This window comes from Vitis vinifera, chromosome 10 (genome assembly GCF_030704535.1).
Source record: "Vitis vinifera cultivar Pinot Noir 40024 chromosome 10, ASM3070453v1".
In the NCBI taxonomy this organism is placed as follows: domain Eukaryota; kingdom Viridiplantae; phylum Streptophyta; class Magnoliopsida; order Vitales; family Vitaceae; genus Vitis; species Vitis vinifera.
The window spans coordinates 2,935,882-3,006,866 of NC_081814.1; the positions used below are offsets into that span (position 1 = coordinate 2,935,882).

At 33.4% G+C, this 70,985-nt stretch overlaps 7 protein-coding genes and 1 long non-coding RNA gene across 14 annotated transcripts; 1 reads left to right on the top strand and 7 right to left on the bottom strand.

Annotated features, from left to right (window-relative positions):
* Positions 1-1,310: 1,310 nt before the first annotated feature.
* On the bottom strand, positions 1,311-6,935 carry LOC100267779 (protein NAR1). 6 transcript variants are annotated; one of them, XM_059740127.1, is made up of 12 exons: positions 6,793-6,935; positions 6,543-6,672; positions 6,031-6,101; positions 5,085-5,238; positions 4,788-4,974; positions 4,339-4,465; positions 3,809-3,986; positions 3,628-3,677; positions 3,368-3,539; positions 2,326-2,452; positions 2,105-2,196; positions 1,311-1,893 (listed from the first exon to the last, which is right to left on the bottom strand). In XM_059740127.1, the coding sequence occupies exons 1-12, from the start codon at positions 6,918-6,920 to the stop codon at positions 1,741-1,743; spliced, it is 1,569 nt and encodes a 522-aa protein (XP_059596110.1). In that variant the 5' UTR covers positions 6,921-6,935; the 3' UTR covers positions 1,311-1,740. The 6 variants fall into 6 exon arrangements, with proteins under 6 accessions (XP_059596110.1, XP_059596112.1, XP_059596113.1 ...); XM_059740129.1 differs by having other exon boundaries at positions 6,543-6,701; positions 6,793-6,883; XM_059740130.1 differs by having other exon boundaries at positions 6,543-6,668; positions 6,782-6,880.
* Positions 6,936-9,876: 2,941 nt separating this feature from the next.
* LOC100854015 (CASP-like protein 2B1) lies at positions 9,877-11,587 on the bottom strand. Of its 2 annotated transcripts, none has more exons than XM_059740261.1 (3): positions 11,202-11,587; positions 10,976-11,108; positions 9,877-10,273 (listed from the first exon to the last, which is right to left on the bottom strand). In XM_059740261.1, the coding sequence occupies exons 1-3, from the start codon at positions 11,423-11,425 to the stop codon at positions 10,022-10,024; spliced, it is 609 nt and encodes a 202-aa protein (XP_059596244.1). In that variant the 5' UTR covers positions 11,426-11,587; the 3' UTR covers positions 9,877-10,021. The 2 variants fall into 2 exon arrangements, with proteins under 2 accessions (XP_059596244.1, XP_059596245.1); XM_059740262.1 differs by having other exon boundaries at positions 9,877-10,286; positions 11,202-11,535.
* A 6,571-nt stretch (positions 11,588-18,158) lies between these two features.
* On the bottom strand, positions 18,159-19,644 carry LOC109122166 (glucan endo-1,3-beta-glucosidase 12-like). Its single transcript, XM_059740386.1, has 3 exons — positions 19,456-19,644; positions 19,035-19,289; positions 18,159-18,381 (listed from the first exon to the last, which is right to left on the bottom strand). The coding sequence occupies exons 1-3, from the start codon at positions 19,520-19,522 to the stop codon at positions 18,341-18,343; spliced, it is 363 nt and encodes a 120-aa protein (XP_059596369.1). The 5' UTR covers positions 19,523-19,644; the 3' UTR covers positions 18,159-18,340.
* Positions 19,645-20,502: 858 nt separating this feature from the next.
* On the bottom strand, positions 20,503-21,546 carry LOC100853974 (PLASMODESMATA CALLOSE-BINDING PROTEIN 1). Its single transcript, XR_785313.3, has 3 exons — positions 21,455-21,546; positions 21,098-21,340; positions 20,503-20,691 (listed from the first exon to the last, which is right to left on the bottom strand). It is a non-coding gene; the product is annotated as a PLASMODESMATA CALLOSE-BINDING PROTEIN 1 (long non-coding RNA).
* A 2,227-nt stretch (positions 21,547-23,773) lies between these two features.
* LOC104878554 (PLASMODESMATA CALLOSE-BINDING PROTEIN 3-like) lies at positions 23,774-24,216 on the bottom strand. The gene is made up of 2 exons (XM_010649123.3): positions 24,150-24,216; positions 23,774-24,042 (listed from the first exon to the last, which is right to left on the bottom strand). Exons 1-2 carry the CDS (start codon positions 24,214-24,216, stop codon positions 23,774-23,776), a joined length of 336 nt encoding a protein of 111 aa, XP_010647425.3.
* Positions 24,217-26,540: 2,324 nt separating this feature from the next.
* LOC100255772 (OBERON-like protein) lies at positions 26,541-30,319 on the bottom strand. Its single transcript, XM_002270982.4, has 3 exons — positions 30,282-30,319; positions 27,216-28,282; positions 26,541-27,121 (listed from the first exon to the last, which is right to left on the bottom strand). The coding sequence occupies exons 2-3, from the start codon at positions 28,258-28,260 to the stop codon at positions 26,691-26,693; spliced, it is 1,476 nt and encodes a 491-aa protein (XP_002271018.3). The 5' UTR covers positions 28,261-28,282; positions 30,282-30,319; the 3' UTR covers positions 26,541-26,690.
* A 3,004-nt stretch (positions 30,320-33,323) lies between these two features.
* Positions 33,324-35,844, top strand: LOC100266049 (pentatricopeptide repeat-containing protein At5g66520). Its single transcript, XM_002270904.5, has one exon. The coding sequence runs from the start codon at positions 33,582-33,584 to the stop codon at positions 35,502-35,504; it is 1,923 nt and encodes a 640-aa protein (XP_002270940.2). The 5' UTR covers positions 33,324-33,581; the 3' UTR covers positions 35,505-35,844.
* Positions 35,845-36,312: 468 nt separating this feature from the next.
* On the bottom strand, positions 36,313-39,313 carry LOC100243737 (putative calcium-transporting ATPase 13, plasma membrane-type). The gene is made up of 2 exons (XM_059740075.1): positions 36,658-39,313; positions 36,313-36,425 (listed from the first exon to the last, which is right to left on the bottom strand). The coding sequence occupies exon 1, from the start codon at positions 39,311-39,313 to the stop codon at positions 36,686-36,688; it is 2,628 nt and encodes an 875-aa protein (XP_059596058.1). The 3' UTR covers positions 36,313-36,425; positions 36,658-36,685.
* Positions 39,314-70,985: the final 31,672 nt, after the last annotated feature.

Below are 70,985 nucleotides of genomic sequence, written 5' to 3' on the forward strand. Positions count from 1 at the left end.
CTATTCACAAAGGCGTTACCTTCGACCACATTGAAAAAGTTAAGGTATGAGTTTGGAATACAAAGATTGAGAGATTTACCATTTGAAATGTTGAAGAAATCATAATCATGTTTACATGAGGGGGAGAATGATAATATGGATATACTGCACTCTTTTTTTCCTTCGTCCAAGTTTTGTCCCATTGGGTTTTATCGGCAAGGTTTTTAACTAGGTAATTATAGTAATCCAAAAGAATATTGTACTCTTTTTCATTCACTAGGGTTTTTCTCATAGGGTTTTTCCTAGTAAGGTTTTAATGAGGTATATTTTTATGATCACCCAAGGGGGAGTGTTATAAAATATGAGAATTTATCGGATTATGGGAATTTGTGGATGATCATCCATATCAATGTATATCTCTTTGTGACTCCCTATAAAAGGGAGATACCTCTAATGAAAATTATATTCTTTTCTTACATTCCGATTTCTCTTTCTTGTTTTCTTCTCCTTTCACTTTATAATTTTACAACATTTTTCATTTTTTTCTCCTATTTTTAGTTTTTTGGGGTGGGGTGGGGAATGGGAGGATTGTGGAATAAAGACATTTTGATCCGTTCATATTCTTATTTCCAATTATGCGAAAATATAGGACTTTTAAGGTTATTATTAAGTTTCTCTCCACTTCATCATAATTGTCCCAAAAAATTAATTAAAAAAAATTATATTTTAAAAATTATAACTTTGATTTCTAACTTAAATTAGAAGAAAAATAAAAAAATATTATCTTAAGATTTGCTTGGCTTAATAATTTTATTAAATGGGTGTATTGTCTTAAATATATATATATATATATATATATATATATATATATAATTCAAAGATGGCTACTTTGTACTCCAAGTCAAATGGGAGGGAGAAATCTTGGCATATGAGTATATATATATATATATAATTTTCTTAACTTTTGGTGTATAGTCTTATATATATATATATATATATATAATTCAAAGATGTCTACTTTGTACTCCAAGTCAAATGGGAGGGAGAAATCTTGGCATATGAGTATATATGTATAAAATTTTCTTAACTTTTGGTGAAAGCTGCTTTAAACACATTTTGATGCTGAAAGGGCGGGCAAAAGTCTAATAAGCTGCAACAAATTCATATAAAAAACAAAAGCAGTTCGCACTTTGAGCTTCCAACCACCTACCCCCCTGGAAGCATTCTGTGAAACAAGAAATTTTCTTAGGCACATGGTGTCGATGCCATGTAATCAATCATAGGAAAGAAATAAACAATTAACTACCACGTTCACTAGTCAAGGAAAGATCTAATCCAGTCAAAATCTCAGCCATTTATCCAAAAATATTTGGGCTGTAATTTTTGTTTGAATAACAGACTATATATCTGCCAACGAGCCTATTCAAGAATCAATAGAATTTAAATAAAAAAAAACAAAAAAACAAAAAAGACCACAAAGCTTACATGAATATATTCGTTTTCATGCGGTCAAATAATGGAGAGCTCAGACACAATATATACATGACTAGAAATGTGAAAGCATGGGCGCACCCTTTTTCTCTACCTATATTCAAAATTGGACGACTCCACGCGTGCACCCATGTCGATGATTGGCATTTCGACGGATGAGGCATTGTGCTAGCGACCAGTAATACCATTTCAGCAACATGGGTCAGGGAAGAGACGAATCGGGGAAGAGGAAAGTTCCACCGTTGGGCAGTATCGTAGCCAAAGAATTTCTCACCAGTTGTGTAATTGAGAAGTGATGCTTTTTACCACCGGGTGATATTCTGTGTGGATCAATCTCTTAGCTTTCTCTGAGCCTGGTTGCTCAAGCCATTCATCATACAAACCTTTTACAATGGGATTCTTGAAAGGATCAGCAACCACAACCTGTAGAGATTGTAGATTATCAGTTAGAACCAGTTCCATGGATGGGGTTTAAGCTCCTGTTTAATCTGGGATAACTGACAACTCTAATCATAAGACATGCTTAACTATGTGCCTGGAAAGTTTTAGATAAAACTAAAAGCAAAGGGATGAGGACCCTGAAACTGTTAACAAGCCTGAAAAGAAGTTCAAATCCTCTAGACAAAGAACTTACATTTTCCATATAGATGGCTTCTAATGATTGGATCAGATCCTTGGCTGATTGCCCTGCCTTTGGCTTTATTTGACCACCACCATTCAAGCACCCTATTGATCAAAATATATCCAGTTTTACCCATTTCAAAGTTCAAGTTGATTTAAACAGAAGCCTGAATGTTTGGGAATTCAAATCCCAACTCAACAAAATAGAAAGTTGGGAAAGAAAAATGAAAATACCTGAAGGGCATGCCATGACCTCCAGAAAGTGGTAATCACATTTTCCAATCTTGATTTTTCTCACAATATTCTGCAGGTTGCGGAAGCCATAGCATAATGCAAATTTCAACATGGTTTGCCCCTCTATCTGCATTGAAAGGAGAGGGTGTGAGACTATCATTCACATATTATTTAACAGACATGGACAACAGTTTTGCTACAACAAGTGGGGCACACAAAGATGCAACATGGATAAAATGAGCTGGGGGAAAAGGAGGAGAAATCACTCAGTATTTCCCCAAAAGGGGATCTCCTAAAGAAAATTATCTGAATGAATGACCATGCATTGAAAATTTGTCATATTCTCTGATGATTGCTAAGGAGGCAGCAGATTAGAAAATTAGGAACAGATATTTGATTTATCTTGGTCTTTAAGAACATATCTAATTAGTTTTTTTTTTTTTTTTGATAGATAAAAAGGAAATATATTAAAAAGGGCTGCCAAAAAAGCAGCCCAAGGTATACAAAAAATATACAGCTACCACCAGCCTCCACGACAAAAACACCAAGATACAAAAAAAGAAATACAACCAGTCTACCCTCACCATAGGCCCAAGCAATCTAGAAAGCAAAAAAGAGTTAGATGAACATCATCCAAGTACCCCTTCGCTTCCGACCAAAGATAAGAAACAAACGAACTTTTTAGCCTTTGGATAGAGAGCTCTTCCCCCTCAAAGGCAATTCTATTTCTCGCCATCCACACTATCCAAAACAAACATAAAGGTCCGGCTTTCCACACCTTCCTATGCTTCTTGTCCTCAAATGGCCCATGCCACCCTAGAAGAGTTTCTCTAACTAACGCAGGTAACACCCAGGACACCCTAAAAAGGTCAAACAACAGCTCCCACAAGACTCTTGTCTCTATACAACAGCTCCCAAAAGAACATATCTAATTAGTTTCAAACACTGCAGTTCTACGGCTGACAGTTTTTATGCTGTGTCGAGAACATTCTTTGTATGGCTAGAAACAGAAATAAACAGAATCAGCAAGGATCAAACTCACTTCCAGAGTCACTTCCCGGAAATCTGAATTCCGTACAGTTTTGAAATCCAGAGGGCCTTTAAGTTCTCTCCCAAACAGTGTTTTGGCAGCATATCGGAAAATTGTGTCTGCATAACCTCCAGAGCTTCCCTGGACCCCATAGAGATGACCTTCTTCATTGACATTTGTTAGCCTGCAAAAAAAACAGAGTTCATTCTGTTTGTGAAAAGAGATTCTCCTGCACATGGATAAAGATTGTAGAAGATGGTTATGGTTCTTACAATCTATCTAGAGGAGACTCTTCCAAGTTTTTGAAATCCACTGATTTTAACTGCAAAAATCAAATATAGAAACATTACTAATGGTGCTGCCATTTATCATTTCTAAAAAGAGAAGGATAAGAATTATTATTACAATGAGAGCATCAATAAAATTTATTAAAATACAGAACCTGACTGTTACCTGTATTAATTCTAAAACTTCTCCAGATGTCAGCACTGAATCTACCTCAGTAATCCTTAGCCCTGTATTTTCATGGACTCCACCTGGAGAATCCACTTCAAACACAAAGTCATCCCTTGCAGCCTCAAGCTTCTTATCATAACAGGGCATCACAGATACATGGTAAACCTCGTCTGGCCTATTGAATGAACATTCACCAAATAAATCATTCAATATGAAATGAATAATGCATATCCATCCTTCCTAACATTGCATGCATGCATGTGCATAACTATGAGCCAACATATACCATCAACTGAAGTCTAGGCCTATAAATGAATCAGCTTGAGACCCAAATCCCACATTTAGCAGAAATGGTAGCTATCTTGATCCAGAAGCATGCTAATGATCTGAATCTGTTATATCTGATAATCAACAGATCATGATTTTGATGCATATACTACTCATGATATAAGTAGGCTTCAATCACAATTCAGATAATAATATGGAGCGAGTGGGATGCATGGGGTGTAAGATTGAACAAATATTACCTGAAACCCATTTTTTGACAAAGATAGTTCTTAATTGTAACTCCAATAGTTTGCTGGGGGCTCTTCACTGATGAAATATAAGGCAGAATATAGGATCCAAGTGTCTTTTCAGCATAGCATATCCAACCTGCATTTATAGAAGATGTTCCAATAAGATATAACACATAATGACAACAATCCACTGGGACCTAAACTATTGTCTTTCTAAGAAATAAAACTACAACATCAACCCCCCTCAAATCATCCTCCTCTCTCACCACACACACAACCATACATCCATTAAACATAAAACATTCTCCAAAACTGCACTAATATTATTTCACTATAACCCCACTCCTTCCTTCTGTATGTGGTTTGTATTTTTTTTTTTCTCTTTTTTTAACAGGCCTCCTTCTGTTCATTGAGATATGACACAATTGCCAAAACTATTATTATGTTAGCATGTATACCTGGACAAGCAGATGATAGCATGGGTAAGGATGTTTTGCATTTTTCATCCTCAGTAGAATGGTGTTGTTTATATCGTGAGATGAACGCATTACAAGATTCAATAAGCGACAAGTCTCTACTGCAGCTTGTATCAAATACAGCTTTGACCCCCAAGGACTTAAAAAATGTTGTGAGCTTCCTCAAAACCTGAAATTGGAAGAATACTTGCATTGTAATCACATGTACAATGATGCTAGAAATGTTTTTGTCACTAAAAATCCAAAATTTACAAGAAATATAAATTGCAATAGTTGCACCTGGAGTGGAGAGAGGCCAAAATGAATAGCAAAGGAAGCCCTTGACTGGGGAGAAAGGGAGACAATGACTGCCTTCCCTTTGTTAATATTAAAGAGAAACTCATCCATACTTTGCTTCTCAAGCATCACAGTCTCAGCTGATGTTATGCATCCACTGCATGGTTAAAAAGGTTAAATTCTATGATGTCCATATTGCTATAACTTACCCAAAAAAAGCCACCTTTAACAAATCTTTTCATAACCAAAATTTTAGACAAGCAAAGCTTTGAAGGTCACTAAAAATATAGGAGTTGGCCATGGCAAGGAGAAAATTTGGAATGGAAAAAATGATGTCCTAAATATCCAATTCAACATCTCTTACATAAATGCTCAAGAACACTTTCACTTTGACAGTTGACCCATGACAGCTTGTAGAATTAGAACTCAGAACTTCCTAAACCAATCATTTTGTGGCCATCATGGCTATTATACTGTAATGATAATGGCTAGGGCTATAGCCATCCTCCCCCATACCATGTACCAACATAAGTTTTAGGGGAAAGAAAATTAACTGCTAAAAATTTTCAAAAGCAGCTAGGCAAAAACCTAGGTGACAAATCAGTACAAGAGATCAGCGTGAATGGTTCATTGAGATTTAATCTCAACCTATCAAATTTCACCTAGCTTGGTTGCTTTTTGATTTAAGAGTATTTAGAACAACGATCAATCCTAGAATAATAAGTATAGACAAGCTAACATAGAATTGGGATTTTTCCCTTTTGTTTTTGTGAGAAACATATAGTATTTAACTATGTAAAGTGCATACCTTTACAAAACCAATTTTCAACCTCCAAAACCTTTATCACCAATTTTATTAAGTCCTTAAATCCATGCATGTTATCATGTACTCTCATTGCGTTCATCAGACTCTGCATTTCTTAAAAGCATGGGGGAGAAAGAGTTGTACCTGCATGCTAAGCAATCCTTAAGCGAAATCTTAACAGGTTCAGTGTTTGCTGATTTGGTACCCGTCACAACCTTCTCCACGGAAACAAAGTAAATAAATAAATAATAAGCAAAATGAATAAGAACAACCTCAAAAGACCATAACTTCACGCTACCAACATCTATTACCTAATTGATAATACTGAAACAAGAGAATTAACATTTGCAGAAACCTCAAGAGGACTGTTTCCACCAAAATATCTCCCCAGATAATTATTATCAAATTGATTCCTCCCACAAGTTCAACTACAAATTAAAACTCCAATCCTAAAAACAACCAAAAAAAATTTTTAAAAAAAAAATCACACTAAAGAACGCGTTCTTTCAAAACCCTAAAATCATGTGAAGATAGAAATTATTTTAAAAATTAAAATCTTGAACTACTCCACTCCAATTCATATTGAAGAAACAAAATAGTGAAATTGACATATCATCAGATATTGAGAGGCGTGAAATTTGGGGAAAAGCAGATACCTCAGCTTTCTCAGGCTTGGCAGGGGCGGCCTTGAGCCCCTTGAGAGAAACAACGCAACCTTGTGACGGCGCTATGAAATCATTCAGATCTCCAATCCGGAGTGTTGCCGAGAACTTCTCCGACATCTCTCTCCAAAAAAATTGGATTACCACAGAATGCTATCAGGAATTATGTAACATAAATATCTAGAAACCTGCTGGTAAAGTTGAATCAGAAATTGACGCGGATGAAAAATTACAGAGAGCGTACGGAGGCTTGATCCGAGGCGGTGGCAGTGGCGGTTTCACCGGGACGTGAGGCAGGACTGGGTGGGGTGTGAAATTGTATATGGACAAGACAGCATCGATGCTAAAAAGGGGTAAGGTCAAGTTCACCATATCAGCCAATGATATGTCAGGGTTTGTGAGAAAAATAGAATTCAAACCAACCAGATTCTAGATTGTTTTCGGGCATGTGTTGGCCACGAGACATTGGACCAACTCTTAATTAGCCTTTTTCTTTAATATATACATAGATAAAAATTATAAAACATGCTGAAAGGATGGGCGTCGGTAAAAGATAAAGTAGAAAATGGGATAAGGTCTTACTCTATTCCTTTATAAAACAGGGGCATTTGAGAGAGGTGTTGAAATCCTTACTCTAATCCTGTAGAATAGGAGATTTTGGAGACTGAACTTGTAACAACCCTACCTCAAATTTTGTTCACTTTGGGGCACTCACAACTTTAAAAAATGTTTACAAGTTAAAAGGAGTTTATACTTATATAGTGAACTTTTCCTATGGTATGTCGTTGTGTCCTACGAGATTACGGGGTCAAACAAATAAACACCTCACACAAAGCCAAACAAACTTCCACACCGAGGTCAGGGAGATTACGGAGCAAAACAGACAAACACCTCATACAAAACCAAACAAACCTCTACATCGAGGTTGAGGATCGACTCTGATAAAGTTAAACAAACCTCCACCCCGAGGTTGGGGAGATTATAGAGTCAAATAAACAAACATCTCATACAAAGCCAAATAAACCTCCACATCGAGGTCGGGGATTGACTCTGATACCATTTGTAACAACTCGCACCGAATCATGTAGAAGATATTATTTATTTTAGACCCAAGGGTGCTAGGAACTTTCCCCCTATCTGATGTGGGATGTCATAAATACCATTCCATGAAGTTCTTATGGGATTGTGGGGTCAAACAAACCCCACATCGAAATCGATGATTGACTTTGATACTATTCGTAATGATCCGCACCTAACCGTGTAGATATTATCCACTTTGGGACCAAGAGGGTTCTTACGACTTTAAAATGCGTTTATAAGATTAAACGGAGTTTATACTTATATAGTGTCATAAACTTTTTCTCCTATACGATGTGAGATGTGATAATACTAACAACGAGGAAAAGGTCTAACTATATTCCTTGTCGAGTACTTTTGAGTAACCGAATTAAATGGATGGAGCTAAGTAGATGTTACTATTTGTGAGGAATGGAGAGTTTTCATCCACGTAGTCAAAATACTTTTGAGTACTCTTAAAAAGGAATCTCAATACTTTATTTGGGCAACTTGCTACATGTGTTCCAACTCTTGGGACTTCTTTCCCATTTCTCCGGATGTCCACGGACATACCAATTAATATAAATGGTTCCATTACTGATAAAAAATTGGTAAACTCTTGGCCCACAGCCGTAGGGTTATCACCCTTTAATCCGCGGTGCATAGCCCTTTGTGTTATGTACTGAGGATAGACACTGACACATTTCCTAGGCATGCCTTCTTTACCAACAAACATGCCCTTTTAATGAGCTTTGAAACATTATTCACATTTTTATTTTTATTTTGGGGCAAAACATGATACCAATGATAGACTCCTGTTTAGAGGTGAATCATCCTATGAAGGACTTTGAATAGTAATTTTAAGATCTACGAGCAACATTTTGTAATTAAAACTTTGATTGGGTTACATTAAAACTTTATATAACTTTGTATTGATTATTTGTTCGTGTTCTTAAATTAACATTATTTGTATTAAGTTTTTGTTAACGTAACAAGTCTTTATAACAACATTTCACCATGTTTGGACTTCTTCACATGTGTAAATAGTACATTTGCTGATCCGTGGATTGATAGATGTATTATTCGTTTACAATTCATTGGAAATATTTAACAAAATTTAAAATTTATTAAAGCCTCATTTGGGATAATATCTTGCTTTTGACTTTAGTTGAAAATTGAACCCAAAGTCACAATTTTTAAAAAGCAATATAAATATTATAAAAGTTTTATTAAATATGAAAAAACTTGTTATAGGAGTTTCTAGGAAATTTAAGCTCTTTAAATAAAATTTTAAAACTCTTATTGAGTTTAAAAAATAATTCCTTTTTTTTTTTTCCAAATTTTTATTTGTGTTAATTTACCCCATATAATTTTCAATTTATTTTTACCTATTCAAACATTTCTCCATCATCTTCTCTATTTTTCTTCTTAAAGATTTTCTTCATAATTTTTTTTTTCTTTTTCATTTTTAATTTTTTAAGATTCATTGCTTTTTGAGAATGGTAGATAGAAAAATGGTGGCCAGTTAAAAAATTACATCATGTGATTTTTTTTTTTTTTTTTTAAATGTTGGAAGTAGTTTCTAAAAATAGGGTTACATGCCTTCAAATAATAGTGTGGTACACTGATGCATCTCAAACTCACAGAGAGATATGGGCTACAATCCTAAAACCAATTAATCACTTCCTAGGCATGATCTTTCCATGGGCAATTGCAAACCCACCCAAAAATTATCATCAATCTCAAAGAGGGACACTACTTTCCTAATCTTTGGGTATGGTGGAAGACTGGAAGGTGAAACTATCTAATTTGTGTGATTTCATGAGATTTTCTAGGCTGATAGAAGAACAAAAACTCAAGACTAATGCTTAAGATCGGCAAGAAATGATTGAGAGCAACAGGCCTGCAGGCCTAGGTTGGTTTGGGTGCCACTTTACTTTCAATTTCAAATCTGCCTCGTCTAGTTTTGGATATTGCTTTGAGACATTCAAATAATTTGATTTGGTTATTAAAAGGGTGTTCCTGGCTCTGGCAACCTTTGATAATGGGTCACTTGTTATGATTTTCATCAAAACCAGAAGACCCTGCAGGAATTAGATCAGCATCAGCATAGTTACTGGGCAGCATTTGCAGCTAAGTTTGAGCCCCTGGAATGGAGAATTACTGGCTCTGCTAATGCACTTAAGTGGCTTAAAATTTTGGGTAGTTTCTTGGGAAACAAACAGCTTTGATTCACAGCATTAAAGGACAATTGTTGAGACAAATTTATGAATTAACTCAACTCAACAAGCTCTTGCTTTGATTTATTGTTGAACTGGAAAACAGCCACAAAGCCCAGTTTTCATCACCATATGGCTCCCAAAGTTACAGAACCTCAGGGGTACGAACCAGCGAAGAGTTTGGAGTAATAACCAAACCTACCATCTCCCACCGCTCGTCCCCTTGTTGCCTCCATACAAACGGAAGAGACTAAAAGCAGAAATACCAGAGAGGATCACCATGCTGAGGCTGACCCCCACTGCACTCACTATTCCCTCCCCCACTTGGTTGCAGAACTTCCCATACATGTTGCATATCTTCATCCATTGTAGCTCCGGCTGCCCAAACTCTCCAAATACTGACGACTGTGCTGCTGCGGCCACAGCTGCCAATGTCAAATATGCTATTACCTGCAAAAGCCAACTTCAAACAATGCTCAATTTTGACTATATCTGATTAATGGAAGAGCCCCATGGGCAATCGGGATATTGATAAATTATCCATTTTATAGATTTTTCTAAAATCTTAAACTTGCAGGATTTAGCTTCAGAATATATATCATTAGCTTCATAATGTATATCATGCTTTTTAATACCCTCCCTCTTCCCCATACATGTGAAAAGATAGACAGCCTAGGCCCAACAACTGCAAAGATAGACAAACCCTTAGACAAACAACTGCAAATTGGGAAAGAAACAGGATAAAACGAAACTCTAATAATATGTTAAACCATCAATTTTCGCTTATAAGATTTGAGCTTCCGATGTATACATTCTGCATAAGGTACCGTGGATTGTAAATGTGCTCTTTTATGTTGCTTGTCCAAGCTCATTTAAGGTGAGGGACCCAAAAAATATTAGACTCACCCACCGAGAGAGAGAGAGAGAGAAGGCCACCCACGGGACTGCTGATCAGCATCACAGAACCAAATCGTTGTTGTGCAGTACGCCCCATGTGTGACACATGCAATGCTCTCAGAAATGGAGCCTTTTTCCCTTTAACTTAAAGGAAAAGGGCTCTCTTTGCATTAAAGAGAGGCTATTCATATTGTGAGATGCTAAATTCCTTTCCCTTTAACCATAACCAGGACAACTCAAAGGGGGTATCTGTACCTGATCGCCAGAGAAGATGGCCCAAGCCAAAGGTTTGCTGAAGAGTACACTTCCTCTGACCATACTCACAACACAGCGCAGCCCTTGGATCAATGAGTAGGCAGCAGCTATCCCATTAGCAATCACCAGAAAGCTGCATCATGGCCAAAATTGATTGTCAGAATGAGAAGAATATGGATGAGTTGATCCTTGAGGGGGAGATCTAGAGAGGGATTGAAGATCTTACACAAGAGCTTTCATGTCAGTGAATTTAGCTTTCTTCTGAATTGTGAAGATGACCTTGACCTGGGTATCAGTCCCCACAAGAACAGCGGCAAGAATACCCAAACCACATATCACACACCTCAAGACCAACTCTGCAAGCCTCACTCTCCGATCAACCACCTTTAAATTGGTGCCATGATATACTGGGACATTTCCAGGGCTAACACCAACACCCAGGTAACTCATCTTAAAGAAGAGACTTTTAACTCAGAGAATTGCACCAGAGGAGAAGCGACAAAACCCGAAACCCCCACAACCCCACTAGTGCAAAACACAAACACCCAAAGAAAGATTCCACTACTTATATAGGCACCCACAAGGCAATTTTCCCTTATTCCCCTTTTTCTTTTTCCTCTCCTTTCTGGTCTATCATATATTTTCAACTCCCAAAGACCCATTATCTGGCATGGAGCTTGCCAGCTAGGCTGCAAGGGCTGCCAAGTGGTCAAAGGTAGTCTCTTAGACCAGATAAGCCCCACAAATGATACCTTGGAAGGGCACGTCATCCTACATATTTGGACACAATAAATGGAACCTAATCTCACAACTGGGTCCGCATTTAAGAACTAGGTAGTAAAAGAAAGCGAAAGATTTTAGAGCCTCATTTGCTCTTCTAGGAAGAGGCAAAAGTTTCTTGTCCCAAGGAGAGGGTGAGATAAGGTGTTAAATCCTCATTGATGGAAGGGGGTGGTGGTATTTATGATGACCCATTTCTCACAGAAGGAAGGAAAGAAGGTGGAAGATTAGAGATGAGGATGGGTGGATCTTTGAATGTTGAAACGTATCACCAAAAAGCAAAGTTGCAAGAATGATTACAGTGGCCTTTTTGATGTTGATCTTGTGTTAGTGGTGGGGCATAAGGGTTAGGTTTTTGGGTTGGTGTTCATGGGTTATTATGATGGCTCCATGACCACTAGTTCAATTTCTTTTGCAAGCAGGGTGTCATTGTTAAAAAATCTGGAGAAAGGAACTAAAACTTTCAGAAAATATTAGAGTACTGAGTTGGAGAAAGACACACACATTATTTCACCAAAGAGAATGCCTATTTATAGGCTTACAACCAAACTGAAAATGCTAAAAACTCTCAGCTGCTATGACTACTTCTACTAACAGAAAAACTGAAAATCAGAGATAGCAAAACAGAGACTAAGTCTAACTAAGACATTTTCAAAGGCAAACTCTCATGAAATTCTAACACTCCTCCTTGAGATTTGCCTTGGACATACCAAGCTTCAACCTTAGGAACTCCAGCCTTGATTTAGGAAGTCCTTTAGTCATTATGTCAGCAAGTTGCTCATCAGTTGAGCAATAATGCAGCTTAACAAGTGAATTCTTTTCAGCTTCCCTTATGGAGTGGAATTTTACATTTATGTGCTTGGTTCTGCCATGATGGACAGGATTTTGAGCAATGGAAATGGCTGACTTATTGTCACAGTAAAGCTCAGTTGGTGAGCTTTGTTCCTGGCCTAAATCAGCAAGCAATTTTCTCAACCATATTGCTTGATTTGCAGCAGCTGCTAAGGAGATATACTCAGCTTCTGTAGTTGATTGTGCCACTACTTCTTGCTTTCTTGAATTCCAGCATATGACACCTGAACCGATTGTAAATGCATAACCTGAAGTGCTCTTCATATCATCAACACTTCCTGCCCAATCACTATCAGCATAACCATCTAGCTTAACTCCTCCTGTCTTTAAATACCAAATGCCAAGATTTGTTGTACCTTTAACATACTTTAGCACCCTCTTTGCAACTCCCATGTGAACATTGCTAGGTGAACTCATGAACCTTGAAAGCAAACTAGCTGGAAACATCAAGTCAGGTCTGGTTACTGTCAAGTATAGTAGGCTGCCCACCAAGCTTCTATATGCAGAGGGTTCCTCAAGTTTCTCACCATCATTCTTTGAAATTTTCTCATTTTGTGCCAGCGGAGTTGCTACTTCTTTGCATGATTCTAGCTTGAATTTCTTGAGAATATCCATAGCATATTTTCTTTGTGAAATGAAGATACCCCAGCTGCATTGGTATATTTCCATTCCAAGGAAGTAGTTCATGATGCCAAGGTCAGACATCTCAAATACATCCTGCATTTCCATTTTGAAATCAGCTAGCAATTTTACATTGCTTCCGGTCACTAGCATGTCATCAACATAAAGTGATACTACCAGTTGCAAACCATCATCATTTTGTTTCAAATACAAAGTAGCTTCATTTTCACTCCTCCTAAATCCAAGTTGGATCAGATGAGAATCAATTCTGCTATACCAGGCCCTTGGTGCTTGCTTCAAACCATAGAGAGCCTTATGTAGCTTGTACACTTTGTGTTCATGGCCAATAACCTCAAAGCCTTCTGGTTGTTGAACATAAATTTCTTCAAGAAGTATACCATTTAGAAAAGCTGACTTGACATCTAAATGGTACACTTTCCATCCCATTTGACCAGCAAGTGCAAGTAGTAGCCTTATAGTGTCATGTCTGGCTACTGGTGCAAATGTATCACCATAGTCCACTCCAGCAACTTGAGCAAAACCCTTCACAACCAATCTAGCCTTGTGCCTGAAGATTGAACCATCTGAATTAAATTTAGTTCTGAAAACCCACTTTACACCAATTGCATTCTTAGTTTCAGGTAGTTCTGTCAACTTCCAGGTTCCATTTCTTTCAATAGCATCAATTTCAGCTTTCATGGCCTCAATCCATTCTAGAAATCTTGCAGCTTCCGTGTAACATGTAGGCTCAGCATGTACAAGATTGCACCTCTCGTACACATCAGATAATGGCCTCATCTTAAGCACTGGTGTGTCTGAAGTTGCTTCAACATCAAGTGGACCTTCAATGATTGTACTTTCTATTGCTGGTTCAAGAATAGATGGAGTGGTTTGATCACATTTATGAACTTTCTTCAAGTCCCAATTCCAATAGGAGTTTTCATCAAAGTGCACATCTCTACTTATCACGATTTTCATTCTACTCAAGCTATAAATTCTGTAACCTTTTGATTCTGCTGCATAACCAACAAAGACACCTTTCTCAGCTCTTTCATCAAGCTTCCCTCTCTTGACAGATGGCACATGAAGATAACAAAATGAGCCAAAAACTTTCAGGTGCTTGACAGAAGGTTTTACACCAGACCATGCCTCTATTGGTGTTTTGCTCTGAACAGACTTAGTTGGTAGTCTGTTAAGCAAATACACTGAGGTGTTGACTGCTTCAGCCCATAGAAGCTTTGGTAGCTTCTTCTCGAATAGCATGCACCTTGCCATCTCCATCACGGTTCTGTTCTTCCTCTCAGAGACTCCATTCTGCTGTGGTGAGTATGGAGCTGTTAGCTGGTGTACAATTCCAGCTTCTTGACAAAAGACACTAAACTCTTTTGAGGTATACTCACCTCCATTATCAGTTCTGAGCACCTTAACGTTCTGGCCACTTTGAGTTTCAACCATTTTCTTGAAGCTTTTGAACATAGAGAGCACTTGTGACTTGGTTTTTAGAAAATAAACCCAAGTCATTCTGCTGAAATCATCAATAAATAGTGCAAAATACACATTGTTGCTCAATGAGGTTGTGCTCATTGGTCCACAAATATCTGAATGGATTAATTCCAGCTTGTGAGTAGCTCTCTTGGACATATTTTGAGGGAATGGTTGTCGTTGTTGCTTCCCTAGCTCGCAACTTTCACAAGTTTGAGCATTAACTAAGATTTCAGGCATGTCTTCAACCATACCAACTTCTTGCATGAACCTCAGTGACTTCAAGTTGAAATGACCATATCTTTTGTGCCAAACAACACTCTCATCAATCTTGGCACTAAAGACATGACCTTCAACTAAATCAAGCTTCAAATAAAAACTATTTCCATTCATTTTAATTTTTGCTATCTCTGTTCCGTGTACATCAGAGATAAAACAAAAATTTTCTTTGAAAGAGACTGCATATCCATTTCTTAGCATTTGTGCAACACTAAGAAGATTCTGATCTAAATCTGGAATATAAAGAACATTAGTGACAATTTTTGTACCTCTCTTGGTGCTGATAGCAATTGTCCATTTTCCTTTGGCTTGCACAACTTCACCATTTCCCAACTTGACCTTTGGTTGAACTGATCTATCAATGGAGGTAAATATTGACAGATGTTTGGTCATGTGACTTGTGCAGCCACTGTCAATGAGCCAAGTATTCAGTTCATGAGAACTGAGTGCTTGTGATGCCATAAATAAATGCTCATCATCATTTTTGTCTTCTTCAGTCACACTTGCATGTTGTTCTGGTTGCTGTTGAGATTGTTTTTTCTTGGCTCTGCAATACTTCTCACTGTGGCCAAGTTTATTGCAAAAGTTACAATTAAAGAGAGGTTTACCTTTGTGCCAACAATCTTTCTCAGCATGGTTGGTTCTTTTGCAATGAGAGCAAGGCGAAAATTTTCCTTTTCTTGAAGACCCTTCAGCTTTCCCTCTGCTGTTCTTGAAGAACTTCTTTCCTTGCAAGTTTCCAGAATTCTTTCCCTTGTGATTTGCTTGAAAAGCACCTTCAGTAGCTTCATCACCTCTCATTAAGACCCTTTGCTCCTGTGCATGAAGCTTGCTGGTTAACTCTACAATTGTGAGAGTTTGCAGGTCACAAGACTCTTCAATTGCAGAAATCTTGGCTTCAAACTTTTGAGGCACTGAAACCATGATCTTTTCTACCACCTTTTGATCTGTAAATGCCTCACCAAGAAGCCGCATTTGGTTAACAACATCCATTAACCTGCCAGAATAATCTTTGACAGATTCGTCGTCTTTCATCTTCATCAACTCAAACTCTCTCTTCAATGTGAGGAGTCTAACATTTTTTACTCTTTCACTGCCCTCAAATTCACCTTGGAGCTTGTCCCATACCTGTTTAGGTGTTTCCAAGTTCATGATTTTGGTGAAGATGTGGTCTGCAAGTCCTGAATGTAGGCAAGTGATGGCTTTGTCTTTCTTGAGTTTTTCTTCCTCATATGCTTTCATCTGAGCAACTGTAGGATTTGCTCCCAATGGTGGTGTATCAGCTTCTGACATCACAACATTCCACAAACCTTGAGACCTTAAGTAAAACCTCATCTTGACAGCCCAAATGTGATAGTGCTCACCATTAAACACTGGAATTACAGAGGAAATATTGCTAGAAGGAGTCATGTTTGCACCACAGTTGCCTGAAAAAAAAATAGATCACTCAACCTCACTAGTGTTTGCACTCAACCTCACTGTGTTTAGTACTCAAAACACTCAAAAACTTTGCCTCACAGCCCGTAGGAATTTTGCTCTGATACCACTGTTAAAAAATCTGGAGAAAGGAACTAAAACTTTCAGAAAATATTAGAGTACTGAGTTGGAGAAAGACACACACATTATTTCACCAAAGAGAATGCCTATTTATAGGCTTACAACCAAACTGAAAATGCTAAAAACTCTCAGCTGCTATGACTACTTCTACTAACAGAAAAACTGAAAATCAGAGATAGCAAAACAGAGACTAAGTCTAACTAAGACATTTTCAAAGGCAAACTCTCATGAAATTCTAACAGTCATATGGTCGTGGGCAATACGATTTTATCAATCAATCTTGGAAGTATATGCATATTATTAACTACTATTTGATGCCAATGGCATGTGCTATGTATTTAAATCCGCAGTCCCATATGGTACATGAAACACTTAATTGGCATTGGGTAGCCTTCTCAGAGGTACATATGCCTGCACTTTTCTGTAGTCTAATCCATTCGCTATTGCTAACATTGAAGCGTAGTGTAAAAGGGTTTGATGCTGGGCCACAATGTCATCAGAACTGACTTCCCAATTCTCTTCCTCACAATTTTAAAAGACAGCAGAATCTTTGCCCTCTCACAGTGCCTACTCCAAACTCTCCTATGAGTAGAAATATGGTTGCACCTAACATGAACGCCATTATTCACCATTGTCAGCCCCTGTTTTACCCAGCTCTTTGGTGCAGTAATATAAGACAATTGAATGCCGGAAACTTACAGGTAAGGTCATTTATATAAAGAGTATAAAATGAGTCCACTCTATATCTCGGTAAAGGTCACCTACGGTGAGTTTAGAATCCGTTAGGAAGTTTATTGTTCGACCTGAAACACTTTAGAGCTTAATTCCTCTTCGTCTAAAACACATGAATTAGCATGATTTTCTTCCTTTGGTGCAATGCTATGCCTCTTTTTGCCAGGCCCTTTTATTTAATACAATGCTTCTTTGTTTTGCAATGACATGGGATTTTAGGAAACTGTATTTTTCTTAAAATCAAAAAAGGGGATTGGGGTGGTGGGGACAATGAAAAGACACTGATAATCATGATCCAAATTTAATGGGTGTAGATGCAGGGTCTTTGTCAAATTTGCACCAGCAAAAAGGGGGGAGGGGAGTCATTGTCAAGTTGACCATACTTTGCTTGAATCTAGTATGTGAGCAATACGATAGCTCTGTATTATCTTTCATGTGCTATATATGGACATGACCATGCTCCTTATCTTCTATTAATGCTCCATGCCTCTTTCTTTCTGGGTTGAATTGATGCAGTCCACCATGTGATGATAATGATATTGGCCCAACCAAAATTCAAAACACATTGGAAGAAAGCAACCCAAACAGCTCATATTTCCCTGAGGATTCTACCCGAAGAACTTCATTAATTTGCCATGTTTGAACAAAAATAGCTGCACCTAGTCAAGTTGTAATATCCATTTTTCAACTATATTTTGATATTTGTCTTGTTTGTAAAGTTGATTAGGATATGAATTTGTGAAACTTTAGTATGATTTCTGCTCTGCTGTCTTTCTGTGTTAGGAATCACAATCATACCAGATGCTTTAATGGATGCCCAGCCCATGGAAGTAGCAGGAAACTGTTTTCACGGCTCATTAATAGAAAGATTCAAAAGAAGTTTTCCATCTTGCACCACCAAGTTTTTGATATATTGAGCTTAAAATCAAAACTGAGAATCATACCGTTTTTAGGAAATATGGTCAAGCAACATAGTTTATAAGACTGAATCAAATTTCCTCCAAATTTAGGAAGAGAGACATCAAACTATGATCAGAACATTACTGCAAATCCTTGTGACTGTCACACGTCAGGAGTAAACTCGAACTTGCATGAGCCATGACCTGTCATCAAGAGATAAGAAGGATATTGATCAATTTGCAGAATCATTAAACTACTTAAGATAATGCATTACCTTTTTCAGCCCATAATAGTTACTACAGTATATTTTCACATCCCTCCCTAAAAATGTATTTCTCAGCAGTCGTAGGAGGGGCAATAGATAGCAGAGGAATGAGGCCCTTGGTTGATCTCACATGGGTGAATGGTCCTCATTTACCACCAATGGAAACCCACTGCTTCTGAATTATTTATTTCCCACTGTAAAAAAAGCTAGGATCTCTTGACTCATGACCCACTTCAAGGCAGATGAGGGGCACTTAACAAAAGCAAGTAAAGACACAGGGACTAAACCTTTTAGGCACATGGGAGTTTGCCCGTTAGCAGTTGCCTCACTGTTGTTCTATGGGCGGTTACTTGGCTCAAGAGCAAGCTCATCAGTCCATGGCATTAATGGGCTCCCCTTGGAGATCCACATCAGAAATTTCTCAGCCAAAACTATGATCATATAACATCAAATCTCATGCTAGACTTACGAATCATGCATGACTGTTCAATTCTAGTTCTCGATTTTCTCATTAATAAGGTACATTTACAACAGAGAAAGAGCAATCTAAGTCGAATAAGTTATGCTGGATTAATTCATTAGTTATCTTACTTGGGTCAAGATCAGTGGCCATGGCAGCAGCATTGAAGTAGCAAGTTGCCCCCTTGTTCTTGAACTTCTGATAGTAGTTGTTGAAGGCATAGGAGGCATGGTCCTTGACAGTGTTAGGAAAGAAGCAAGGTTGGTGTGGTTGTATTTTCTTGCAGTCCGCACCTCCCTTCCCACAAGCCCAATCAAGGGCCCTTTGCAGCTCATCATCTGGGGTCTGCTCATCAGCTATGCACCATTCTTCAAACATCTGGCCATCTGATAGTACCCAAAAATCAGAAAGAAAGAACAGTTACATGCATGATAAGAAATTTCGAAGGCTCAACTTCATCCTAAACTAATGAAATGCAATTTTACTTCATATCTAGTAGAAGAGCAGAGAATTTATGTTGTAAACCAATCCATTAAAAGTCGACAATCTTACCATATCTTCTCAGAATTAATGCGAAAAAGAGCAGGGCCAGCACAATTCTCATCAGGGCAGACTGCATTCTTCCCTGGAGCTTTGATTCAAACAAAACAAGCTTATTACACCAACGATTAACTCTGTATACTTATGAAGCCTGAGAATAACAAAAAAGAAAAAAACTCTTACATCTCTGCTTTCAAGAAAGTAGTCATGGAATAATCTATATATTCCTTGATCTTACTAAAACTGGCCTTACCCTCTTCTGAAAGTCCTAATTACCCCTGCCCCTTGCTTAGTTTAGTAGTAAACATCCATGAGATTAGCATTTTAGGACTTCCAATGGGCACTGCTTGAATCATTTTCCAAAACTTCAGATAATGGCCATGTTAGTCTTTTTACAAAAAAAGGGTTCAGTGTAAGGTGTGACTCAGATCTTTAGCCAAGAGAGCATCAAGATGACCCTAGTTGTGAAGGAAACTAAAAGGAGAAAAAGCAAAAATCCCTTATTCAAAGTTCAACATGGGCTTTTTTTTTTCTTTGGATTCTTATATTTTGTTGGTATTTGATGAATTCCATTGCTACCTAAGCGTATGAATCACCTTCAATCCTCATTCATCTCTTTAAGATTTCCATTTCACTAAGTTATATGAGTACCTTGGTCTCATTTTACCTACCCCCCAACTAAAGCCCATATGTTGTCCCCTCTCAATTCTTTCTCTGGCTCTGCCATTGTGAAGAAGTTTAGATAAAAATGAGTCTGCAAACCCTACCAAATAATGAGATCCATCTAATTTTCATGACCATAGGGGAAATGATTTTCATTATGAAATATATATCATTGAAAAAGGTTTATATTTCATAACCATATTTGCAATTGGAAAAACTATCCATTGCCTGCAAATTCAAATCTTGGAATATGAGTTAGTAATATATACCAAAATAGCCATTAAAATGTGATTGGGATGATCTATGTCTGAGCTTACTTTCTTTTCCCTCTTATGTTTCATTTGAACTTAGTCAGGAAACAAACTGTATAAAAGAAACAAAGACTAGTCTTGAACATTATGCAAAAGAAAATGGGCCCCAAATATATCAAAAACCATGAGCTAAGGTACAAAGTTCATATAACATAAAGCATACATTTTATTTCCCACTAGAGGGAGAGCCCCTAAACTTAGATCTGATTTATTGCTGCAGATCCTCATAGCTTCTCAACTCCAAAAAGTTAATCGAACACGCAATTTTCATGGCCTGTCAAACACAAAGAGGAAAAGTTCAAAAGATATAGTTAGATCGATGATGTTTATTTTTTGACTAAATAGAAAAAATCAAAATATTTGACTTTTTCAATTAAGTTGAAGTAATTTATCAATACCAACCAATATAGTTAAAGTGAACTTGTGATTAATAAGTTCAGTTTAGTTTTATTAATTGATATTAACATGTTATTTTTAACTGAATAAAAAAAGTCAAAATATTTGATTTTTTTTTTATTCAACAAAAAAAACAAACACTACCTAACATGTTCCACATTCATTTACATTTTTTTTTTCCATTACAAAATTGAAAGGGAGTAGTATAAATGAAAGGATTATTTGATTAAAACGGATATTAAAAATGCAAATTCCGATAAATGAAGTAGGTTTATATATCTTACTTGGATCCACATTGGTGAGTATTCCGGAATAAGCAAAGTTGCAAGTTGCCCCTTGGGTCTTGAACTTCTTATAGTAGCTGTTGTAGGCATAAGAGGCATGGTCCTTTAGGGAGTTCGGTAAGAAGCAAGGTTGACCAGGTAGGGTTTTGTCGCAGTCGGCTCCATTTGCACAAGCCCAATTAAGGCCATGTTGCAGCACCGGGTCTGGGCAAGTGGAATTAGCTATGCACCATTCTTCCCCATCTAACATTAGTAAATTTGCAGTTCCCAATAAGAATTCGAAATGCTAAATATTTATGAAGCCTAAAACTATATACTAAAGAGGGAAAATTTAATCTGTACAAATATTAATCTTACATGATCTAACCAATGTGACGAGTAGCAGAGCTAAGACCATCTTGATCATGGTAGCTGACATTGTTCTTCCTCCCTAAAGAAAACAATCACAAGAGAGAATGTGGAAATCTATCTGATTCAATTAAGTAAGAAATCCATATATTCAAGTACAAGAAATAAAAAAACAAGTGAACAAGTCGATATTGGGCTCACCTTAGAAATAAGATTGACACCAACAAAACAACACAAAAGTTTTTCTTGAGATCCATAAGTTCTTGTTGGTCTATATATATAGATAAAACGAGAGAAAATAGTTGACCTTACTACACTCGTCTTTTAGAATTTTTTTTGCTTAAAGATAAGACTTTTCCACGCTGGGTTGGTTTTCATATCTTATTGAATATTTTCCAAATTGGGATAAAATTTATGTTTAGATGTAGAAAGGCATTCATTACATATTGGAGAGTGAAGAAATTAATTAAATGTTTTATAAAGTAATTTATATTTTTAGTATTTAATAAAAAGAATATATTTTCAATGGGACATGTTTTGAGAAACAAGAAGGATTACATTTTCACATGAAATATAAAAATAAATGATATCCTATTTTGTAAAAGTAATTAAATATAAATTGTGACACAAAATAATAATAATTGAGCATTTAATTAGTATATTGTGATTTTGGAAGTGATGAAAGTTTTAAAAGTAACAATTTAGTATTTGATAAATTAAATTATAGTAAATCTACAAACCAAAATATGGTTGGTAAAGTTTTTAAAAGTTTCCATTATTTCAATATTAAAATCAATCTTTAATTAAATAAATCTTCTATTTTTTTTTAAAATCAATTTTTAATATTCTTATTTTTTGTATTCTAACCATATTTAAGGAAGTATATTGATAATAATAATAATAATTATTTCATATGTTAATTCAAACTCATTTAATTTATTTTTCCTCTTCTATATAAATATTAAATAATTTAAAAATGAATAAATTTCTAACTAATTTTAATTATATTTAATTTCTTTTTCGTATTTTTTATAATGAAACCAAAAATGAGAAAACCATTTTTCTTAATATTTTTTATCTTTCCTTAATACTTTTTCGAACCCAAGTGAATAAATATATATTTTTTTAATATGGAAAACAAATAAAATTAATGAAAAGTCAATTATTGCAAATAATGCAATTTCTTAACAAATTGTGATATTTAATTTTCTTATTTTGCTTATTGTTTTGAAGCCTCAATTAAATTGGAATTTAATATTTATAATTGAGATTGGTAACATTTGTTGGTAGCACTTCTATACGAAGATGCTAATTGAAAATCTATTACATACTAATAATAATAATAAAGTAATTATTTAAATAATCCTATGTCAAGTATAGGATTTCAAAAATCACTTCAAGTGATTTTCAAAACTTTGGTCAACACATAATTTAATAAATAAATTATGTTTAGTCATTAAAAAAATATTTCTAATCCTTTTAAAAGAATATTTTAATTTGAGAAAATGAATTTCTTGATTAATCCCAATAAAATTATATTGTGATCATGGTTTTAAAAATCGGATCGGATCGATCCATCCAACCGCCAACCGATCACGGTTCCGGTTTGGTCAATTGACTTGAAAATAGGTTGAATCAAAATTGACTGATTTGATTTATAGTATCAAATAGACATCGTTTTGAGGCTTCTGGCATGGATATAAAAACACATTCGAAACCCTCCTTCTTGCAATCCGAACAAGAAGCCCATGAGCCACTACATGCGCCCCTTTTTGCCGCTATAAAGGCCCCTCGACAGTAAACCCCTAATATATATAACTTTTCAGGTTCAATGTCGTTCGGTTCTGAAAACATTAGTTGTGACAATGAATACACTACCATCAACATCACATTCAATTCAATCTAATTTTCCACAAATCCAAATCGAATTAATTAGTCTTTCACAACTTAGCCGTTCATTGTAGCTTCCAATATGTCAAAGCCCATGAGCTCAAGTAACATAATTGAACATGAAGTTGCGTTTATTTATTTCACATTGGTTGTAGAAAAAAGCTAGAGAACAATATGAATTCTTTGTTGCAAACCCCGCAACAAATCCACCAAGCTTTTCAATGTAAATATGGATATACACAACCATCGTAGCCTGTCACCAAAGATAAAAATGATGCAAGTTAGGTGGTGTTTATTTCTTTTAACTTAAAGTTAGCAGTCTTGAAGTCTCAAAGTCTTGACTCTCCATCCATTTGTATATTCCCCGTCATTTTCCCATCATCTAAACTTTTCTTATTGTAAAAATGTACATAAATTGCAAATTAGGAAAGAGTTGAGTTAGCTATGTATCTTACTTGGATCGGAATAAACGTACATGCCAGTACCATTGAAGTAGCAAGCTTTACCGCCCTCAGGCCCAAACTTGTGCGTCTGGTAGTAGCTGTTGTAGGCATAAGAGGCATGATCCTTTACAGTGTTTGGTAAGTAGCAACTTTCACCAGGTCGTAAATGGGAGCAGGTTTGACCAAATTGGCATGCATAATCCATCCCTTTCTGTAATTCAGCCTCTGGGGCATCCGGTCTAGCCACACACCAGTCTGCCCCATCTACCATCACACAAAATTAGCAGTAACATGGTCCAGAAATTAGATATGCCTAAGGTTTAAATCCAAGCCAAACTAGTAAAATGAGAAAAAATTTGATGTCTACTTACTAGAGTTTTGCAGAACCAATGTGAAGAAGAGTAGGGCAATCACAATCCTTAGCATGGCCGACGACATTGTTTTACTCTCTGATCACTGGTGGATAGAGGCTAGGGCAGCTAACTCTATACTTATGGAGAAAATGTTTGAGATTATTTTGGAACGTTGGCAAAGGATAGAAAGGAGAATATAGAGGAAAAATGGGGAGGAAAAAAACTCACAAATTTTCTACACTTTTTCCTATTAAGAAAATGGAGGGTAAAATCTTGGTAGTGAAAAAAAGATTTATAAGGAAAATCTTCGTATTATATGAATGATACCTTTTCAACACAAAAGAACATTTCAACCATCCCATATTTATATTTTGAAAGTAAAGTAATCTCATTTGCTTTAAAAAGTTAGGAAAATAATAGGAAACATGCATTGCTAAATCTTTTGATTTTCTTGAACTTTTACTTGATTGGCCAAACAATAAAAAGAAATTTTATGATTTTTTTTTCCTTATAAGAAAACATTTAGGCTATATTTGGTAGATACTAAGAAAAAAAAAATATTAAGAAAAATGATTTTCTTTTATATGGTTTCATTATAAAAAAGATCAAATAAAATAAAATAAAATTAAAATTAGTTAAAAAATTATGCATTTTAAAATCATTTAATCTTTATATAATCGAGAAAAATAAGTAAAATGAGTTTAAAAAAGCATATAAAAATAATTTATTAATTTTGAATCTATTTTTTTTTTTCACTTTTCCTCATTTTCTTTTCCTTACATTTTCCCTCAATTTTTCTAAAAACGTTACTCTATCGAGGATGTTGACCCACCTATGATAGGGAAGGCGACAACCCTCCACCATGGAGGCAACATGGGTGGTGGAGGTTGGCGATGGAAGTTCATCCTCGAAGGTGATCCCATCAGATGATGAATCAGTTAAACCTGTAAGCTCAACAAGCTCAGTTCAAGTCATCTCATAACAACCAAGAGTGCAGCTTGGGCATATCGGGTGAGTTTGAAGAGTGACTTTATCGATTGTATAATAATATTAATTTTATTTGTCTTTTTATAATACTATAATGTGTCACATATACTAGGCATAGATGTAATATAAGCAATGCTTAAAGTGGTATTTATTCCAAATTCGTAATATCGGGTTATCCTTTTACCCTAACTACTTAAAGAGTGATACATAATAATGAATTTATATAGAAAATTCTTAAATTTAATTAAAATTATATTCATAAAAAAATGATTGATAAATTTTTTTAAAATTTTATCACTAATAGACTTTACCTATTACCACTTTTAAGGTTCATATTAAAAAAAAAAAAATCATTCCTTAGGAATAATAAAATCTTCACCAATGTAACTTTTCTCTTTCATTTGATTAGTGAATTTTGAATGTCGGTGCACTCTATCATGTTGATCTTCTTTATTTTTGTTCGTGTGTGATTTAGTTGATATTGTGTTTGTTGGCTTAGATTTTGAGTTAACAATGGAAACCCTATTTGTTGAATAAATCAATATTGATGGATGAGAGTTGGAAGGTTAGAACCATGATAAATTTTATTGATGTTTTTTTGTCATCCAAAGATTATCTTATTGAATAAAGATTGAAGTTTTTTATTTTTTATTTATTATTATTATCTAAAGAATATACATACTAATGGCATGCTAAATTACACAATAGAATAATTTTTAAAATTGAATGATATGTACCCCTTAAAATTACAATAAGCCTTCTAATAAGCACTTTTTTTTTCACTCTTTTCACATAATTGAAAGTAAATGGGTTCCCAACCCTAGTGAACAAATACATATTTTTTAATCTGAAAAAAAAGTTAAATAATGCAATTTGGAACAAATTACCATCTTTAATTTTCATATTTTGCTTATTGTTTTGAAGCCTAAATGATATTGGACATTTGTTTGTAGTACTCCTATATGAAAGATGCTAATTGAGAATCTATTACTCTTTGGAACAAACAAAAAGGTGGTATGGCAATTTGTCACACCATCATCATCATCATCGGAATAATAATAATAATAATAAAGTAATTATTTGAATAAGCCTGTGTCAAGTACTAATCCAAAAATCACTTCAAGTGATTTTTAAAACTTGGTCAATACAAAATTTTATAAATATAGGGCTGTTTGGTTTTTTTTTTTTTGAAACTTATATTTGAAAACAGTTTTTTTTTTCTTTTATCTTAAAAGTAGTTTTTAAAATCAAGTTTTGAAAAACATGGCCAAAGGGTGGGTGATATTTAGTACAACCCTCTCATTTTCTGCAATTTTATGAGAAAAGTTTTCATGCCTCCCAAGTAAAATAATCCCATGGAAGCCAGGCAGCTGTGGCAGAAGTCAGTTTCATGGGCCAGCTGCCACAGAAAGAGTGAATCACTGCAACATGAGATCAGTATCAAAATGCATCAACAACATAAGAAACAAAGGTCATGAGCATGCACCCAAACCAGAGAGGAGGTTCATAGGAATCGAAATCACAATCCTACATGGAAAAATGTTTGTCATGTAATGATTTTTGAATGCCTTCTTAAGTCTCATTATTCAAACGGAGTTGAAGATACCCGCTGCAATGTTCTTTCTTTGCCTTGTGTGAATTGGGAAGTGCAATGCTTTGGAGTCTCTCAGCCTCTCGCCTTGCCTCAATGGCCTTCAGTTCCCACGTATCGGCCTCAGCCTGCTTCAGCCTCGCTATGCTCTCAAGCTCCTCAGTTTCTTCCTTCTTTTTCTTCCTTTCCATCTTTAGCTCCATCATTTCTCTAGCCTTATTCTCAAGCTCCCGATCACAAACCTCAAGATCCAGTCTGGCTTTCTTCAACATTCGAGCCCTCTCCTCTTCCACCTTCTCCATTTTTGCAATTGCTTCCTGCAGTACCTCAGAAATTCGGCTGCACGCCTCCTGTGGAGCTATCATCCGACCAATTTCCTCAAATTTGCGCCTTGAGGATTCTATCTCGAGCTCTGTACAAGCATACAAAAGAAGATATTTGCACTAGTCCAAGAAAGAGAAGTAAATGTAACCGAGGAAAAGAAGAAACGTCAAGGATTAGCATACCTTGAAAGAAAAACATTATTATCCTACAAGCCACTGATTCGGACATCCCGCATTTCATTTTTTCTATGAGATCCTCACATATCCATGAAAGCCTCCTTCCTCTGGAATCCAAACTACCACGGAAGATTTTAGTGACAAATTCAAGCTCTTTCATCAAAGCCTGCCGGTCCCAGCTTGGTGCACAGATTTGGAAGATGTCTTTAACCCAACCCAGCAGCTCAGATGTCCTATTGCAGGCTCCACACCTGAAGAGTATCTCAGTTGTGCCTGCTCCAGTTTTAACATCAGCCCCCATGCCGATTTGTCCATCACGAATAGCACAATCCGTGTGGGTCCAATGAGAACACAGGTCACAACCAATCCAACGGCAGGTATTCCCCTCAAAATCGAACTTATTACAGCTCACACACATGCAAAGATTGCAGAAACCATCTGTATTAGCACAGACCTTGCAGGTACAGTCATCTGCTGGAAGCTGACTTTGGCATTCTATGTTTCTGCATCTCTTGAATAGAAAAACCTCGATGAGAGAAGTTTGAGAGAGACTCATACTTGGATGAAGAAATGCCTGCATTCCTGTGTTGATTGCAACAAGAATTTCCAGCTGAACTCGGTGAGCTCCAGTCAGAGTATTAGCTGTCAAGTCACCTCTTTTCTGAATGAGCTTCTGCAGTATCAAAAACTCATCTCCATGCTGAGAACCATCAGCTCCTTCAAGAATAACCCGAAGCTCATTCTTGAGCCCCTCTAGGAACTCCTCCGAAAGATGTTTCAGCCGTTGAGATATTATATCCACTTCTCCTCTAGCTATGTCTAGCAGAGACATATTATCAGAACAATCACCCACCTTTTCCTTTCCCTTGTCCAGTTTTTTGGCCAAAATAGCATCAGCAATGGCCCATGTTTCGCGCGAGCCGGCACGTACCGATGTTGACCCACCTATTGATAGGGAAGGCTGCAGCCGTCCAGGTCGCGGCCGTTGCCGTGGAGGCAACATGGGTAGTGGAGGTTGGCGATGGAAGTTCATCCTCGAAGGCGGCCCCATCAGATAATGAATCGGGTTACACCTGTAAGCTCAACAAGCTCAGTTCAATTCATCACATAACAACCAGGAGTGCAGCTTGGCCATACTAGGTGAGTTTGAAGAGTGATTTTGTCATTTGCATAATAATATTAATTTTATTTGTCTTTTTATAATATTGGAAGATAAAATTGGCCTTTTTAAAGCTAGCAGTCGAAGTCTTCTACGTAGATTATAGTCTTGCAGGTAGTCTATTAGTCCCCAAGAACAATCAATCCTCTTTTTGGGCGGAATTCCTGTCTTTCTCCCGTATGTGTAATGTCATCAGTCATAGAAGGATCAGTCGGATAAAGATTCTAGGTCTTTGAAGTCTTTGAAAGCGAGGATATGGGGATTCGGTTGGAAAAATATTTCCTCTGATCGTAGAAGGGACAATTTCCGTCTTGCTTGAGTTATCTGTTCTAGCTCCTGACCCTGCGCAATTCTGGATTTCTCTTTGTAAAAAATCAACCTATTGATATAGGAAAACCCAAAAGATTCTTCCCATGTTTCATTTCTAGGTCCAATGAAATTCATATGACTACGAAAAAGCATTGTTAAATAGAGATTTTTTCTTTGGATCATATTTCAATTGTTAATAAAATATATAAGGACCACTATTACAAATACTTCTACATCTTGATTGTGAAATATGGATTATTTGTTGAACCCATGAAAGTAGGATACTCCAAAGTCGGGTAAAGAGTTTTATAAAAGTTTTTTAATAATATCATATATTATTTTATTTTCTGATATATATATATATATATATATAATTTTTTATTTTATTTTTATATTTTGTTAGAATTTTTAACATAATAATTAGTATCAAATTAAAAAATCCAACCACACAAAAAACAAATTTTTAAACATAAAAATTAGTATCCCAACTAAAATCTAGATCAAGAAACCTAATTAATGTTGCATCTTTACCTCAAAAAGCTCAAAATTCACATCAAAACAAAGATAAATTCAGCGATTTGAAGCAATATTTACTCGATGAAATGCACTCTTCAATTGCGTAAGAGTATGAGGAGATGAGAAAACTCGAATCTAATTCACACCACATGCCAATGGTCGTCTTTCCCTTCTGTTGACTTTGGTTTCATAATTTTAGCTATTTTTATTTATGTTTTACGTTTCATCTTTATTGCTTTTTATTTATTTTTAATTTTTTTATATGGGAACTTTGAGTAGGCACAGGTGTAAATGATGGTGTATAATAAATAATAGGTGGATTAAAGACTGCAAGAAAAAAAAGTTACTAATGGTGTATGAAGAAAAATCCAAAATAATTAATGACCTTTCTTATAATATGGGAAAGTAAATAATTTAGTCATAATAATAAAAAAAAGGTTATAATAAATTAATTATATGATTTTTTTTATTCTTTTCCTTTATTGGCAAACTTTCACCATCCCATTAACACTCTAGGTACTCGGGATGAAATGGGTTTGTACCCTCTATCCTAAGTTGGTGATATAGATTTGCCTCCTTACCTAAAGCCGCTTATGAGGGCTTTCATCCCGACTATTCCAAACTCCTTATGAGACAATATGTTGGTGATATAGTTCAAATTTGTACTCTAAGTTGGTGATATGAGCCCAATCCTTTATTCTAAGTTGTTTAAGAAGGCAAACCTTTAGTGATACTCACTTGCCCTTTTATCCTAAGTTTGTGAATATGAGCCCGGCCATCTCTCTACTCTAGCTTCTTAAGGTGGTATTTATTCCAAATTTGTAATATCAATCTATTGCCCTAGGCCACTTAAATAATAGAAAGCCTTACATTTGAGACCTTTGATGTAGTGTTAGAGGGAACAAATGAAGTTAGATTCATGATATTTTCTTTGATAAATAATGTTACGTTTTATAAGATTATGAAAATGACGATCATTTTACAAATAAACATCAATAAGATAACAAAAGAATAAAATAAATAATAATTTAATAAATAATACAACTAAAAGGAACATTAGTAAGTAGTGTTGGGACAAGGGATCGCACCTTGTCTTTGATGGAGCTACTACCAAAGAAAGAAGGATTCTACCTGTAAAAAGAAAAAAGAAAAAAAGAACACCAATATTAAGATTATTGAATCAACGTTTATGACATTCAAGTTACTGATAAGGAGAGAAAAAAGTTAAAATAATTTAAAAAAATTATGAAGAAAAACCTTACTTACGAAACCCTAACCTAGAAACTAGCGGCTTGACATTTTCGCTAACCTCATTTTTGACGAGATAAAGACTATTTATAGGATTGTAAATAACCATGGTTTAATGAGTTAACCTTATGGTTATGCCTAATTTCTAATCTTACAGGTGGATGGTTAAAAATTAAGGCGGTGGGGTAAACTTGGTGACCTGCCTGGCCTGTGTACTTCAAGTACACAACTCAAAGATGAGTTGAACCCTTGTGACTAGTTTAATCATCCTACTAATTCTTTAGTCGAGACATGTCTAAGGATTAATTTCACCTTCTCAATATCAATCAATTCGAAGACTCCTTAACTAGTGATTAGACTATCAAGAGTCATGTGGCACCATGTTTGTGTTCAACTCTTCAAACAAAAAAAGAGAAGAGGAGAGGAGGAGGGAGTGGGGGGTGAATTTTTTAAATTTTGAGTTAAACTTTGTTACATTAATATATGAAGGGGGTTGCTTAATAGTGTCCATGACATAAATCTCACTCCAAGTATTTTCAAATTCAAATACTAAATTCATGCATTTGAATTAATATTTTTATAATTCAAATCATATACATAAATAAATATATGTATACACCAACAACACATGTAACAACCTCGTAAGTTCCAAGGTTGAAATTGGGGCTCTTATACTATGATTAACATATTGGTGTAGGAATGACATTAGAAAGTGAGGAGTAGAATTTTATTTCTTATGGTATTAAAAAGAGAATGAAAGGAGAGAATTTGAAAAAGAGTATAGATATATCTAGCTAATGAAAATGGGAAACCACCTTTTAAAGTATAGGTGAAAACAACTTAACACTAGGGAACAACTTGTAACAGTACAGACCACAGACAAGTTTGTATGGCTAATATTTTTTTTCTTTGGAAAACATTCCATTGATTTAAGAAGTTGCCTTTCCCATTTGTTTCTAAAGTTGAACATAGGCCACAAGTTGGTGGTAAAAAAGAATCTACCTATTTATGAGAAAAATGACAAGTATTTGAATTGGACATAATATAATTGGTGTAGCTAGTAATCTAGACACTGAGGAGATTTTTATTTTTACATTTTTTTTTTGAGGTTTTAATAGGTGTAAAGTTATTTGAAATCTGAATTATCAGGAGACAACCAAGCCCAAAGTCATCATGGAATATCAACATGACAATCATGTTCATCTTTGAACAAAATTGATCATTTTTTTTTTCTCTCTTTGTTGGTTGAATATTCCAATGAAGCTTGTCATAATTTTTCAAGTGGAATAACCATCCATGTTGATTCTGATTCTTGGCAAAGATATGTCACAATCCAATGATCAATGGACCTTAACAAACACCTTTGCTTTTACTAATTATAATGAACACAACTTCTCTAATATATGGTATAACTCATCCCAAGACTGAATCACCAAAAAGAGTGTTGGGATGTTTACAGATGAAGAGATGTATCAACATCAGAATCAGAGTCTGATTCATGAAATTTATTCATTGAAGCCCGCATGAAGAGTTCATCCCTTCGCTGTAAATTCTTCAACAATGGGTTCTCGTCGCCATGGAAGTTGGAATGCTTGATCTGCAGGCTTGGCCGGAGGGAGAGAGTAACTTCTGGAGGAGGTGGAGTAGGAAAGATCAATTCAGGATGGGAGGACAACCTGGATGACTGGTAATGGATCGCAGGGCTGAACCGCCCTTGGTCTCCAGTATTTTTCATCAGAAGCTCTCTCTCCTCTCTCATCTCCTTCACTCTCTGCAACTGTCTAAACCTTTCTTGCAACAAAGCAATAGATGGGTGAATAGCAATGGGGTCATTGCCTTCTCTACCCATCTGGGGAGAACTCAATCTTTACCAGCAAGCTGGTGATCAAAGGGTGTACAAGGAGCCTTGAATTGCGGCATGTGTATATATGTAGGACGTGGGGCATGGTAATTATTGTTTGTTTCCATTAATTTAGCCACATTAAGCGCACTAATTTTTTTTTTCAAACCATTTTTTGAAAAGAAGAGATGGGAATCGGCAGCTAAGCTGCAAAGTCCAAAAGGAAAAGGTTGGGTGGCCAATCTAAGGAAAAAGAATTGCCATTTAAAAGAGAAAAAGATATGAGAATAAGTCCAAAACAAGGTAGAAACTAGCACATGGAGGCGTGTGCGTGGGGGAATAATAGGTTGGGCGAAGGTGTGGTAGCTTTGGAGAAGATGGAAGGCTTTTTTGGTGGGCTTGAAAGCATAAGGGTGGGGCGGTGTAAGAGCTTAAAGACAAGGGTTAGAAGAGGGAATAATCTTAGGAGGCCATGATGCCTCGATTGAACAATTATATCTGATAAAAAAGAAGCATAACAACATACCTATGTTGTCTTGGAGCTGTTGGATGGGAATGGCATGCAGGGATGAAAGCTGCAGATGCTATACTGTGATGGCTTGGATGCTTCTTTTTTACGCTGCACAACCCCGCGCGCCCCTTCTATTATTGATTTTGGAACCTCCCCAACTTTTTCTTCTTGGTATCTTTCAAACCTCGAAATCTGAAAGGCATGCAGATTGAAGATATGTATGATATATCCATTTGCTTTGGGCATAACGAAGATTTCACTATTGAAGTAAAGGTCATTTCCTGGCTTGCTTGTTGCTCTCATGCCACCCTTGATATTTAATTTGACAATGTGAAGACAACCAAAAGCTGCCATTGAACCTTCCGCTTCATCCCCGTATACTCTATGATCTTCTGTATGTAATGCATCATTTTCAACAAACACAAGGAAACAAAAGAATCAGGAGCTGCAGTAAGCAAAGATATTTAGACCCATTTGTAGTTTTCACTGATGTTCTCACTTCAAGGCTAGTAGTAATGATCACCAAGGTTCCACTTGATCATGGCCATCAGTATATACTGTATGGTAGGAGCTCTTTGTTGATTTGTTTTGATGGAGGCCCATCACTATTTTCCTGAGAAATTTACAAATTCGAACTCTATAGGCCACCCACTGAGGGTTGGTGGATGGTTGTTACTGACTCCCAACTCAGACTGTTAAAAACCGTTGAAGGATCCATAGTCAGTTCAAGGCTATTTGCTCTGTATATTTGTAGCAGTGTTTTGTACTTGTTGTGTATCGTCCTCCAAAATGATAGGGAAGAAGGTCATGTCTCTTCTACAAAACGCAACTAAACTCAATCAAATCATCCAAATCCATGCTTTAATCATCAAGACCTCATTGGATGGCAACAATTTTGTGCTTGCCAAGCTTTTGCGTAGGTTGTTTGCGTGTTCTTCGGCTAATGATTTACTTTATGCCCGCTCTGTTTTTGATGAGATTCCATCTCCGGATACCTTCATTTGGAACACCATGATCCGGGCTTACTTGAATTCCCAAAACCCCCAAGAATCCATGTCCCTTTTCTTTCAAATGCGGCATCAAGAATGCATTCCCATTGATAGTTACAGCCTTTCACTAGTTATTCAAGCATGTGGACGATTGAAGGATCCTGGAAATGGGCAAAAATTACATACCCAGGTGCTTAAAATTGGGCTTGGATCTGATTTATTTGTGGAGACTGCTCTTATTGAGATGTATGCGAAGTTCGGTGATATTGAAATTGCCAGGAACATTTTGGATGAAATGGCTCACCCAGATTTAGTTCCGTATAATGTTTTGTTAGCCGAGTACGTTCGAGTTGGGGAGATTAACTTAGCACATGACTTGTTTGATAGGATGCCTGAGAGGGACTTGGTTTCTTGGAATACCATGATTCATGGGCACGCCTCGCTTGGTGATGTGGGGACAGCCAAGAAGTTATTTGATAGAACTTGTGAAAGAGACCTGATTTCTTGGAGTTCCATGATTGCAGCCTATGCAAAAGCCAGGCAGTCTAATGAGGCCTTGAGGCTATTTCATGAGATGCAATTGGCCAATGTATTGCCTGATAAGGTCACCATGGTCAGCGTGTTGTCTGCCTGTGGAGATGTGGGTGCCCTGGGCATGGGGAAGATGATCCATGAGTGCATAGAGAGAAACAGAATTGAAATAGATCTCAAGCTTGGGACTTCTCTTGTAGACATGTATGCAAAGTGTGGGGACATAGACAATTCACTGAGAGTCTTCAATGGGATGAATAATAGGGATGTATTTGCTTGGAGTGCTATGATCATGGGACTTGCTAACCACGGGTTCGGAGAGCTTGCCCTTGATCATTTCTCCAAGATGATATCTGAAGATATCAAGCCTAATGATGTCACGTTTATAGGTGTGTTAAGTGCTTGTAGTCACATTGGTCTGGTGGACGAGGGGTGGACATATTTCACATCAATGAGTAAAGTTTATGATGTTAGTCCTAAAATTGAACACTACGGATGTGTGGTTGATATTTTGGGCCGAGCAGGGCGGCTTCAAGAGGCCATGGAACTCATTAAAAGTATGCCCTTTGCGCCTGATGCCATTGTCTGGAGGGCCCTCCTTGGAGCCTGTAGAATCTACAAGAATGTTGAGATTGCAGAAGAAGCTACAGTGAATCTTCTAGAACTGGAGCCTCATGTAGATGGGAATTATGTGCTGCTGTCAAACATATATTCCCAAGCCAAGGAGTGGGACAAGGTCGTGAATGTCCGCCGGATGATGAAAAACATAAACATTCAGAAGGTCCCAGGAAGCAGTTCAATTGAAGTGGACAATGCAGTTCATGAATTTGTTGCGGGTGATCAGTCACACCCAGAATCCAAAAAGATCTTGAGGATGTTGAGTGAGATCACTGCTAGGTTAAAAGCTAATGGATATGCACCATTGACAGCCTCTGTTTTACAAGATTTTGATGAGAAAGAGAAAGAAAACGCATTAGCCCATCACAGTGAGAAGTTAGCAATTGCTTTCGGGCTTCTGAGCACAGCTCCAGGTTCCACCATTAGAATTGTAAAGAACCTCCGAGTTTGCGATGACTGTCATATTGCCATCAAGCTTATTTCAAGAACGTACAAGAGGAGGATCATTGTGAGGGACCGGAATCGGTTTCATCATTTTGTTAATGGTTCATGCTCTTGCAAGGACTACTGGTGAAAGAATCAAGCAGAAACCACTGGGGGAATTGACTGGGAAATGTGGTTCTAGGTCTTAGGCATCCATCCACAGCCACTTACTGATCATTAGCTAGGCTCAGAGAATGTGAAGTGGAACACTAATCATCTATACAGCCACAGGATGATTCTGAAGGGGTTTTTACTTTTTTAAACCAACCTCTCTATTATTGAAAGCAGCTTAGCCATCTTCACTGAAACAGGATGAAGTATTTACTTACTGGTTTTTTGTGGTTGGTTGATATGATATGATTGTGCCAAGGTCTGTTTACCATACAGAAATTCACTTTTTCAAGATCTATAAAAAAGACACCATTAATCAAGTATTTTATCGAATCTTTATACCTTAATTTTATTTATTTGTGTCCTCATTTAGCAGTCTAAATCTCATCATACAATTCAAATCTTTTGATTTATAAGTACTAATACAGTATCTTAGCATTATTCTTTCCATTATCTACCTTCTCTAGATTTTACTATATACTCTTAACTTCTTGGATTTCCTAGAATTTTTCAAAATGAATAACCAATAAATAAATATAATAAATGATAATTTTATATATTAGAAAGTGGTGAGTGCATATTAAATGGAAAATGTTGGGGGTCCAAAAAAATTATAAAAAATCTAATAATAATGATAATTGTGGACGATTTGATGAACAGTGTTCCCACGCTTTCGACGTAGGTTCTAAGAGAAGCGTTTCTTTAGGGGGAAGGCGAGACGCGTTCGACGTAGGTTCCACTGACTAAGACTTATGACGCGGCTGCGATGGACAAAGTTGGCATGACCTGTATGATTCCACGCGTGGAATATAAAGGAGTCGAAAAGCTTGACTTCCTCTGTACATCTGCACTTGACCTTCTTTTTCTTCAACAATCGTTCTTGGTTGTGTCTCGGGAGGCTCTGCAAAACGATTATGATCAGGTGAGTAGGATCATTTCATTTTCTTTTTTTGTAGTTCTGTGAATTGTTTCTGTGCTTGGTTCTGCAAAATTGTTTTTGTTGATAGAATTTAGATTGGTGAGTAGGATCATTTCATTTTCTTTTTTTTGTAGTTCTGTGAATTGTTTCTGTGCTTGGTTCTGCAAAATTGTTTTTGTTGATAGAATTTAGATTGGTTTAGATTAGGGAATACCTGTGAAGACTCTCTCTCACGCCCATGTTTAGCGTGAAATGGATCCAATACAAAGTGTGATGAGATCAGAAGCGAATTTCCCGATACAATCTATGACCCATGAAACCATTCCAATGAGGAGGCATGTGCCCCATTGTGCACAATTCAGCCTCGCACTGCCCCCAACCCAATGCTCTATCTCAATGAAGGCTGCCTGCAACCCCATAATAACTACCACAGCCACCCAAAACCAGAGGTTCTTCTTGATGCCCTGGAACATGTTCTTCTTCTCCAGCTTTCTGCAATTGAATAGATTGAACACCTGGCAGATAACAAAACTGTTGAACACCAAGGATTTATTGACCTTGGGTCTGATGCCTAGGATGGCCTTCCCCTTGAATTGGATTGTCACTAAAATGGCAACCTGGTATGAGGCTTGAGTGATTATGTTTCTCCACATGGCCCAGGTTATCAGCTTTCCACCTTGTCCTACTGGTTGCTTGCCTATTAGTTTCTCCGCTGGTGGCTCTGTCAACAGAGCCAATCCCCCCGGGATGCCCACAATCACACTCCCGAAGGCGAGTTGAATTGCAGTCACTGGGGCATCCCCCAAAAGGCCCGTGCTGATGGAGGTTATCAGTAACGCTGCGATGACCATGGTGAGCTCATGCTGGATGTACTTCTGGACGTTTTCATATGCACACCTTCCGTGCCTCATGATGGTCTCCAGGACACTAAAATTGCCATCCAAGATGACGATATCAGAATTCCCTTTGGCCATTTTGGTGCTCCAAGTCCCCATTGTCACCCCTACATCAGAATGTTTTATGGCCGGAGCCTCATCTCTCCTGGCTCCAATGACAGCTACCGTGTGGCCCTTTTGCTTCAAACACTCCACTAAAAGACTCTTGTCAGAGGGACGGGCGTTTCCCATGATGGAGATTCGATCTACCCTATCCATCCTCTCTTTATCGGTGTAGTTCTGAAATTCATTACCATCAAGAACCAGAGAATTGGGGTCAAACATACCACACTGAATTGCTATGTCTAGCAGCTCTGAAATATTGCCACTTGAGACCATCTTGATGTTAACCCCAGCATTTCTACAAGCTTCCACAGCTTTTTTTGTCTCTGTCCAATCTGTGTCCCTCAGACCCAATAGTCCTATCAAGATAAAGCTGTTTTCTTCACTTGATTCATTAATTTTCTTATAGGCAAATGCAATGGTTTTGAGATGTTTGGACTGCATCTGCTCAATAAATTTTTCAAAATCCATCCTTTTCTCTCTTCCCATGTCATTTATCCTCCCTTTACTGTCATAGTAGAATGAACACCGGGCCAGTATAGTTGTTGCTGGTCCTTTCCAGTGCAAACATGTAACTGTTTCATTCTCTCTGTTCTTCCTCATTAACACTAGACTTCTTTCCTCATTGGAGTTCAGTTCTTTGGTTTCAACAAGGGTGCAACTCTGCTTTAAAATTTCTTGTCTCATGCCTAACTTCAATGCAGCCCATGAAAGGACCCCTTCCTCTTCTGAGCTGTAAGCATTCTTTGGGTCCAGAACTGGTGTGTAGATACCATCACACAGAGCATCAACTACATCTGGGTCTATGACAGAGTCGCCGTTGATGTCTTCTTCACCAATCCTGCACATTTTCACTTGTATTGGGCTCAATGTTAGCCCACCAATTTTGTCAGTGCAGATGGTGGTTACTGATCCCATGGTTGCACGAGCCAATAATTCTGGCGCAAAGGCTTTTCCGGATAGTGTTTTCTTATTCCAATATCTGAGTGAAAGGGTAATAATAAAAGGATATCCTTCTGTTATTCCCACTAGCAACATATGGAGTGAAGTTGTGAAGATACTTATCTTCCTAGTTGGTTGCAAAACAATCCTCTTGACCGCATCCATCAAGTCCTTGGCTGTGGATGGTTTTCCCTTCATAGATGGGAACCCTGGACTATCATCTTCCTTTTCAAGTTGAAGGCGCAGGAGCAGCTCTACAAGAATGAGAAGACTGGTGAGAAGCCCAATGATTTCTGTCCTAGTGTTCAGCTTGTCGAGCTGAGCTTGTAAAGGTGTCTTCTTAGGAGCTTGGATTACTTTACTCATCATCTTACCCCACTCTGTGTTCATGCCAGCTGATGTGACTAGCATTCGACCATTCCCGCGAATCACTTTTGCTCCATACAACATAAATGGGTTTTGGCCATTAATGATGGACTCTGAATGATCATCCAGTTCTAAGACTTCACCTGATACATACAAACCATCAGCAGGAACCTGATATCCCCTTTTCAAAACTACTATGTCACCCATCACTATGTCAGAGATGGAAAGCTCCTGCTGGCATCCCCCTCTGAAAACTTGGACCACTGTTTCAGTCATTTTTAAGAGCTCTTTTTCTGACAACTTGTGTTGGCCTTCATGCCAGAAATCACGAATTGAATGACACACAACAAGTATGATGATGGCAACAAGAATAATGAACCCTTCATACCAACCAGTCTCTAGGCCTTCCGTTTTGATCCAATACCAGAGTGACAACACCATGGACACCAAAAGGAGGACAATCATGTAGCTGTTGCAAGCCTTTAAGAGGCACTGAAAGAAGGTTTTTGTAGCTGGCTCTGTTTGTGAGATTCCGCTGGCTAAGCGATCGAAGATCCTGCGCATCACCCAGGATCCCCTTCTCTAAGTCGGTGCCAAGAGCCTCTGCAATCCCTTGGACACCTCCAAAGTCAAGTAGGGAACGCAAATCCTTTTCCGTAACAATTCTGGCAATGTTGGGACATTGGCGATTTGCATTAGTGCTACTGCAGACATCATATTCATCAGAAGGGATATCTAGAGAGACTTGAGGTGATGGAGATAAGCTTCTCACAGGTCCATCTGGTTCTGAGTCCTGCAAAATGGTAGGCAGCACATTATAAAGGAATATGGTGGCAGAGGGTTGGCCGTGTCCGTTCCATGTGGGGTTGAGTTAAGGGAGCTTTTAAAATCTGCTCAATTTCAATTCAATCCGTTGAACAATCCTTTAAAAAAAATATTTATGATGTGCATCAATAACCAAATAACCCAACCCCTTTTTTCTCTCGCAGAACTAAAAATGCCCACTGTGAAAACCCCAAACACAGTATAACTGCATAACAAAACAACTGTACAGTACAGGACACTCAAAATGTAACCTGGCACTTCTGGCACCATTTTGTTTGGGAGGAAGAAGAATGGGATGAACATGTCCAATGACAGTTTGGAGAAGGGGAAGTTCAAGGGTGGCAGTGAAGAGGGGCGGTAGCTGCTGGTGAGAGACGCCTACAATAGCAGTGATCAGGTCTGTGTTTTTCTTCTCAGAATGGTTGTCAAGTCAAGCAATAATTAGTAATTAAGTGGAAGTTTGTGAGGTAAAATATGTAGTGCTTCTGGAATTCCAATAGTTTGTATTTCCTACTGAAATGAGAAACATACTTCATGATCGTCTCCATCAGAGGTGCTGAGGTGGGCATAAGATGAAGCGGAAGAGATTTCAACAGGAGCAAGGGACCTCCTTGGATAACCTAATATTGAGATGAAAGTCTGATGTGCCTGTAGCATCAAGAAAATGCGGCGCCATCTCCTGCTGGGTTTATCGGCTGCGGTTAAGGGTGAATCCTGAGCCTCCAGGTCCTCATCAGCGGAGCCACAACTTTTGTTTGACATGTGGGGTTGGACGGTAACGTGTTGGCACAGGGTGCTGACAATCCAAATATAAAAGAAGAGGAAGAAGAAGAAGAAGAAGAAGTGGTTTAAGCATCATTATAATGCCGAACTGCCTAAAATTGGAAAGGAAACAAATATAGTGCTAATGATAATAATGTACATGTCTGAGTAGCGTCTTATTGTTATGAGGCTGATAGTGAAGAAGTACTCACCTATATGGTAGTTGCAGGTGTTGGTCGCCGAGGTTGATGTTGATCGGCCTAATTTACCGGCACTCCCTTTCTGGAGAAATGGATTGTATAGATGGAGAATGTAGAGGTTGAGGGATGTAGAAGTGGGGAGAGAACTCTTATACAGCGATGCCCACTTGATCTAAAGACGTGTGGGAAAGGCCAGTGAAACTGCAGTGTAATTACACTGCTACTGCGAAACAGGGAGGCATCATCCTGTACGGTGGCCATGGGTGCTTGAAAATCAACAAACACTCGTTTTGTACGCGGCTTGGCCTTCGAGATGGACCATGCATGCATTTCCTTGAAAAAATGAGGAAGATGGTAGGAACTACACAGCATTTGACTAACAAAGATTTTGCTTGGGGGCTAGTCCCAAAGGCAACTATCTATGCCGTGTTGGATGGGGATGCTCCTGTTGTATCGAGGAGACATGGAATGCCCTCTGAGTCCACCTTAATTACCTACCAGTTTCGAGTTATGAGACTTGTGGTTGGGCCAACTCAGAATGGCTCTGCTTACCCTTTATACTGTAGGAAGCAAGACATATCTTTCCATTTTAACCATATTCCAAGTATGAATAGAAGGAAGCCCTGTGAAGTTGCACTGAAATTTACACGGCTACACAAGTGGCATGGCCAATGGGCTTCCTCAACAAGGACCTTTTTTAAAAAGAGTATATATTATTTTTAAAATTATTATTAAAAAATGCTTATATAAAAAATAAATATAGAAACACAAGTAACTTAGCCCTTAGATCATATTATTTGTGATACCTAAAATATTTTTTTTTGTACTTAGATCACCTTTTTTATTCTTAGATCATTTTTTTTTCTATACATTAGTACTTATGTTACATTTTCCGTATTTTAATGCCGAGGTCAAATTCTTCATACCCCATTTTCATTTTTTGCACTTAGATTATTATTTTTATACATTTTTTTATTATTATTTTATTTGTGTAAAACTTCCAAGATTTAGATAAATGAATAAAATATGTGTGTATATATATATTTAACAATATTAAATCTATTATTTTGATCCTAATATGTATTTGTTGTAAAACAAAGTGAAAGGAGAAGGAAAAAGTAAGAAAAGATAATAGAATGCATGAAGAAAATTAAATATTGATTTTTATTAGAGGTCTCTCATTTTTATAAGGAGTCACAAAGAGATAAACATCATTACGGATGATCATCCACAAGTTTCCACAATACTACAAATTCTCACATTTTATAACACTCTCTCTTAGATGATCATAAGAATATGACAACTACCTCATTAAAAACATTGCTAGTAAAATGAGACAAAACCTGGACGAAGGAAAAAATGGTATAGTATATCCATATTAGTATTCTCCCCCTAATGTAGACATGATTATGATTTTTTCAACATTTCAATTGGTAGATCTCTCAATCTTCGCATTCTAATGTCATACCTTAACTTTTTCAATGGGGTCGAAGGTAATGTCTTTGTGAATAGATCTGCCAAATTATTGTATGATCAAATTAGTTGAACATCAATCTCACATTTCTCTTAGAGCTCGTGAGTATAGAAAAATTTAGGAGAGATATGATTAGTTCTATCACCTTTTATGAATTCTCCTTTAATTTGTGCGATACAAGTAGCATTATTTTCATGTAACTTGGTTGCATTACCTCTAATGGAAGGTAGTCCACCTGTTTCTTGAATATGTTGAATCATTGACCTTAGTCATAGACATTCATGATTTGCTTCATGAATTACACAAATTTCTGAATGATTTGAAGATGTGGCAACCATTGTCTGCTTGACTAATCTCCAAGATATTGTTGTACCACCATGAGTAAAGATATATCCTACTTAAGATCGAGCTTTATGAGGATCTGAAAGATATCCTACATCTGCACATCCAATCAATTATGATTTTGATTCTTTTGAATTATATAAGCTCATATCACTTGTTCCACGAAAGTATCGTAATATATGTTTAATCTCATTCCAATGCTTTTTAATTGGGATAGAACTGTATCTTGCTAGCAAGTTGATAGAGAATGTTATGTCTGGTCTAGTCCAATTAGTAAGATATATTAGTGCACTGATTGCACTAAGATATGGTACTTTTGGACCAAACAACTCTTCATTTTCTCCTTTAAGACGAAATGGGTCTTGGTTCACTTTAAGTGAACAAACAACCATGAGGGAATTGACTAGATGTAATTTGTCTATATAAAATCGTTTTAATACTTTCTCTATATATATCGATTGATGGACTAATATGTCATTTGAACAATACTCAATTTGTAGGCCAAGACAATATCTTGTTTTCCCTAAATCTTTCATTTCAAATTCCTTCTTTAAATAATTGGCTATTTTTGTGGGCTCTTCAGGAGTCCCTATAAGGTTTAAATCATCCACATATATTGTAATTACTATAAGCCCGGTTTCTGATTTCTTAATAAAAACATATGAGCAAATTGGATTATTCGCATATCATTCTTTTAACAAATACTCACTCAAACAATTATACCACATGCATTCATATTACTTTAATTTGTATAGAGATCTTTGTAGTTTGATTGAGTACATGTTTCGAGGTTTTGGATTAGTTGTTTTAGGCAATTTGAATCCTTTAGGGATTTTCATTTATATGTTAGTATCTATAGACCCATATAAATAAGTTGTAACAACATTCATGAGAAGTATATCTAGTCATTCAGAGACTTTTAAACTTATCAAGTATTGAAATGTGATTGTGTCCATTATAGGGAAATAGGTTTCCTCATAATCTATATCAGGTCTTTGAAAGAAACCTTGAGCAACAAGTTGTGTTTTATATCTTATGATTTCATCATTCTCATTTCACTTTCTCACAAAGACCCATTTATATCCAATAAACTTTATGTTTCTAGGTGTTTGAACTACATGTCCAAATACATCTCTGTAAACCCCTTTTGGTTGACCACCCCGAGAAGTAAATTTTTTCTATTTTTTTGGAGAAGTGAGGGACGACTACCAACTGCATGTTGAGACGCATGGCGAAGCATGTCACCAACTCACCATGGTGGTGGTTGGGATAGAGACTTGCTGAGTAGATGGGGAGCAGTGAGCTAGTAGAAGCTTGCATGAAAAGAAAGAAAAATGGAGAATGAGAGAGGCTTAGCCATGGAGTAGGAAGACTCATTTATATCCAATAAAATTTATGTTTCCAGGTGTTTGAACTACATGTCCAAATACATCTCTATAGACCCCTTTTGGCTAGCCACCCCGAGGAGTAAAAATTTTCTATTTTTTAAAGGAATGGGGGATAGCTACCAACTGCATGTTGAGATGCATGGTGAAGCATGTCACCAACTCACCATGGTAGTGGTTGGGATAGAGACTTGCTGAGTGGATGGGGAGTAGGAAGCCGGTAGAAGCTTTCATGAAAAGAAAGAGAAATAGAGAATGAGAGAGGCTTGAGGAAGAGAAGCAAAAAAAAAAAAAAAAAAAGGAGTGCTGGAAGACTTGAAGAGCTTGCTCGAGAGGAGTCTCGCCAGGTGTGTTTGATGTTTCCATTAGCTTCTAGATTGCTTGTATGTTTGCCATTACTAATTTTTTCTATTTGATTTTATTATTCATACCGATTTCGGATTGAGGTTATTGAGGCTCTGTTATGACTTGCTCTGTTTCATATTGATTGCTTTTCGTTTTGAATTTGCTGGTATTTGTTTTTTTTTACTACCATAAACCCATTAAATGGTCATGCAATATGGTTCATTCGGACACCCATTTTTTTCTATGCCTGATCTATGTTCCTTTTCTCCTCCAAACTCACCTCCCATCTCCATACCCATCACCTTCCCATCATCTACAACCCACACCCAAGCCCATGCTAACGCCGACACTGGTGACACTATGGAGACTGAAAGCCTTATTCAAGCCATTTTCTCAAAGTTCAGCGTTGGCGTCGACTTCTCGACACTACAAGAAGGTTGCATAGTCGGTATTCTAGCATGGACAAGTCCTCGCGATGCTTGCAGGATGTCAACAGTTTCGCCTGAGTTCCTGCGGGCGACGAAGTCCAACGCTTTGTGGGAAATGTTTCTACCAGCCAATTATCAGGAAATCATCGGCAGATCATCGAAGTCTTATGCTCGGTTGGATTTCTCCTCTAAGAATGATTTTTTTTTTCCCGACTCTGCAATTTTCTTCTCTTGACCAACGAGAGTAAAAAAAAGTTTTTGGTTGAACAAAGAAAGTGGAACGGAGTGTTGCTGACAAGGATAATTATGTGGACTATACTCCTTTGATACAAGAATTAAGCAGAAAAAAGCTTAATGGAATGAAATTTTAAATAGTTCTTTTGGGCCTAATATTCAAACAGTTTCAAAACTCATTGATGTTTATGGTGAGATGAGACATTTTGGTGAAGTTGCCAGAATTTTTCATCAGGTAAGTTCAAGGGATTTCAACTTTATGCATGAAGTTTACTCATTGGCTATCTCTTGCTTTGGAAATGGTGGATAGCTTGAAATGATGGAAAATGCATCAAAGGAAATGGTGGAAATGCATTTATTAGATATTATGGCTTTTTTGGTTCTTTGACAGAAATGGAAGTTGCTTGTGACCATCTTAAAAATCTAGAATCCTCATAAAGAAAGAGGGAATTAGGGCAATTCCATTTGCATATACGAAGGAAAAGAAATATTATAGCATTTATTTATTTATTTATTAAAAAAAATAAAATAAATTTCATCCTCAAATAATTTTCCAAAATTCCAATCTTCAAAACATTAATTTTCAAATAATCTTCAAAATTCAAAATTTCAAAACTTTAATTTTTTTTTAAAAAAAAAACTTTAATTCTCAAATTTAATTTTTCAAACTTTAATTTTCAAAACTCCAATTCTCAAATAATTTTTCAAAATTCCAATTTCTTTCAAATTTAATTTTCAAAATTCGATTTCTTAAATTTAATTTTCAAAACTCCAATTCGCAAATAATTTTCAAAATTCCAATTTCTTTCAAATTTAATTTCCAAAACTCCAAAACTCCAATTCTTAAATTTAATTTTCAAAACTCCAATTCTCAAATAATTTTTCAAAATTCCAATTTCTTTCAAATTTAATTTCCAAAACTCCAATTCTTAAATTTAATTTTCAATGCTCCAATTCTTAAATAATTTTCAAAATTCCAATCTATTTCAAATTTAATTTCCAAAACTCCAATTCTTAAATTTAATTTCCAAAACTCCAATTCTCAAATAATTTTTCAAAATTCAAATTTCTTGCAAATTTAATTTCCAAAAGTCCAAATCTTAAATTTAATTTTCAAAACTCCAATTCTTAAATAATTTTCAAAATTCCAATTTCTTTCAAATTTAATTTCCAAAACTCCAATTCTTAAATTTAATTTTCCTTACTCCAATTCTTAAATAATTTTCAAATTTCCAATTTCTTTCAAATTTAATTTCCAAAACTTCAATTCTTAAATTTAATTTTCAAAACTCCAATTCTTAAATAATTTTCAAATTTCCAATTTCTTTCAAATTTAATTTCTAAAACTCCAATTCTTAAATTTAATTTTTAAAACTCCAAACTCTCAAAAAATTTTCAAAATTCCAATTCTTTCAAATTTAATTTCCAAAATTCCAAGTCTTAAATTTAATTTTCAAAACTCCAATTCTGAAATTTAATTTTTTAAATTTAATTTTCAAAACTCCAATTCTCAAATAATTTTCAAATTTCCAATTTCTTTCAAATTTAATTTCAAAAATTCCAATCCTTAAATTTAACTTTCAAGACTCCAATTTTCAAATAATTTTTAAAAATTTTAATTTTTAAATAATTTTCAAAATTCCAGTTTTCTTCAAATAATTTTAAGTCATCAATTTTTTGTATTTCCTTAAGGTTTAAGGTCACTGAGAATTTATTTTTTTAATAAACTCGTTGTCTTTTTCTTTCAGGCAAGCACCTTCACAAATTTTCTCTGATTTTAAAATAATTTTCTTGTTTTTCACTTTTTTTAATAAGCATGAAGACAATTTTCATAATTCCAAAATAATGGAATTTGTGGGATTAATTCATGCAAGATCAATTAGCCTTTGGTGGGGGCCCTACATATGAATTTTCTCTTCTGATTGTCAACTGTTATGCTTAATGAATATTGTTTGATCTTTGTCTTACCATTTGATATGCATGTGATAATTTTATACTTGAGCTAACCTTGTTTCCATGACAGTGCACTATTACTTGCTGCTAAGGTACGATCTCACTCTCACTTTGCCTATTCTTACGCATGATTCGTTTTATTATTTGATCATTTTTTTTGTATCAATTGATTTTCTAATTAATTGTCATACTTATCTCACCTTGTTTAGTATAGACTCGTTTTTAGGGACTTAGAGGGGTGTTACAGTCTTTACCGTACCTTCCCAATAAGTAACTTGACCCCGTACCTGACTTTGGTTTTCCACAAACTATCTTTTGCAAATAAGGAGTTACACTTAGGGTTTTCTTTCTTATTTTGTTTTCCCTTTAAAAAAAATTAAAATAAGTGGCGACTCCAAGTTTTTTTTCTAAAAATCATAATTTTTCACAAATAAATAAATAAAAAGCGAATCACACCATCGAGCGGGAACACATTGTGCGAAAATACGGGGTCCACAATCTCATTTTGCTAACGAGTTTAGCTCTATTTGGATTGCTTCTTTCCATTTTGACCAATCATTCATTTTTCAACATTCATCCACAATTTGTGGTTTTTGAACTTCATCATTTCTCAAGATGTCCATAACCACTTGGAATGCAAATATAATGTTTATGATAATGTCACTATGATTCCTTGTTTCTACCATGTGACTCATTGAGATCTTTTCAATTCTAGATACCGGTATTTGATCAATTTGTGCCTCTTCGGGGGCTACCTATTTGTCAAGTTGGGTTTCATTATTTGACTCTTTCATATTTGTGAACTCTTCAAAAGTACCAAGTTTTTCATATGTTGTTCATTTTCTTTTTCTAAGAACTAAATCCTTTTAGCCAATAGGTCTACCATGCTTCAGGCGTGTCTTAAATTCACTTGCTATGACATTCTCCAATTTTCATTTAGGGACATCAATATGTGTCGAGGCATTCACAGTCGGTACTTGTGACTTTGTTAGTTTCTTTATATCTATGAAAGCATTAAGTAATTGATTTGCAAGTCCTTGTAAATGAATAATCCTTTGAACTTCTAGTTCACACTGCCTTGTACAAGGATCAAGATGAGACAAAGAGGATACATACAATGTAATGTCTCACCATTCTTTTGGAATTGACTTGTCTCCCTTTGATGGTGGGAAAACATTTTCATCAAAATGACAATATGCAAAGCAAGCAGTAAAAACATCACATGTGAATGATTTAAGATAATGAATAATGGAATGAGAATTAAAACCAATGTATACACCAAGTCAATGTTGAGAACCTAACTTGGAACATTGAGATAGAGTTATGGGAACATAGACAACACAACAAAAAATATGTGCCTAAAGTAAGTTGTAAATGTGAGTATTCATGATTAGTTGTAAGACGAATTTGAATTAAAATGGCAGCATGAAGAATAGCATGCCCCCAAGCAGACAAAGACAATTTTGTTCTCAAGAGTAATGGTTTTGCAATCAGTTGCAAACGCTTAATAAGAGATTAAGCTAACCCATTCTAAGTGTGGGTATGAGCAACATGATATTCAATATCAATACCAACCAACATACAATAATTAAGAAATGTCTGATATGAGAATTCACTAGCATTATCAAAACGAATTGTCTTAATATGATGATTAGGGAATTGCACTTTGAGTTGAATTATTTGAGCAAGTAAACTGGCGAAGGCAACATTTCTAATTGAAAGAAGACAAACGTGAGACCAACGAATTGATGCATCAATTAAAACCATAAAATAATGAAAAAGTCCACTAGGTGGATGAATAAGTTCACAAATATCACCTTGAATACGTTCTAGAAAGACTGGTGATTCATATTCAACCTTGGTAAATGATGGTCTAACAATTAATTTGTCTTGTGAGTAAGTAACACAATTGTAGTCATTGGGCATCAAAATCTTCTAATTCTTCAAGGGTTGCTCAAAAGAATTGTTGATGATTGATCGATTGATTTTTCGTCGTTTATTGGATCAAAACAAAATTTATAACCTAATTCAACTATGCTAAGGTAACTCTTGCCCGATCAAAAAGGTTTTTTAGCAAAAGTTACGGTAGTATAGCGGTCTTAGGTGTCATCCACTAAGACAGATTATTCTCAGTAATTAAGGCTTAAATAGAAGGAAAAGAAATGATTGTGATCAAGTGAAACTGATTAGACAATTCATCATAAAAGTTCAAAGTAATAATGATTTCAAATTGAGAGGAACAATAAGATGTAAAATAAAAATAAATTAATAAGGAAAAAAAAATCTCGGAGTTAGGATTTTTTAGAAAACAATCTCTATAGTGAATAGATGTTGAGACCTATTTTTCATCAAGTTAAATTGAAAATCTAAATTCTCATCTAAACCAATTTTTTATTTAGTTTTAGGTTTAGATCTAATTTCTCTTCAAATAATGTTATTTAATCCAAGAGTTCAATTCAAATCATATATTCAATTCATCTTAAATTATCTTCCAATGATTCACACAATGCAACTATTCAATCTCATTAAATCTAGCTTTAAGAATTTAATGAATCTACATAGTTTGCATTGTAGTAGTCATCCAAGACAATTTGAAGAGAAAAATCCTCAAATTTCAATTAATCAATCAATTGGATCAAATTACCTTTGTAATTTAAGCTCATTTCTCTAATTCACCATAGATCTTGCTTCTATATCCTCATCTCTCCGAGAAAAATGAGATTTAGTCACTCATGCTTGGAGATTTGGTCTCACAATGTATGTTTGGCTAGTGAGAAAATGAAGGAAAATATATAATTATATTAAGACAAAGAATCTAGAATATTCTACAATTAGAAGTGTCCAAAAAGCTTTTTTTTCATGAGAAAATCAAGTTTCTATTTATAGGCTAAGGTCAAGTAAACACTTGGCATTATCTAAGAGGTCTTCCGAAAGTTTTTTCATCAAGCAATTTAGAGTTTAACAACAAAATGGTCATTTCGCATGAGCTCAACCAATTTCGCATGGTTGTACGAAATCAAGAATTTAGCAACAATAGTTACAGCCTCCTGGACCATTTTGCATGACTGTGCAAAATTTTTGCATGATCATGCGAAATCAGCTTGGCAATTTTTCTTTGTTTGTAGCACAATTCCACCTTCTGGTTCATTTCGTATAGTCATGCAAAATGGAAATATTTGATTTTTAAGTTTTTTTTGTCATTTCTTCAATTTCCTTCTTCTGATTTCACTTCAACTACCTCCAAATCACCTCAAATCCCAGTTCAAACCAATTACATTACTTTTTTCATTATGCATTTGGATCATCATCAACATTATTTGTTCTCTTCAATTTGATTCATCTCTTTTGTCACCAATTTGTCAAAATCATAACTTGAAATGACTCCAAAACTTCATAAAACCTGTTAGTAAGTCTTGCAAGGGCAACAACATACTAATTGAGTGTTTTAGGTATAAATACTACTCAAAAGATGTGAAACTCATGAGAATTATTATTTAAAATATGTTATTTGAGTAGTAATCAATGATACGACGTATCATGGATAATCCTAGATGACCAAGACGTTCATGTCAAATCATAAAAAGTTTTTAAGTCACATAACTTTTGGTTGATAACAACATATGACTCAATGGGTATAATGATTGTTTGATATATAACCCACAAGAATAAAAATGAAGCTTTTCCAAGATGTGTTTTTTTCTAGAAATAACCAAAGTAATGAGAAGGTATTCATTACTACCATTATTCATAGTTTGAACTTGGAGCTCAGGCCCAAGCCTATGCTGAAGATGGGGCCTTTGTCTTGAGCCCATTTCTATTATTACCATAATTATTATTATTATTGTTTTTAATTATTATTGTCATTATAATTGTTACCATTATTATTAATCATTGTTATCATTATATTTATTACTATTATTATTAATCATTATTATCTTTATAATTATTATTATTGTTATCATTAATTATTATTGTCATTGCTATCATTATTATTATTATTATTGTCATTATAATTGTTACCATTATTATTAATCATTGTTATCATTATTTTTATTATTATTATTATTAATCATTATTATCATTATAATTATTATTATTGTTATCATTAATTATTATTGTCATTGCTATCATTACTATTATTATTATAATTATTATTATTGTTATCATTAATTATTATTGTCATTGCTATCATTACTATTATTATTATTATTGTCATTATAATTGTTACCATTATTATTAATCATTGTTATCATTATATTTATTATTATTATCATTATAATTATTATTATTATTACCATTAATTATTATTGTCATTGCTATCATTATTATTATTATTATTATTGTCATTATAATTGTTGCCATTATTATTAATCATTGTTATCATTATATTTATTATTGTTATTATTAATCATTATTATCATTGTTATTGTTATTATTATTATTATTATCATTAATTATTGTTATCATTATTATTAACTCAACTTTCAAAATCTATTTATCATTATCATTATTATCATTAATCCAAACTTTCAACACCTATTCATTATTATTTATTATTACCATTAAGCCCAACTTCCAAAATCTCATCATTATCATTATTATCAATTCACATTTTCAATACCTATTTATTATTATTTATTATTATCATTAGTCCAAACTTCCAAGATCTCATCATTATTAGTATAATTAACTAACTTTCAAAAATCTATTTATTATTATTATCATCATTAATCCAAACTTTCAAAAATCTCATTATTATTGTTATTACTACCTCAACTTTCAAAAATCTCATTATTATTATTATTATTGACTCAACTTTCAAAATCTTATTATTATTATTATTATTATTAATTCAAACTTTCAAAACCTTATTATTATTATTAATTCAAACTTTCTAACTTCCAATTTCCAAGCCCAATTTATAAAAATTCAACCTTCAAATAATATTTCAAAATTCCGATCTTTAAAATTCAATTCCAATTTCCGAAAATTCTCATACTCACTTTAATCTATTTAATTATTATTATTTTATGTATTATAAAATTCCACTTTAAACAATTCTTTAAAATTTCCAACTTTCAAATTTAATTTCTAATTCCAAAATTCCAATATTCACATTAATCTATTTAATTATTGTTATTTTGATTATTTATTTCAAAACTCCATTTTAAATCAAATTCTCTAAAACTTCTAATTTCCGAATTAAATTCCTAATCCCAAAAATTCTCATGTTCCCACTAAATTATTTGATCATTAGTATTTTATTTATTTATTTATTTCAAAACTCCGTTTTAAATCAAATTCTTTAAAATCGCTGATTTCCAAATTAAATTCCTAATCCCGAAAATTCTCATATTCTCATTAATTTATTTAATCATTAGTATTTTATCTCCACATTGATGAGAACGTTATATAAAAAGGATCCATGTATATTGCATATATTAACTAGTAAAGAAAACTTAAAAAATAATTCAAATAATTTTCATTTCCCTACTTTACCTTTTTACCCCTTTTTACCCCCTAAGGGTAAGAAAAATACATAATAAAATGAAAGCAAAAAATTTAACAGAAAATGCTTACTTTCTTATTGATTGCTGATGAATTTACAAGGCTGAAGATGGAGTTTCTTTTTACAGACAACTTTGCACACTATTGCACACACTTTCTCTCGGGCACACTTCTTTTCTTTTACTACCACTAATTTATAGGCAAAGCATTTACAAGTGACAGGTGAGAATACAGGTGAGAATTAATTTCAAGTGGTTGGATGGTAGGAAAAATATTTACGGTGTTCAGAGGTTTGGTATAAAATAAATACAAAGACTTTTGACTTTTGAGACATGTGACTTTTATTCATCCGTTCTTCTCTTCCTTCTTGTCTCTTTCTCTTGTCCTTTTCTTCTCTTTTTATTACATGCATAATACGTGGCTTGTGGATGTCTTTACTGCTTCTGGAGTTGTACTGCCATATTTAATTTGTGTAGTTGAAGACGCATTTACTGCTTCAATATCGTCATTGCTGACATCATCCTTCCATTGCATTTTGTAGATTATGATAACTTTCATCGTCCAGGTTGTCCCAAAATAATGCGTCATCGCTGAGGTAGGAAGATGGTTCCGGTATATCTACACTGAGTTCGGTTATAAAATCCTGTTCTTCAGAAGTAATAAAAGGGTTTGGAACAATGATGTGTTCTAAAGGTTTTACTCTCCATATAGACATGGTTTTTGTTTCGCCAATAATTTATTCCGGGTTGGTCTAAGATCATAGATTTGAAAAGCTCTAAAGCGAGTAAAAAATTCTGGAAATTCGTTTGAACGGGTCATTTCCCATTCTGGTTCTTGTTGAGGGATGAGTGGTTCTTTATTATGTTTTATATATACATGATGATAGGCTGGTACTACTGATCCATCGGGTTGAAATAAAGGTGGAATGGTTTCAAAAGAAATATCTATATATTTTTCGGTTTTAAAAAGATAAGTTAAAATATCTTTCAATTTTTCTGGGAAATTTTCAGGGATTTGAGATATATGGTTCATAAAAACATTTTTTAAAATTCCCTGATCCATAAGTTGCGGTACTAAATGAAAATTTTCTTTATTTACAACAGACATATTTACATAAGCTAAATATATAACAAAGAAAAATTCAGGGTCGTGATATGCCATATACCCTGTTTTTATACCGGTATTTTTAGTTCTAAAATGTTTATACAAAAGTTCTTGATTTTTAAACACTTTGTTATATTGGTTTTGTAGAAAAAAGGTTTTGACGAAAGAGTAGTTATCAACTCCAATTATATTTTTAACAACAAGCCTTTCATATTGTTCAGTCAGAAGAGCTGATTTCTTAATTAAACTAATTACTTCAGGATGACTGTTTGAACAGCTGGTTTGATTGGTTGACACTGTACTGGTTTTCAAATCTTCTATCAGTTTTTCTTGATTTTCTTGGATTTTGAGGTTTTGGAATTTTTGGGTTTCTAAAGCAATCAGTTGGTTTTGAAGGTTTTGTAAATGTTGGGCTAAAGCTGACACTGTTTTTCCATAAGCGTATTCTAAATTTTGGTTCGGAAAACTTTGTGGTTTTAAAGACCAAAAATTATCTACAATAACCTTATGTTCTTCAAAAAGGTTTTGAGAAAATAAAGAGTTAAACCTTAGGTTTGGATTCAACACTTCGTTTAGACATATGGTTCCATATTGAAAGGTTCTAGCTTTCGTAGGTTTTCTTTGAGCCATGTTCCTGTAATCATGAAATCAATCATTAGTATTATCGACATTATTAATTATTTGTCTACTTAACCAGTCTGCTAATATATTATCTTTTCCTTTAATATGTTCAAATTTAGGTTTGAAACCAATTAAAGAGTTTTGAAACTTTATCCATCTTTTGGTGGACAGTTTTGAAGAATTTTTGTTTTCAAAGAATTTTTTAATATTCTCACAATCGGTTCTTAAAGTAAATTGTTCTTGGTTCAAAAATAATTGAAATTTTTCTAAGACTAATATTATTGCTTCAATTTCTAAGTCTGTAGAGCTAAGGTTCTTTTGATAATCATTAAAAGTTCCACTACAATATCTACAAAGTTTTTCTTCTCCTATATTAGTTACAGCTAAAAGTATACCTCCCCATCCTGTTTGACTAGCATCAGTTTGGACTATTTTATATTCATTTTCTAAGGGTAAATGTAAGGTTGGGAGATGTTTCACAAGTTCTTTTATTTTCTGTATAAGTTTAATATCTTCTTGGTTAAAATATCTCTGCCCTGTGTTTTTTGTTTTACTATAAAGAGGTCCAGCTAATCTACTAAGGTTTTTAATATATGGCCTAGCATAGTTTAATAATCCTAAAAAACTTTGAAGGGTTTTTAAGTCTTCGAGTTTATCTGGAAAATTATTTATTTTTTGTACTATATGTTCTTGTAATTTTATTTGTCCATCCTCTAGTTCTAATCCTAAAAATTCTATTTGAGTCCTAAATAATTTCAATTTCTTTTTACTTACTATTAATCCATGACTAATTAATTTTTCAAAAATCAATTCTAAATGCTTTATGTGTTCTTGAAGAGTATATGAAAAGACAAGAATATCATCAATATATACAAGAACAAAAGAATATTTTCCAAAAATATTATCCATCATTCGTTGGAATATCTGAGGAGCATTTTTTAGTCCAAATGGCATTACATTCCATTCATATAATCCACAAGGACATGAAAACGCTGTCCATGGTTTACTATCCTCTTCTAATCTGATTTGCCAAAATCCACTTTTACAGTCTAACTGAGAAAAATATTTACATCCTTGAATAGAATTAATTAAAGAATCTTTGTTCGGAATTTTATAGGCATCATCATATGTATTATCATTCAATCTTTTATAATTAATAACCATCCTAGCTTTTCCTCGTTTTTCTTCATTATGGTTCCTCACTAAAAAGGCTGAGGATCTATGGGGACTGAAACTTGGTTTTATGAGGTTATTCTGTAACAGTTCTTCTATTTGAATTTTGAATTCCTTTGTATCTATAAGATTGCATGCTATATCTGCAGTTTTTATTGTTAAATCTGGGTTTTTAATTGGTATTTTACAGGTTGTCTTATTTTTATTCCAATGTTTTTGTGGGTCTTCTCCTATAATTCCTATTTTTTCTGCTTCTAATATAAGGTTTTTTAATCTATTTGCATTTCTTAATTGTTCTGAGTAGTCATTAATTATGCTATCCTTTTGTGCCTCCACTTTGCTAATTTGATGAGATGTTACATTATGATTTTTATTTAATACATTTTCCATGTTTGTATAAACAATTGTTGTGGTTTTAGGATGAAAACTAACTTGGTTATTTTGTATTGTTATCCCTCCTTGTAAAGAATGTACAAAATTTAGACCTAAAATAAAAGGATATAAACTTATAGTAGGTACAAGATAAGTTTGAGGTAATACTAAGGTTATGTTATTAATTATGATTGGTACGTTTGAAATATACTTGGTTAGTATTAGTTTTTGTTGATTGTATTGGATTAATTCTACTGGTTGAACTAATGTTTGCTGATCTTCTAGAGGTACTAAGGTTTCAAATAAAAGGTTTTTACTGGCTCCAGTATCTAACATTGCGTCTACCTTTAATTCTATGGTTTTTAATTTAATTGTTGTTGGAAAAATAATGGATTTAACTTTATTTGCCATATTTACTTGTTCTATTGTTTGTATGGTTATTTTTTCAGGCTTCATTGGTTCTTTTACAGGACTTTTTGGTTCTTCTGTGTGTTCTTCTGTGTCCTTAGTTTTTGAACTACTATCTTCTTCTTCTTTTGAAAATTTTCCTTTGATTATTATTTGTAAATCTTTCCATATATTATAAGGTTTTATTTTACTTTCTAAAGGTTGTACAAGGTTTTCTAAATTTAAAGGGGTTTTCTTAGCTTGATTTTCCTCTTTTTCAATAATCATACAAATTTCTTCTTTTTCATTTTCACTATCTTCTACACTATATACACTTGAATTTTCACTTTCAAAGTCTAATTCACTGATAAGTTCTTCTTCTTCACTATCTAGCTGATACTCATTTATTAGGTTTATTTTTACTTGGGTTTTTCTATTTCGTTCATTTAATGGTTTTTTAAGCTCAGGGCATTCAGGTCTTATATGGCCTTCCTGACCACACAAATAACATTTACACTGTCTTTTTCTCTCTGAGGTTCTTTTTCTTTTTATCCAAAACTTTCCAGGTTTTTTATACCTTGCATGATATGGTCGTTTTTTATAAAAGGTTCTTGACTTTCTTCTTAAAAATTTATTATATCTCTTAGGTTTTCTAAACTTATATTCTCTGCATCCTATATCTAGATTTTCTCCTATATGTAATTTTCTACAAAGTTGTTGATTTATGTCTTGTTTCTTTATCTGACTTCTTTTTCCTATGCTTACACATTCTCTTTCTAACCAATTTTTTACAAATTCTATTCTAGCACCTATATAAGGAGAGTTTTTATACTCGGAGGTTGTAAATTCATTCCATAATCTAAGTCCTACGGGTCCTTGTATTTTTAATATATATTTATTTAAATATTCAGGGGTTCTGTCTACTCTAGCAAGGATTGCATATTTCCTAAATTTTTGTTCATATTCTCTTATATATGAAAGGTTACATAATTTCAATTGTTCTAACTTATGAAGGTATATTGTAGGTTCCTTTACATCTTCTTGTGTTGTTCCTAAAAAATAAAGTTTTATTAGATTTATAAATACAGATATGCTAAAATTATTTCTGACTTCTTGAAAATAACTGCTGTTTTCTTGTTCCATGTTTCTAAAAAATTGTAGTACAGTTCCTCTAAGGGTGCTTTTACAAAATTCATAAATTTCTTGTTGATTTTCAAAGGATACTACTACACCTGTTGAATTTAAAGATTGCTCCCAATTTTCTATGGTTTTTCTAAGATCTTGTGCACTATCTATATCTAATATTGTTCCATATTCGTATATTGGTTGCAAAGAACTAGAAGGTTCTGTTTTAGTTTTCCATTGAGGTCCTTTTGGCTTGCTATACGGCTTATTATATTTTACTATTTCACTTTTTACATTTACAGTTTCTTTTTCTTCATTTATTGTATTTATTGATTCGTTTGAGATTATTTCTATGTTTTCGTTAACTTTTGGTTGAATAGTGAATTGATTTATCATTTCTATATCTATAAGTTTTTTGATTAAATTGGTTTTATAGAGTTGTTCTATTATTTGGTCATCTGTATAGTTGTTACACATTATATTAGCAAAGTTTTCTTGATCCATTTGTTCGTCTAGTAATATTGGATTACTAAATTCTTCTAACATTATATTTACTAACTCTGAGTTTTTGTATAGGTTTTCTACTGTCTCAATGTTTAGTAAAATATTTTCTTGTATAACATTTACATTTTCTATCTCACTATCTGACTCTACCTCTACATTTACAGTTTTATAATTTCCAAAGGTGATACTTGCACTTCCATCTTGGTTTTCATATAAGCTACTGGATGTTGGATATCTTATTATTGGTTTATTTATTTGAGGTAATTCCCACTCTCGTCCTAGTAAATAGTCTATATTTACAGGTTTTGCTTCTATCATATTTACTGTCTTACTTCCAAAAGTTTTTACTATATCATCGAATTCCATCATACATTTTAAACTTAAAGCATTAGTAGTTTTTCCTATAAATCCTATAGCTATGCTAAGGTTTTTACTTCCTACTTCCATATCATAACCTTTAGTATTTACAGTTATTTTTATTTTTTCTGTGAATTCCTTAAGATCTATACAAAATTGAGGTATACAACCAATAACTGCGTAATTTTGGTTCATATTAACTTCTGCACTAGCTAAAAGAGCTCGTCCTACTGTGTTGTTTCTAGTATCTAAAAGGTTAATATTTATAAGTGCTCCAATTTCTTTACGATGAAGTCCTATTATTCCTATCAAAATTATTCCTAAGTGCATATATTTATCGGTTTTATTTTTTAATAATTTATGTTTTGTTTCTGGAGATACTAAATCTAAATATACAATATTTCCTATTGAACTTATAGTATGTTGATTTAAAAATCTAGTTATTTTATAATTTTGAACTAATTGTTTTTTGTAAGGTGTTACTTCCTTTATTGCCTTTTTTAATTTTTCTTCAATAAATTCTTTTACATTGTCTCGAGGATTTATTGCTTCTACTATTTCCATGGTTTTATTGCTAGATTTTTTGGTTCAAAAGGATTTATTTTTCTTTCTATTTTAATTATTGGTTTTTTTTTTTCCTAAATTAAAGTTTTCAAATTGTTTTAAAAGGTTATTTAATTTTTGTTCCTCTGATATTACTATATTTCTTTGTTCTAAAAGTTTATCTACTTTTTGGTTAATTTTTTCTAAAGTTTCTTTTAAATTTTGTTGTTCTAATTTTATTTGTTCTATTTCTTTTCTAACAAATTTTTCTTCTCTAGCTAATTGTTCTTTAATATAATCTAGGTTATTTCTTAGCAAATTATGGTTCTTAAAGTCTTCCAGCTTCTTTTCTAATTCCTAAGACCGTGTTTAGTTTTTCTACAGATTTTATTTGTCTTTTCTGGATTTCTTTTAAAATATCTATATTGTTTTGGTTTTCTTTCTGAATTTGTTCTTGTAATACTTCGTTTGTTATTTTTAATTGTGTCTCTACTAAAAATTTTAACTGCTTTACCTCTTGGGTTTGTAGATGAGGGTTCATTATCTCTAATATGTTTTAATTAGATGAGCTAGCATATAAATTATCAATATAATATTTTATAATTTCTCTTCTAATTATGGTTTCTGTAGCAAAAAGTTCATCAAAAGCTTCTTGTATAGCTACTTCGTATTCATTCAAATATTTAAGAGAAGTTAAGTTTTTAATATCTGTGGTTAAATCTTTTACAGTAGTTCTTAAATTATGTAATTTATCACAAGTTTCTCTAAATTCTTTACGTTGAGAATACAACCTATTATTAAGTTCTTTTACACGATCATAATCTATATTATATATACCAGGAGGATAAGGAATAAAAGACATTAATTCCTAATTCATGTTAAGTAAGCAGAGCAAATAAAGATTCAGAATAAATTAAGCAAAATTAATCAGACTTTATATGGGGTAAGGTAAAGTTCGGTACTCTGAAAATCAATTTGAATCTACAGTCTCCTTTCCTAATTAATATACTGCAATACACAGAGAGAAGCTCTGATACCAACTTTTCCCATCACTAGTCACTTTTCCAAATAAGCAGTTTCAACAACAGTTTGTTAGTAAAGGTTCTTAAAATCTCCGTTAGCAATGAGGGTTTGATTAAAGTTTTTTATTGCATTTAAGTGTGAACACATTTATTACTAGTATTAAAATAACATAAAATTTTACAAAGACTTATTAAAATAACATAAAATTTTCAAACACCTAATAAAATAATATAAAATTTTACAAAAACTTATTAAAATAACATAAAATTTTCAAACACCTAATAAAATAATATAAAATTTTACAAAAACTTATTAAAATAACATAAAATTTTCAAACACCTAATAAAATAATATAAAATTTTACAAAAACTTATTAAAATAACATAAAATTTTCAAACACCTAATAAAATAATAAAACATATAAAATTTTAAGTTTTTGAAGGTATATTGTAGGTTCCTTTACATCTTCTTGTGTTGTTCCTAAAAAATAAAGTTTTATTAGATTTATAAATACAGATATGCTAAAATTATTTCTGACTTCTTGAAAATAACTGCTGTTTTCTTGTTCCATGTTTCTAAAAAATTGTAGTACAGTTCCTCTAAGGGTGCTTTTACAAAATTCATAAATTTCTTGTTGATTTTCAAAGGATACTATCACACCTGCTGAATTTAAAGATTGCTCCCAATTTTCTATGGTTTTTCTAAGATCTTGTGCACTATCTATATCTAATATTGTTCCATATTCGTATATTGGTTGCAAAGAACTAGAAGGTTCTGTTTTAGTTTTCCATTGAGGTCCTTTTGGCTTGCTATACGGCTTATTATATTTTACTATTTCACTTTTTACATTTACAGTTTCTTTTTCTTCATTTATTGTATTTATTGATTCGTTTGAGATTATTTCTATGTTTTCGTCAACTTTTGGTTGAATAGTGAATTGATTTATCATTTCTATATCTATAAGTTTTTTGATTAAATTGGTTTTATAGAGTTGTTCTATTATTTGGTCATCTGTATAGTTGTTACACATTATATTAGCAAAGTTTTCTTGATCCATTTGTTCGTCTAGTAATATTGGATTACTAAATTCTTCTAACATTATATTTACTAACTCTGAGTTTTTGTATAGGTTTTCTACTGTCTCAATGTTTAGTAAAATATCTTCTTGTATAACATTTACATTTTCTATCTCACTATCTGACTCTACCTCTACATTTACAGTTTTATAATTTCCAAAAGTTATACTTGCACTTCCATCTTGGTTTTCATATAAGCTACTGGATGTTGGATATTTTATTATTGGTTTATTTATTTGAGGTAATTCCCACTCTCGTCCTAGTAAATAGTCTATATTTACAGGTTTTGCTTCTATCATATTTACTGTCTTACTTCCAAAAGTTTTTACTATATCATCGAATTCCATCATACATTTTAAACTTAAAGCATTAGTAGTTTTTCCTATAAATCCTATAGCTATGCTAAGGTTTTTACTTCCTACTTCCATATCATAACCTTTAGTATTTACAGTTATTTTTATTTTTTCTGTGAATTCCTTAAGATCTATACAAAATTGAGGTATACAACCAATAACTGCGTAATTTTGGTTCATATTAACTTCTGCACTAGCTAAAAGAGCTCGTCCTACTGTGTTGTTTCTAGTATCTAAAAGGTTAATATTTATAAGTGCTCCAATTTCTTTACGATGAAGTCCTATTATTCCTATCAAAATTATTCCTAAGTGCATATATTTATCGGTTTTATTTTTTAATAATTTATGTTTTGTTTCTGGAGATACTAAATCTAAATATACAATATTTCCTATTGAACTTATAGTATGTTGATTTAAAAATCTAGTTATTTTATAATTTTGAACTAATTGTTTTTTGTAAGGTGTTACTTCCTTTATTGCCTTTTTTAATTTTTCTTCAATAAATTCTTTTACATTGTCTCGAGGATTTATTGCTTCTACTATTTCCATGGTTTTATTGCTAGATTTTTTGGTTCAAAAGGATTTATTTTTCTTTCTATTTTAATTATTGGTTTTTTTTTTTCCTAAATTAAAGTTTTCAAATTGTTTTAAAAGGTTATTTAATTTTTGTTCCTCTGATATTACTATATTTCTTTGTTCTAAAAGTTTATCTACTTTTTGGTTAATTTTTTCTAAAGTTTCTTTTAAATTTTGTTGTTCTAATTTTATTTGTTCTATTTCTTTTCTAACAAATTTTTCTTCTCTAGCTAATTGTTCTTTAATATAATCTAGGTTATTTCTTAGCAAATTATGGTTTTTAAAGTCTTCCAGCTTCTTTTCTAATTCCTAAGACCGTGTTTAGTTTTTCTACAGATTTTATTTGTCTTTTCTGGATTTCTTTTAAAATATCTATATTGTTTTGGTTTTCTTTCTGAATTTGTTCTTGTAATACTTCGTTTGTTATTTTTAATTGTGTCTCTACTAAAAATTTTAACTGCTTTACCTCTTGGGTTTGTAGATGAGGGTTCATTATCTCTAATATGTTTTAATTAGATGAGCTAGCATATAAATTATCAATATAATATTTTATAATTTCTCTTCTAATTATGGTTTCTGTAGCAAAAAGTTCATCAAAAGCTTCTTGTATAGCTACTTCGTATTCATTCAAATATTTAAGAGAAGTTAAGTTTTTAATATCTGTGGTTAAATCTTTTACAGTAGTTCTTAAATTATGTAATTTATCACAAGTTTCTCTAAATTCTTTACGTTGAGAATACAACCTATTATTAAGTTCTTTTACACGATCATAATCTATATTATATATACCAGGAGGATAAGGAATAAAAGACATTAATTCCTAATTCATGTTAAGTAAGCAGAGCAAATAAAGATTCAGAATAAATTAAGCAAAATTAATCAGACTTTATATGGGGTAAGGTAAAGTTCGGTACTCTGAAAATCAATTTGAATCTACAGTCTCCTTTCCTAATTAATATACTGCAATACACAGAGAGAAGCTCTGATACCAACTTTTCCCATCACTAGTCACTTTTCCAAATAAGCAGTTTCAACAACAGTTTGTTAGTAAAGGTTCTTAAAATCTCCGTTAGCAATGAGGGTTTGATTAAAGTTTTTTATTGCATTTAAGTGTGAACACATTTATTACTAGTATTAAAATAACATAAAATTTTACAAAGACTTATTAAAATAACATAAAATTTTCAAACACCTAATAAAATAATATAAAATTTTACAAAAACTTATTAAAATAACATAAAATTTTCAAACACCTAATAAAATAATAAAACATATAAAATTTTAAGTTTTTGAAATCGGATATCTCAAAAATTCAGGTTGTAAAATTCAAAAATTTTAAAACATCACTTCGTGTCAAGGTAATACCCCCCTTCTGACCAGACATAGTCTCCCTAGAACGCCAATTTTCCGGCAAAAACGGGTTTGAGGTCAAGGGTTAAGACTAAAGACTCTAGTTTTAAAACATGATTTTACACCCAAAATTTTCTAAATAAACCGATTTTTTTTTTTTTTTTTATGTTGATGAGAACATTATATAAAAAGGATCCATATATATTGCATATATTAACTAGTAAAGAAAACTTAAAAATAATTCAAATAATTTTCATTTCCCTATTTTACCTTTTTACCCCTTTTTACCCCCTAAGGGTAAGAAAATACATAATAAAATGAAGGCAAAAATTTAATAGAAAATGCTTACTTTCTTATTGATTGCTGATGAATTTACAAAGCTGAAGATGATGGAGCTTCTTTTTACAGACAACTTTGCACACTATTGCACACACTTTCTCTCGGGCACACTTCTTTTCTTTTACTACCACTAATTTATAGGCAAAGCATTTACAAGTGACAGGTGAGAATACAGGTGAGAATTAATTTCAAGTGGTTGGATGGTAGGAAAAATATTTACGGTGTTCAGAGGTTTGGTATAAAATAAATACAAAGACTTTTGACTTTTGAGACATGTGACTTTTATTCATCCGTTCTTCTCTTCCTTCTTGTCTCTTTCTCTTGTCCTTTTCTTCTCTTTTTATTACATGCATAATACGTGGCCTGTGGATGTTTTTACTGCTTCTGGATTTGTACTGCCATATTTAATTTGTGTAGTTGAAGACGCATTTACTGCTTCAATGTCGTCATTGCTGACATCATCCTTCCATTGCATTTTGTAGATTATGATAACTTTCATCGTCCAGGTTGTCCCAAAATAATGCGTCATCGCTGAGGTAGGAAGATGGTTCCGGTATATCTACACTGAGTTCGGTTATAAAATCCTGTTCTTCAGAAGTAATAAAAGGGTTTGGAACAATGATGTGTTCTAAAGGTTTTACTCTCCATATAGACATGGTTTTTGTTTCGCCAATAATTTATTCCGGGTTGGTCTAAGATCATAGATTTGAAAAGCTCTAAAGCGAGTAAAAAATTCTGGAAATTCGTTTGAACGGGTCATTTCCCATTCTGGTTCTTGTTGAGGGATGAGTGGTTCTTTATTATGTTTTATATATACATGATGATAGGCTGGTACTACTGATCCATCGGGTTGAAATAAAGGTGGAATGGTTTCAAAAGAAATATCTATATATTTTTCGGTTTTAAAAAGATAGGTTAAAATATCTTTCAATTTTTCTGGGAAATTTTCAGGAATTTGAGATATATGGTTCATAAAAACATTTTTTAAAATTCCCTGATCCATAAGTTGCGGTACTAAATCAAAATTTTCTTTATTTACAACAGACATATTTACATAAGCTAGATATATAACAAAGAAAAATTCAGGGTCGTGATATGCCATATACCCTGTTTTTATCCCGACATTTTTAGTTCTAAAATGTTTATACAAAAGTTCTTGATTTTTAAACACTTTGTTATATTGGTTTTGTAGAAAAAAGGTTTTGACGAAAGAGTAGTTATCAACTCCAATTATATTTTTAACAACAAGCCTTTCATATTGTTCAGTCAGAAGAGCTGATTTCTTAATTAAACTAATTACTTCAGGATGACTGTTTGAACAGCTGGTTTGATTGGTTGACACTGTACTGGTTTTCAAATCTTCTATCAGTTTTTCTTGATTTTCTTGGATTTTGAGGTTTTGGAATTTTTGGGTTTCTAAAGCAATCAGTTGGTTTTGAAGGTTTTGTAAATGTTGGGCTAAAGCTGACACTGTTTTTCCATAAGCGTATTCTAAATTTTGGTTCGGAAAACTTTGTGGTTTTAAAGACCAAAAATTATCTACAATAACCTTATGTTCTTCAAAAAGGTTTTGAGAAAATAAAGAGTTAAACCTTAGGTTTGGATTCAACACTTCGTTTAGACATATGGTTCCATATTGAAAGGTTCTAGCTTTCGTAGGTTTTCTTTGAGCCATGTTCCTGTAATCATGAAATCAATCATTAGTATTATCGACATTATTAATTATTTGTTTACTTAACCAGTCTGCTAATATATTATCTTTTCCTTTAATATGTTCAAATTTAGGTTTGAAACCAATTAAAGAGTTTTGAAACTTTATCCATCTTTTGGTGGACAGTTTTGAAGAATTTTTGTTTTCAAAGAATTTTTTAATATTCTCACAATCGGTTCTTAAAGTAAATTGTTCTTGGTTCAAAAATAATTGAAATTTTTCTAAGACTAATATTATTGCTTCAATTTCTAAGTCTGTAGAGCTAAGGTTCTTTTGATAATCATTAAAAGTTCCACTACAATATCTACAAAGTTTTTCTTCTCCTATATTAGTTACAGCTAAAAGTATACCTCCCCATCCTGTTTGACTAGCATCAGTTTGGACTATTTTATATTCATTTTCTAAGGGTAAATGTAAGGTTGGGAGATGTTTCACAAGTTCTTTTATTTTCTGTATAAGTTTAATATCTTCTTGGTTAAAATATCTCTGCCCTGTGTTTTTTGTTTTACTATAAAGAGGTCCAGCTAATCTACTAAGGTTTTTAATATATGGCCTAGCATAGTTTAATAATCCTAAAAAACTTTGAAGGGTTTTTAAGTCTTCGAGTTTATCTGGAAAATTATTTATTTTTTGTACTATATGTTCTTGTAATTTTATTTGTCCATCCTCTAGTTCTAATCCTAAAAATTCTATTTGAGTCCTAAATAATTTCAATTTCTTTTTACTTACTATTAATCCATGACTAATTAATTTTTCAAAAATCAATTCTAAATGCTTTATGTGTTCTTGAAGAGTATATGAAAAGACAAGAATATCATCAATATATACAAGAACAAAAGAATATTTTCCAAAAATATTATCCATCATTCGTTGGAATATCTGAGGAGCATTTTTTAGTCCAAATGGCATTACATTCCATTCATATAATCCACAAGGACATGAAAACGCTGTCCATGGTTTACTATCCTCTTCTAATCTGATTTGCCAAAATCCACTTTTACAGTCTAACTGAGAAAAATATTTACATCCTTGAATAGAATTAATTAAAGAATCTTTGTTCGGAATTTTATAGGCATCATCATATGTATTATCATTCAATCTTTTATAATTAATAACCATCCTAGCTTTTCCTCGTTTTTCTTCATTATGGTTCCTCACTAAAAAGGCTGAGGATCTATGGGGACTGAAACTTGGTTTTATGAGGTTATTCTGTAACAGTTCTTCTATTTGAATTTTGAATTCCTTTGTATCTATAAGATTGCATGCTATATCTGCAGTTTTTATTGTTAAATCTGGGTTTTTAATTGGTATTTTACAGGTTGTCTTATTTTTATTCCAATGTTTTTGTGGGTCTTCTCCTATAATTCCTATTTTTTCTGCTTCTAATATAAGGTTTTTTAATCTATTTGCATTTCTTAATTGTTCTGAGTAGTCATTAATTATGCTATCCTTTTGTGCCTCCACTTTGCTAATTTGATGAGATGTTACATTATGATTTTTATTTAATACATTTTCCATGTTTGTATAAACAATTGTTGTGGTTTTAGGATGAAAACTAACTTGGTTATTTTGTATTGTTATCCCTCCTTGTAAAGAATGTACAAAATTTAGACCTAAAATAAAAGGATATAAACTTATAGTAGGTACAAGATAAGTTTGAGGTAATACTAAGGTTATGTTATTAATTATGATTGGTACGTTTGAAATATACTTGGTTAGTATTAGTTTTTGTTGATTGTATTGGATTAATTCTACTGGTTGAACTAATGTTTGCTGATCTTCTAGAGGTACTAAGGTTTCAAATAAAAGGTTTTTACTGGCTCCAGTATCTAACATTGCGTCTACCTTTAATTCTATGGTTTTTAATTTAATTGTTGTTGGAAAAATAATAGATTTAACTTTATTTGCCATATTTACTTGTTCTATTGTTTGTATGGTTATTTTTTCAGGATTCATTGGTTCTTTTACAGGACTTTTTGGTTCTTCTGTGTGTTCTTCTGTGTCCTTAGTTTTTGAACTACTATCTTCTTCTTCTTTTGAAATTTTTCCTTTGATTATTATTTGTAAATCTTTCCATATATTATAAGGTTTTATTTTACTTTCTAAAGGTTGTACAAGGTTTTCTAAATTTAAAGGGGTTTTCTTAGCTTGATTTTCCTCTTTTTCAATAATCATAAAAATTTCTTCTTTTTCATTTTCACTATCTTCTACACTATATACACTTGAATTTTCACTTTCAAAGTCTAATTCACTGATAAGTTCTTCTTCTTCACTATCTAGCTGATACTCATTTATTAGGTTTATTTTTAATTGGGTTTTTTTATTTCGTTCATTTAATGGTTTTTTAAGCTCAGGACATTCAGGTCTTATATGGCCTTCCTGACCACACAAATAACATTTACACTGTCTTTTTCTCTCTGAGGTTCTTTTTCTTTTTATCCAAAACTTTCCAGGTTTTTTATACCTTGCATGATATGGTCGTTTTTTATAAAAGGTTCTTGACTTTCTTCTTAAAAATTTATTATATCTCTTAGGTTTTCTAAACTTATATTCTCTGCATCCTATATCTAGATTTTCTCCTATATGTAATTTTCTACAAAGTTGTTGATTTATGTCTTGTTTCTTTATCTGACTTCTTTCTCCTATGCTTACACATTCTCTTTCTAACCAATTTTTTACAAATTCTATTCTAGCACCTATATAAGGAGAGTTTTTATACTCGGAGGTTGTAAATTCATTCCATAATCTAAGTCCTACGGGTCCTTGTATTTTTAATATATATTTATTTAAATATTCAGGGGTTCTGTCTACTCTAGCAAGGATTGCATATTTCCTAAATTTTTGTTCATATTCTCTTATATATGAAAGGTTACATAATTTCAATTGTTCTAACTTATGAAGGTATATTGTAGGTTCCTTTACATCTTCTTGTGTTGTTCCTAAAAAATAAAGTTTTATTAGATTTATAAATACAGATATGCTAAAATTATTTCTGACTTCTTGAAAATAACTGCTGTTTTCTTGTTCCATGTTTCTAAAAAATTGTAGTACAGTTCCTCTAAGGGTGCTTTTACAAAATTCATAAATTTCTTGTTGATTTTCAAAGGATACTACCACACCTGCTGAATTTAAAGATTGCTCCCAATTTTCTATGGTTTTTCTAAGATCTTGTGCACTATCTATATCTAATATTGTTCCATATTCGTATATTGGTTGCAAAGAACTAGAAGGTTCTGTTTTAGTTTTCCATTGAGGTCCTTTTGGCTTGCTATACGGCTTATTATATTTTACTATTTCACTTTTTACATTTACAGTTTCTTTTTCTTCATTTATTGTATTTATTGATTCGTTTGAGATTATTTCTATGTTTTCGTTTACTTTTGGTTGAATAGTAAATTGATTTATCATTTCTATATCCATAAGTTTTTTGATTAAATTGGTTTTATAGAGTTGTTCTATTATTTGGTCATCTGTATAGTTGTTACACATTATATTAGCAAAGTTTTCTTGATCCATTTGTTCGTCTAGTAATATTGGATTACTAAATTCTTCTAACATTATATTTACTAACTCTGAGTTTTTGTATAGGTTTTCTACTGTCTCAATGTTTAGTAGAATATCTTCTTGTATAACATTTACATTTTCTATCTCACTATCTGACTCTACCTCTACATTTACAGTTTTATAATTTCCAAAGGTTATACTTGCACTTCCATCTTGGTTTTCATATAAGCTACTGGATGTTGGATATCTTATTATTGGTTTATTTATTTGAGGTAATTCCCACTCTCGTCCTAGTAAATAGTCTATGTTTACAGGTTTTGCTTCTATCATATTTACTGTCTTACTTCCAAAGGTTTTTACTATATCATCGAATTCCATCATACATTTTAAACTTAAAGCATTAGTAGTTTTTCCTATAAATCCTATAGCTATGCTAAGGTTTTTACTTCCTACTTCCATATCATAACCTTTAGTATTTACAGTTATTTTTATTTTTTCTGTGAATTCCTTAAGATCTATACAAAATTGCGGTATACAACCAATAACTGCGTAATTTTGGTTCATATTAACTTCTGCACTAGCTAAAAGAGCTCGTCCTACTGTGTTGTTTCTAGTATCTAAAAGGTTAATATTTATAAGTGCTCCAATTTCTTTACGATGAAGTCCTATTATTCCTATCAAAATTATTCCTAAGTGCATATATTTATCGGTTTTATTTTTTAGTAATTTATGTTTTGTTTCTGGAGATACTAAATCTAAATATACAATATTTCCTATTGAACTTATAGTATGTTGATTTAAAAATCTAGTTATTTTATAATTTTGAACTAATTGTTTTTTGTAAGGTGTTACTTCCTTTACTGCCTTTTTTAATTTTTCTTCAATAAATTCTTTTACATTATCTCGAGGGTTTATTGCTTCTACTATTTCCATGGTTTTATTGCTAGATTTTTTGGTTCAAAATGATTTATTTTTCTTTCTATTTTAATTATTGGTTTTTCTCCTAAATTAAAGTTTTCAAATTGTTTTAAAAGGTTATTTAATTTTTGTTCCTCTGATATTACTATATTTCTTTGTTCTAAAAGTTTATCTACTTTTTGGTTAATTTTTTCTAAAGTTTCTTTTAAATTTTGTTGTTCTAATTTTATTTGTTCTATTTCTTTTCTAACAAATTTTTCTTCTCTAGCTAATTGTTCTTTAATATAATCTAGGTTATTTCTTAGCAAATTATGGTTTTTAAAGTCTTCCAGCTTCTTTTCTAATTCCTAAGACCGTGTTTAGTTTTTCTACAGATTTTATTTGTCTTTTCTGGATTTCTTTTAAAATATCTATATTGTTTTGGTTTTCTTTCTGAATTTGTTCTTGTAATACTTCGTTTGTTATTTTTAATTGTGTCTCTACTAAAAATTTTAACTGCTTTACCTCTTGGGTTTGTAGATGAGGGTTCATTATCTCTAATATGTTTTAATTAGATGAGCTAGCATATAAATTATCAATATAATATTTTATAATTTCTCTTCTAATTATGGTTTCTGTAGCAAAAAGTTCATCAAAAGCTTCTTGTATAGCTACTTCGTATTCATTCAAATATTTAAGAGAAGTTAAGTTTTTAATATCTGTGGTTAAATCTTTTACAGTAGTTCTTAAATTATGTAATTTATCACAAGTTTCTCTAAATTCTTTACGTTGAGAATACAACCTATTATTAAGTTCTTTTACACGATCATAATCTATATTATATATACCAGGAGGATAAGGAATAAAAGACATTAATTCCTAATTCATGTTAAGTAAGCAGAGCAAATAAAGATTCAGATTATTTTGATTATTTATTTCAAAACTCCATTTTAAATCAAATTCTCTAAAACTTCTAATTTCCGAATTAAATTCCTAATCCCAAAAATTCTCATGTTCCCACTAAATTATTTGATCATTAGTATTTTATTTATTTATTTATTTCAAAACTCCGTTTTAAATCAAATTCTTTAAAATCGCTGATTTCCAAATTAAATTCCTAACCCCGAAAATTCTCATATTCTCATTAATTTATTTAATCATTAGTATTTTATCTCCCTTTTAAATCAATTCTTTAAAACTTCAGATTTACAAATTAAATTCCTAATCTTGAAAATTCTCATATTCACATTAATTTAATCACTAATAGTTTGTTTATTTATCTTAAAATTCTATTTTTAACAATTCTTTAAACTTTCTGACTTCTAAATCTAATTTCCAATTTCAAAAATTCCAACATTCCCATTCATTTATTTAATTATTATTTTCGTCCTTATTATTATTAGTCCATTTATTTATTTCAAAATTCCATTTTTAAACATTTTTTTGAATCCCAATTTTCGAACTTAATTTCCGATTTCTAAAATTCTAATTTCCTTCAAGTTTGACATCCTAAAATTCCAACTCTTAAATTTAATTCTCAAGACTCCAATCTTCAAATAATTTTCGAGACTCCAATTTCCAAATAAATCTCAAAAACCCAGTTTTTTTCTCGAACAGTTTTAATTCCACTCCGATTTTTGAATAATGTTCTATTTCTTTTGATTTTTACACAAGCAAAAATGATGAATCTTCGTGATTCCGAAATAATGGGATTCGTAAGATTAATTCATGCAGTATAAATCGGGCTTTGGCGGGGGCCCGACAT

Coding starts and splice junctions, on each gene's coding strand:
- LOC100267779 (XM_059740127.1), bottom strand. CDS start 6,920: ATGGTGAACTTGACCTTACCCCTTTTTAGCATCGATGCTGTCTTGTCC. Junction 4,466..4,787: donor GCTATCATCTGCTTGTCCAG/GTATACATGCTA, acceptor CTATAAATGCAG/GTTGGATATGCTATGCTGAA. Junction 3,540..3,627: donor GAGTCTCCTCTAGATAGATT/GTAAGAACCATA, acceptor TTTTTTTTGCAG/GCTAACAAATGTCAATGAAG.
- LOC109122166 (XM_059740386.1), bottom strand. CDS start 19,522: ATGCAGTCTGCCCTGATGAGAATTGTGCTGGCCCTGCTCTTTTTCGCA. Junction 19,290..19,455: donor ATTAATTCTGAGAAGATATG/GTAAGATTGTCG, acceptor GGGTACTATCAG/ATGGCCAGATGTTTGAAGAA. Junction 18,382..19,034: donor GGCCACTGATCTTGACCCAA/GTAAGATAACTA, acceptor TCTTGATGACAG/GTCATGGCTCATGCAAGTTC.
- LOC100255772 (XM_002270982.4), bottom strand. CDS start 28,260: ATGGGGCCGCCTTCGAGGATGAACTTCCATCGCCAACCTCCACTACCC. Junction 27,122..27,215: donor AATAATGTTTTTCTTTCAAG/GTATGCTAATCC, acceptor ATGCTTGTACAG/AGCTCGAGATAGAATCCTCA.
- LOC100243737 (XM_059740075.1), bottom strand. CDS start 39,313: ATGCGCAGGATCTTCGATCGCTTAGCCAGCGGAATCTCACAAACAGAG.
- LOC100266049 (XM_002270904.5), top strand. CDS start 33,582: ATGATAGGGAAGAAGGTCATGTCTCTTCTACAAAACGCAACTAAACTC.
- LOC104878554 (XM_010649123.3), bottom strand. CDS start 24,216: ATGTCGTCGGCCATGCTAAGGATTGTGATTGCCCTACTCTTCTTCACA. Junction 24,043..24,149: donor ATTGGTTCTGCAAAACTCTA/GTAAGTAGACAT, acceptor GTGTGATGGTAG/ATGGGGCAGACTGGTGTGTG.
- LOC100854015 (XM_059740261.1), bottom strand. CDS start 11,425: ATGAGTTACCTGGGTGTTGGTGTTAGCCCTGGAAATGTCCCAGTATAT. Junction 11,109..11,201: donor ACTGACATGAAAGCTCTTGT/GTAAGATCTTCA, acceptor GCCATGATGCAG/CTTTCTGGTGATTGCTAATG. Junction 10,274..10,975: donor CCATCTTCTCTGGCGATCAG/GTACAGATACCC, acceptor TGGCTTTTGCAG/GTAATAGCATATTTGACATT.